The 72089-nt window shown below is 34.1% G+C and overlaps 4 protein-coding genes and 2 long non-coding RNA genes across 10 annotated transcripts; 3 read left to right on the forward strand and 3 right to left on the reverse strand.

Moving 5' to 3' along the window:
- Positions 1 to 7505: 7505 nt before the first annotated feature.
- Positions 7506 to 12091, reverse strand: LOC141397113 (RNA polymerase II subunit A C-terminal domain phosphatase SSU72-like). The gene is made up of 3 exons (XM_073973034.1): positions 11892 to 12091; positions 11562 to 11820; positions 7506 to 7736 (listed from the first exon to the last, which is right to left on the reverse strand). Exons 1-3 carry the CDS (start codon positions 12056 to 12058, stop codon positions 7635 to 7637), a joined length of 528 nt encoding a protein of 175 aa, XP_073829135.1. The 5' UTR covers positions 12059 to 12091; the 3' UTR covers positions 7506 to 7634.
- A 3769-nt stretch (positions 12092 to 15860) lies between these two features.
- Positions 15861 to 21778, reverse strand: LOC141400113 (RNA polymerase II subunit A C-terminal domain phosphatase SSU72-like). Its single transcript, XM_073979550.1, has 3 exons — positions 21466 to 21778; positions 21136 to 21394; positions 15861 to 16653 (listed from the first exon to the last, which is right to left on the reverse strand). The coding sequence occupies exons 1-3, from the start codon at positions 21690 to 21692 to the stop codon at positions 16552 to 16554; spliced, it is 588 nt and encodes a 195-aa protein (XP_073835651.1). The 5' UTR covers positions 21693 to 21778; the 3' UTR covers positions 15861 to 16551.
- Positions 21779 to 24114: 2336 nt separating this feature from the next.
- LOC141397119 (uncharacterized) lies at positions 24115 to 25687 on the forward strand. 2 transcript variants are annotated; one of them, XR_012411309.1, is made up of 3 exons: positions 24115 to 24460; positions 24540 to 24705; positions 24775 to 25687. It is a non-coding gene; the product is annotated as an uncharacterized lncRNA (long non-coding RNA). The 2 variants fall into 2 exon arrangements; XR_012411308.1 differs by having other exon boundaries at positions 24204 to 24460; positions 24540 to 25687.
- A 4214-nt stretch (positions 25688 to 29901) lies between these two features.
- On the forward strand, positions 29902 to 30606 carry LOC141397120 (uncharacterized). The gene is made up of 2 exons (XR_012411310.1): positions 29902 to 30481; positions 30545 to 30606. It is a non-coding gene; the product is annotated as an uncharacterized lncRNA (long non-coding RNA).
- A 1631-nt stretch (positions 30607 to 32237) lies between these two features.
- LOC141397126 (zinc finger matrin-type protein CG9776) lies at positions 32238 to 42785 on the forward strand. The gene is made up of 10 exons (XM_073973049.1): positions 32238 to 32561; positions 35517 to 36143; positions 36290 to 36583; positions 37021 to 37208; positions 37978 to 38414; positions 38998 to 39172; positions 39228 to 39395; positions 39465 to 39646; positions 39736 to 41357; positions 41818 to 42785. Exons 1-10 carry the CDS (start codon positions 32453 to 32455, stop codon positions 42483 to 42485), a joined length of 4470 nt encoding a protein of 1489 aa, XP_073829150.1. The 5' UTR covers positions 32238 to 32452; the 3' UTR covers positions 42486 to 42785.
- A 15069-nt stretch (positions 42786 to 57854) lies between these two features.
- On the reverse strand, positions 57855 to 67687 carry su(sable) (suppressor of sable RNA-binding protein). 4 transcript variants are annotated; one of them, XM_073973053.1, is made up of 7 exons: positions 66691 to 66993; positions 65691 to 65791; positions 62406 to 63098; positions 61126 to 62345; positions 60829 to 61058; positions 60660 to 60760; positions 57855 to 60065 (listed from the first exon to the last, which is right to left on the reverse strand). In XM_073973053.1, exons 3-7 carry the CDS (start codon positions 62925 to 62927, stop codon positions 58248 to 58250), a joined length of 3891 nt encoding a protein of 1296 aa, XP_073829154.1. In that variant the 5' UTR covers positions 62928 to 63098; positions 65691 to 65791; positions 66691 to 66993; the 3' UTR covers positions 57855 to 58247. The 4 variants fall into 4 exon arrangements, with proteins under 4 accessions (XP_073829154.1, XP_073829152.1, XP_073829151.1 ...); XM_073973051.1 differs by lacking the exons at positions 65691 to 65791; positions 66691 to 66993 and adding an exon at positions 67579 to 67687; XM_073973050.1 differs by lacking the exons at positions 65691 to 65791; positions 66691 to 66993 and adding an exon at positions 67547 to 67686.
- Positions 67688 to 72089: the final 4402 nt, after the last annotated feature.

Below are 72089 nucleotides of genomic sequence, written 5' to 3' on the forward strand. Positions count from 1 at the left end.
ATACATTTCGAAGAATTTGTTATAAAATAAAGAAATAACAGCTTAAGTTGCGAACATTTTTGCTGTAATTTACGAGACGGAAATTTTCAATGGAGTGAAGTTGGAGTCCCTGTCGAAAGCTGAACTAGTGATGGGAAGGCAACATAAAACAACTTTAGGATGAAGAAAGAAAATAAGATGCGCTTGGATTAAATCGAGAACGGAGGAAGTAAGCTCAAATGTGATTGAATTTAATGGAAACTTTTTTTAAATTGTGTTTATATAATAAAGTTCTTTGTGTTCTTGTTTTACACAAATAATAAATGCATTTTATTTATTTTGGGATATTTCGCAATGGCTTGCATTTTAATTGCATCTTTGGACTGATTAAAAATGCAATCCGAAGAGCGCCTTTAAATTCAATCCGAAACACTACATCAAAAGCTGTGATTTGGATCGAAAATGGAGTGCATCCTAGCTGTGTGCTGTGGAAGCAAAATGGAGTGCATCCTAGCTGCGCGCTCTCTTGTAAAATTCATAAGTGAATTCATAGGAAAAGATGTACTCCAACGGCAAATGTACCGTACAGTTGTAATGATTCAACTGCATCCGCGGATGCAAACTTTTTGCTGGGTTGTGTACATGTACGGTACCTTATCGTAGCCCAGCAAAAAGTTTGCATCCGCGGATGCAGTTGAATCGCTACAAGTGTACGGTACATTAGCCGTTGGAGTAAATGTTTTCCTATGAATTCACTAGGATGCACTCCATTTTGCTTCCACAGTACACAGCTAGGATGCACTCCATTTTCGATCCAAATCACAACTATTTATGTAGTGTATTGGATTGAATTTATGCATATGCGTTCTTCGCATTGCATTTTTAATCAGTCTAAAGATGCAATTTAAATGCAAGCCATTGCGAAATATCCCAAAATAAATAAAATGCATTTATTATTTGTGTAAAACAAGAACACAAAGAACTTTATTATATAAACGCAAATTAAAAAAAGTTTATATTAAATTCAATCACATTTGAGCTTACTTCCTCAGTTCTCGATTTAATCCAAACGCATCTGATTTTCTTTCATCGTCCTAAAGTTTTTTGTGTTGCCTTCCCATCACTAGTTTAGCTTTCGACATGGACTACAACTCCACTCCATTAAAAATTTCCGTCTCGTGAATTACCGCAAAAATGTTGTTATTAGTTGTTATTTCTTTATTTTATAACAAATTCTTCGAAATGTATACACTCTCGTTTATCTTTTGAAGAAATGTGTAGGGATCAACCAACTGTTTTTTCTGTAGCGATCTCTACAGCAACTGCTTATAAAATGTATCGAACGGAGTGCATTTTTCATGACTCTGTTGGAGTACATCGAAAGATGTTGTGAAATCATAACTCCAATTGCACAACCTCCAACATTTTTTTGCTGGGAGTACGATAAAAAAGTTATTGTACGGTACCTTAAACTACTGTGTATAACCATGGCACAATTACCCAGGTAGTGGCATCGTACAATTTTGAATATGTTATGTCAAAACTTTATTTATGTTGTTGGGTAAATTACAACAAAAATAAACGGATTTGACTTTTCATATTCGATTAGCTGGTGTGATACCACTATCTGGTAGTGCTGTCATGGTGTATAACAGTATTTTCCATAGAAAATGTTGTGGATGACAGTATTTTCCATAGAAAATGTTTTGGATAACAATATTTTTAATAGAAAATGTATTGGATAACAATAGTTTCCATAGAAAATGTGGGTATTTTTCATAGAAATGTTGTGAATAATATTTTCCCTAAAATTGTGGGCAATAAGTCATATGCTATGTTTACATTTACGAAATCCACTTGATTTCATCTGTCAAATCCATAGGTTAAACGTCAAACGAAATCCAATGGATTTCAGATGAGATTTCATTTGACGTTTGAGCTATGGAATTGACAGATGAAATCGAGTGGATTTCGTAAATGTAAACTTAGCAATAGTCTTAAATTGCAAGCCAATCAGTAGTGGGATTCTGTAACTCATTTTTGCTGTTACCGACAAAAATCGGTAAAATTAAATCGCAAAATTATGACTAAAAACATAAAGAAAAGTTGGCATCACTGTTTGTGTCGGTAGAGGCTAGCGACTACTTTTTATTCATCGTTAACTTACCGAAAAATTTCGTTAATTATCGAAATTATAAGCATTTTAATTTTACCGACAATTATCCCACTACAGGTTTTATAAAAAACCGTTTAACATTTATATTTTTTAGGTCCTTTTATTACATGTTCTGTTAATTATTATTTGGTATAAACAATATACATACATATTTATTAAATATTTTACTTTACTATTTTTGTTTATTTTCTTGTTTGTCTTTAAAATAAAGCAATTAATATTTATTATTTTTATTATTAAAAAAAAAACTATGTTTATTATGACATACAAATTACAGCATTAAACTCGGGTTTACGTTATTGTGATTGGTTGATTTGTTATTGAGAAATGTTTCACATAAATTATTTTTAATAAGCTGACAATTATATTGTTTCCCCTTTTGTTCTTATTGACTTATCTAATGCATATTTGAAATGTTTCTCGATCGAATTTATTCAAAGCTTCAAATGTTTCATACGTCATTTTGGAAAGTTTTTGTTTGCAATATCAGCTCATGCACTTTTACTTCTAAATCCTCCTTTGATGTATGAAATACTTAAGCTTTGATCAGCAAACTACGTTTTAATGTTTTTACAACTCTCTCTTTAACTATGGCCATATTATTAACATTTATATTTATTTTCGCAGTTATATATATATATATACTAGCTGAACCCGGTGCGCTTTGCTGCCCCGTCTACGATAAAATATAATGGAATGCCATAATTATATTAACGTTTTTAATATTTTAACGAATAAATATAGGAGATATGAAGGTGTTATATACCTATTCAGGGATATGTAAATCATAATAAAACATAAATCTTAAGAAGTCTCTCAAAGATATGATACTTAATAGCTGTAGCCTTGGTCAATTCCTTCCCAACTATAAGTACTTGTGTAAATAATGATGACTTCTACTGACTGCTAAGTCTTCAAAATTTCATTGAAATTTAATATAAGTAACAAAAACATGAAATGAAATCGAAAGCATGAATCGACGAAAATATATATGGGAGCTATATTCCTATATGAACCGATCTCGATATAATTTGTCAAATTTATATTTAGACCAAATCCCGTCTCACATTCCAAATTTCATTGAAATTGAACATACATAGCGTGTTTTGTGCATAAAATACAGAAAATCAGCAGAAAATATATATGGGAGCTATATTCAAATTTAAACCGATTTCGATATAATTTGTCCCATTTAATTCTAGAACGAATTCCGTTCCAACTTTCAGTGAAATTGGACATACATAGTGTGCCCAAATCTGAACCGGTCTCGATATAATTTGGCAAATTTATTTTTGAAACAAATTCCGTCAGACATCCCAAATTTCAGCGACATTGGACGCATATAGCGTGTTTGATGCATCAAATACAGAAAATCGGCCGAAAATATATATAGGAGCAATATCCAAATCTGAACCGATTTCGACACAATTTGGCACATTTATTTCTAGACCTAGTTCTGTAACACATTTCAAATTTCAGCGAAATTGGACATATATAGCGTACTTGGTGCATCAAATACATAAAATCGGCAGAAAATATATATAGTAGTTTACAACTTGTTCTAATAAAATTCAAGCTGTTTATGCATCTGAAAAATATATAAAAAATATGTACGTAATCTAAACATCGCGAACATTCAAATGAAACCAAAACTATACAAATCCGTTTAACGGTTTGCATATTATAGCAAAAAACAAAAAATATATTGAGGAAATTTATAAAATTTTTGTAAGAAAAAAAAAATTATTAAAATTTATTTTGTGAGTTAGTTGAACAAAATGTAAGAAAAATAGGTCGGAGTTTTTCTTCTATTTTAGTTAAATTCCACGCAATAAATCACATTTTTTATTCTAATCACTTCTCGAAAACACGCTAACATCTAGCAGAAGATATGGATATCTTTCAAATAAATGTTGGGTTCCTTTAAATGGGGTATAATCTTGAAATAAAATTGTATCGGTTAATGTTCATTTTGAAATGCGTGTAAATCGCGAAATCCTCAAAATCACTTGATGCGCATGCGGTTTACCAATACAGCGAATTCTTCTCTTTTAATTTGTACACATTTGCCAGGATTTACTTTGGCCGCTAAGATGTAGCATCGTCAGCAGTTTAGTGTGCAACAAACTGTATTACGCTTATATTTTGCACAAAGTGCATATACTTTTTATGCGCATCCGATTTCACTATCAACCGTGAAAAAATACATCGATCTAAACATATTTCAATAAAATCCATCAAGAACCGTGGATGTAGCATCACACAGTATTTTTTGGATAAGTCGGATACAGCTCCCATGCCACTAAATTTTTCAAACCACTGTTTTCGCACAAACGCGAGTGATGATTCACTTTCTTCATTGAAATGGAAACGATCCACATAAAACGCGAATTAGTCAGCGATATTTTGAAAAACATTTTTTGCAAATTTTTCAATTTTTGCAGTAGCCATTTCCGCCGTTCTAGTAGATGGATTTTTACGATCTGTGATTCATATGATCCGGATCGTCGAAAAACTAAAATATCGCGGGGTACCAGCACACTCAAAACGATATTGTAAATACTGTGCCCAAAAAATAGGTTTTTTAGAAAAAATATCGCACTAAATTTTGGCATTTGGCAGTAGATTACTCTGCTGTTGTGTGGGCTACATACTTAGTATACATATCAGATTATGCGAAATCGCGAGTTCTTTAATCCTATAATTGGTTTTTCGAAATATCCGAAAGCGCGTCCCAGTTACATAAACAATACAAAAAACACCTGAAATCCGGCTTCAAAATGTCAGCATCCATAAAAGGTGGATGCAGTGGAAATTTTGGAAAGTGATACATTAGAAGTGTAATCTTCATTTTGTATTCTCCAACTTTTACTTTGGACAGATGTCCGTCCTTTGAATGGTTTAATCAGAAATCGAATAGCAATGTAAAAACCCTGTTTAGATTCAACGTGTTTTTACCTATGGTTTTTCCTTTACGCGGTCGTAACTACCACGTAAATTAAATTTTTTTGCTAAATTTTTGAGCTTTGCACAAAAACATCTAAATTAATCCAGCAATAGTCATAGTTACTGGCTAACTACAATAGTTCGCGTATTATAATAGTGCAAACCTTGGCTTCATGGAAACTAAAAAATTTTGACTTTTCCTCATATATAGCGTGCTTGGAGCATAAAATACAGGAAATCGGCCGAAAATATATATGGGAGCTATATTCAAATCTGAACCGATCTCGATATAATTTAGCACATTTATTTCTAGAACAAATTTCGTCAGACCCTCCAAATTTCAGCGAAATTGGACAAACATAGCGTGTTTGGTGCATCAAATGTGGAAAATCGGCCGAAAATATATATTGGAGCTATATCCAAATCTGAACTGATTTCCATATAACTCGGCACATATATGTCTGACCGAATTTCGTTACACATTCCTAATTTCAGCGAAATTGGACATATATAGCGTGTTTGGTGCATCAAATGCGGAAAATCTGCCGTAAAAATATATATGGGAGCTATATCCAAATCTGAACCGATTTCGATATAATTTGGCACATTTATTTCTAGACCAAGTGCTGTAACACATTCCAAATTTCAGTGAATTTGGACATATATAGTGTGTTTGGTGCATCAAATACATGAAATCGGCAGAAAATATATATGGGAGCTATATCCAAATCTGAACCGATTTCAAAATAAATTGGCACATATATTTCTAGGCCAATATCCATCACACATTCTAAATTTCAGCGAAATTGGACATATATAGCATGATTGGTGCATAAAATAAGGAAATCGGCCGAAAATATATGTAGATGGGAGCTATATCCAAATCTGAACCAAACTCGATATAATTTGGCACATTTGTTTCTAAAACAAATTCCGCCACACATTCCAAATTTCATTGAAATACATACAAAATCTAAATTTTTTAGAGGTACCTCCGGTTTTGATGCTATATCTCCAGATCAACGCGAAATTTCAAAAAATGATATAGCCTATTTTCATTCCAGCCCATGTAGCAATATACCCTAAACATTTCAGTAAGATCTGTTTAGCGGTTTTCGAGTCTATAAGGCACAAACAAACAAACAAACAGACACACAAATTTCAAATTTATATATATAGATATAGATTCCGCCACACATTCCAAATTTCAGTGAAATCGGGCTCATATAGCGTGTTTGTGCGTCAAATACCTCAAATCGGTCAAAACTATATATGGGAGCTATATTCAAATTTCGTCACGCATTATAAATTTCACTGAAATCGGACATATATAGCGTTTTTGATGCATCAAATACTTGAAATCGGACGAAAGTATATATGTGAGCTATATCCAAATATGAACCGATTTCGATATATTTTGGCGCATTTAGCTATAGGCCAATTCTATCTCACATTCCAAATGTCATTGAAATCGGACATATATAGCGTGTTTGGTACATCAAATACTTGAAATCAGACGAAAATATATGTGGGAGCTATATCCAAATCTGAACCGATTTCGATGTATAATGGAACATAAGTTATAGACTAAATTCCCTCACACATTCCAAATTTCATTGAAATCGGACATGTATGTATAGCGTGTTTGGTACACCAAATACTTGAAATCGGACGAAAATATATATGGGAGCTATATCCAAATCTGAACCGATTTCGATATAGTTTGGTACATTTACTTATAGGCCAAATTCCGTCACACATTCCAAATTTCATTAGAATCGGACATATATAGCGTGTTTGGTACATCAAATACTTGAAATCGGACGAAAATATATATGGGATCTATATCCAAATCTGAACCGATTACGATATAGTTTGGTACATTTTGTTATAAGCCACGTTCCGTCACGCATTCCAAATTTCATGGAAATCGGACATATATAGCGTGTTTTGTACATCAAATAATTGAAATCGGACAAAAATATATATGGGAGCTATATCCAAATCTGGACCGATTTCGATATATTTTGGCACATTTATTTTTAGACTAAAATCCATCACAAATTTCAAATTTGGAGTCTGTATCTGTAACCGTTCTATAGATATTTGCATACAAAGTTTAAATTTTTTGGAGGTACCTCCGATTCTGATGCTATATCTCCGGATCAGAGCGGAATTTCGAAACTTTTTATAGCCTATGTTACTTTCAGGCGATGTAGTAATATACCCTGAAAATTTCAGCAAGATCGGTTCAGCGGTTTTTGAGTCTATAAATTTCAAACAAACAAACACACAAACAAACAAACATACAAACATTTTTCTATTTTATATATATAGATATATATATATATATATATATATATATATATATATATATATATATATATATATATATATGTTTTTTGCTTATAGTCAGTTTAACAAATCCTCTTATATTTTCTCTTATGTATGTGTTTATATGTAGGTAGTGATGGTAGTAGTAGAATTGTCTCAAATCTTATCATAAAGAGATCCGTGGAACCAACACTACCGGTCAGTAGAAAAGTACCGAATGTAGTACAGTTTTATTGCGCCTCGATTCAAATTCCTGTAGAAGTTCATCGATATCATTGTCTAAGTCGCTAGATTTGGACATCTGTAATTAAAAAAAAAAAAGGAAAAGTAATTTATTATTAAATATGATTGCATTGAATGATTCTTATGGAAAACATTCCTATCACAAACAAAAACAAAACCAAAATTTGTGATTCATAACATTTTCTACAGAAAATATTGTTATCCACAACTTTCTCTATGGAAAATCTTGTTATCCACAACAATTCTATGGTAAATGTTGTTATTCACAACATTTTCCTTTAAAAATATTATTGTTCACAACATTAATAGAATTGTTATTATATCTTTAAACTATTATATCTTTAACTAATCCAGAAGAAAAATCAACCCTACAGTTTTTACAATCAAAATGATTGTTTGGCGTAGACGTTTTTGCAGTCGTTGGCGTAATCGTTGTCGTAGGGTTATTTTTTGGTACCACGAAAAATTTACAACCACATTTTTTCTTATACAAATTAATAAAAAAATATTTTTAATTGTAAAACAATTCCTTTGTAATAATCTTTTTTATAAGAACTGAGAAATTTGCATTGCATGAATTGTTATATGGGGACTCTAACAGATTTTCAATAGAAAGCTTGTCATCTGATAAAACACAAGTTACATCTTAAGAAAATAAAGTTGGTCAAATATATTGATTTGATTTTATTTTTATATGCAGTTGTAACCAAAATCTGTCACGACTATTTTCTCGCACTTCAGCGCTATACGTAATACCGTACCGTAAAAAATTCATGCTAAGAATCATGGTAGAACAAATATAAGGTAAAGTAAATACTACAACAAATACAACTCAACAACAACCACATAGAAATTTGTTTTGGTTTGTAATGTAATGTTAATGCCAAAGATATTTGTAAACAAAATAAGGAAACGTCTATAAATTATTTGAATTTAAAAAATTAATAATTTTCACATTTGATTGAATATTTTGGAAAACATGAATGAAAATTCGTTACATTTTCAATTTTAGTTTTTCCACATCATTTTAATAAATGCATAATTTCTCGCAGAAAGTAGAATTCTTGCAAAAATGTTTGGGGTCGTTGAAAATGCATTGAAAAAGGAGAAGATGGTTCAATCTTTTGTTTTTGAAATCAAAGAAGCGCATGTTTATTAGGGCTTTATTTTTTCAAATTTAACAAAATACCTCACATATTTGGTCTGTTCCTTTACTTCTGAAAATGGTAAAACCGGCAAAAGTTGGTTCAATCTTTTGTTTTTGAAATCAAAGAAGCGCATGTTTATTAGGGCTTTATTTTTTCAAATTTAACAAAATACCTCACATATTTGGTCTGTTCCTTTACTTCTGAAAATGGTAAAACCGGCAAAAGTAGTAAAAGTTTAAAACTGCTCCCATATGAATTGTATTGTGTCTGCAGTAAAGGAACGCTTTTCGAGTAAAAAGTTGTAAAACTTGAAGATTCTTGAACGTAAAGGAACAGAGCTATTAACAAACGATGTACCGCCTCTATAAGCGGTATTTTATTGTGCGGCTCGTCGTTCGTTTCATTGATATGAAGAAGTCGTTCTGGGAAATAGTTTTTTTCGGAATGATATATTTTTTCCTCAAAAATGGAATATATTTACATCGAAATAGAAATAAATATGTATATAAAATGTCGTATGGAATTTGACATTAATGTTACAACCCAGTTCAGACAGCTGTGTATTGCTGTTACCTTTTATTGTTCTACCATGGCTAAGAATGATGAATGTTTTTCTTTTATATTTTATGGGTCTAAGATGCCGTAAAATTTAATATTTTTTCGATCTATTATTCTTATTACGTAGAAAAGTAAGGTCTGTCCCTTTACATTTGAAAATGGTAAAACCGGCAGAAGTAGTAAAAGTTGTAAACTGCTCCCATATGAATTGTATGGTGTCTGAAGTAAAGGAACGCTTTTCGGGTAAAAAGTGGTAAAAATTGAAGATTCTTGCACGTAAAGGAACAGAGCTGTAAACTACGCCTACGACACTTTCATGCATACGATTAGGCCAAGGTCGATTTTCTTCTAAAAATGTCGTTATCCACAAAATTTTCTATAAAACATATTGTTATCCACAAAATTTTCTATAAAACATATTGTTATCCCCACATGTGCTATAGAGAGTATTGTCATTCAAAACATTCCCTATGGAAAATATTGTTATTCACATCATTTTCTATAAAAAAATATAGTTACCGACATCATTTTCCATTAAAAAATTCTTATCCACAAATTTTTCTGCTAAAAATATTGTTGTCCTCAACATTTTACACTGAAAACATTCTTGTCCACAACATTTTGTATAGAAAATATGCTATCCGTAACATTTTTTTACAGAAAATGTTTTTATCCACAACATTTTCTATAGAAAATATTGTTATTCAAAATATTATCTATGGAAAAGATTGTTATTCACAAAATTTTCTATAGTGGATCATTTCCTATAGGAAATATTGTTAACCACATTTCCGATAGAAAACACTGATAACCACAACATTTGCTCTATAAAATATTGATATCCAATACATTTGCTATAGAAAATATTGTTATCCAAAACATTTGCTATACAAAATATTGTTATCCAAAAACTTTCTATAGAAAATCTTGTTATCCACAACATTTTCTGTTACTTTGTGTTTTTTAAACTGCGTCAAAATATTTCAGTACACACTCATGCATTTTTCCTCGAAAATGCAACTAAATGCATCTGAAATAAAAATGATACATGTTTTCTTTTTACCTTCGTTAAAAATGCGTCCATTTTCAATGGAATATATTGTTATCCGCAATATATCATTTAGAAAAAGTGGTAAACAGTATTTTGCTACAGAGAAGGTTGTGGGTAACAATATTTTCTATAGAAAAGGTTGCGGTTGCGTTTTTAAAGAAAAGGTCGTGAATATCAATCTTCTATAGAAAACTTTGTGGATAACAAAACTTTCTGTAAAAATGCAAAAATATAAGATTCCGTTTAAAATTGAAGAAGTTGGAATTCCTCATCCTCTATTTTATACCCATATAATTGGTTTCTTTTTGTTGTTGTTACAGTATATATGTTTATAGGTTGGTAGTTCTGATTAATTTGGCTCTGGGTCTATCTCCGGTTCTACGAATGTGAGTAAGAACTTGAGTTAGTTGAGTAGACACACGCAAACACACATGGGCTTTTCTTTCCTTTATCAACAGTTTGATAAAAAAATATGAAGTAATTAACACAAATAGTGATTTTTATACTTATTTCAAGGATGTATAATATTTATATATAAGGCCGTTCCCGAGATTTGCATCGGTCGATAGGAGAAAGTCTCAAATAGACGGTTTTTGACCGGCTCTTAAAAGAAAATTACGATTTTGAAGAAATTTTGTTTGCGAACTGACGGTAACTTGTTCCGAAAATGTGTTCCGTTTTTTTTAAAATAATTCGTTCAGGTAGACAGTCGATTACTGCACTTTTTCGTTGCTAAAGCGTTCTCATCGTAACAAGATGTTCTGGGAAAAATATATAAAACCAGTTACCCGTGTAAAATTGTTACATATTACTTCTCATTAGGATTTTTTCCAACTCAAAGATGTGTATTATGAAACGCAAATCCATAGGAGCCTAAATATCGAAAATTATATACACACAAAAGAAATATTTTCATTAATGTTGTTTTCGCATACACTATATTTTTGGATAATTTCTCTTCCTTATGACAAATATGAATATTATCATTTCCCCACAAAACAATACCCATACAAGTTTTCTTCTTTAAGACAAGCATAATTTCAACTCCGCTCAACATTATAGCAGCAAATGATTCTGTATTGCAACAAGAAGAAGAACAACAACAACGTTTGTTGATCATTATTACCATTGTTATCATATCCGTGATCAGGAAAGCACCCATAAGAGCCTCTTCATGATTATCTTCTATATCAACATTGAATACATGTACTGGACGATTGTCGGTCACTTCGCGTGATTCCATATGTTCCAGCACCTGATCATATACACGTTCCTCTACTGTGACAATAATATCAAATTGTTCCTTTGTCTCTTGAAACTTTTCCGGGCATTTTTTAATACGTCGATTACGATCTAACATGTGTAAAAGACCATTTTGTGTATAGCTGGAGAAGTGGAGATGGAGAATGAAAATCTAATATTAGTGATTTATCTATGGTAACAATATAAAACTTACTATTGCTTATCTTTGTTACACAAATCATTATAGATGTAATCATAACTCGTTCCGAACTCATAAACATTGGGTTTATCAAAAGCCATGCCAGGCAGTTTGACGTTGTTGCCCGTTCCAAAGGATCGAACATAGAAACCCTTTTTAGCCAAGAAATTATGTGCCTCCATAGAACGATTCACGTTCGAGGAACACACAACAGCAATGGATATTTTGTTTTTCGTCCATTTTTTCTTCATTGTGAAATAATCGTCAAACAAAAGTCTAAAAATCAGTTCTACCATTTTTTACCTGCAGAAATTTTGCTGGCAGCCTGTGGTAGAAGAGAAAGGCATATGTGCCCTCTCACCTCTCTCACTCTCTTAAAAATTGCTGCCAGTTTTGCCACTTTTTGGGGTTAAGGAACGCTTTACAGGTTAAAAATGGTAACCTCAGGAAAGTAAAGGAACACAGCTAATATGTAGACTAACTACGTTTGTCTGTTGTCCTCTTGTTTGTTTTTCCCCATGCGTTGATTTCTATAGTAAATTAAAGTAATGTTGTAGACCTGTGGTCAAGTGACGTCAACATGAACTTCTGCTGTGAAGAACACGTTTATTTATCTGGAGTTATTCCTTAGTATTATTATTATTCTTGTTGTTATCCATGTGATGGTTATGGGTACTTTACACGATATGTTTTTTACATATGAGTTGTCACTTTGCATATACATTTTGTATGGGAGAAGTGACAACTCATATGTAAAAAACATATCATGTAAAATACCCATTAGTTTGATGAGCTTCAGTTCGATGCATATGATTATTCTTCCTAAATTAGATGATTGTTGTTGTCTTCGGGTAGTTAGTATGATGAGGTGCAATTCAATGGAAATTGATAATTCATCCATGATAGATGCTTGTTGTTAATCATGAGGTAGTATGAAGAGATTCAGATCAATGAAAGGTGATTAATTCTTAATGACTGGATGCCTGAATTTATTCTTCTGATGGTTAGTATGATAAAATTCAGTTCAATGAAAAATAATATTCTTCAAAGGATGATTGTAGTTGCCATATCTGTTCGGCATAACGCTTTATCAGAGCTCAATGTTAGCCTTTTGCAAGAATTCTGTCACAATGTTTAGACAATCTAAGCCTTTGGCGCCAACGAGATCTTCGATTGTAAAGAACTCGTTCAGTGGTTGGAAGGATCTCCTCATATTGTCGTATTTCATACAATTATAAATAATGCGTGAGGCTGTTTCGTCTACTTCACATTCCTCACAAAGTCCATTATCAACCACATTCATTTTTGCTAGAGTGCCTTTTCAAAAACAATGACCACTTAGTATTCTGTTAATTAATTTTTGCTTCTAAGGACTAAACTTTGTATTCTTAAACCAGGGTATTCTAGATATATTAGGGAATATTTTATAAAATTGGGAATTACTATTATTGGTTTCCACTCTATACTGATTCCCCCATTCATCCCAGATTGTTTTAGCGACTGCATTGATAGCATCGCCTATCGGCCACTGTACCGAAAGACAAACCCCCACAGTAGGGGGGTAATGCCGATTCTGGATCACAAAAGCGCCTTTTTTGCCTATTCGGCCCACTGTGCAGGCTGTGTGTGAGAGAGAGAGAGTGTGTGTGTGTGTGTGAGAGAGAGAGTGTGTGTGTGTGTGTGTGAGAGAACAAGAGAGAGAGATCACTAGATCGAGAGAGTATTTGGAGAGATCTTAAATGTAAACATAGCATAAATATATACAAAATATTAGGGTGTCTCAAAAATATTACCTCCAAAAATATTAGGGTTGCCACATTTACCGCTTAAATTAAAAAATATTACGTTGAATCATGAAATATGGGGTCCCCAATGTGAGAGTTAGGATAAAGACCAGCCCTAAGAAGCAATTCTTACCCGAACAGACCTATTGTGCGAGAGAGTTTTATTTAAACAAATGTATGGCATTAGAGAACATATGTGAAAACTAAAATAAGAGAGAGAGAGTAAACTAATAGACGGTTATACATTTACCCATTTACATGTATGTATCTCCAGATAGTTAGGATAAAGACCAGCTAAAAGATGAAATTTTTGTCGATTTGAACCACTGTGCGAGTCAGTTGGAGTCAAACAAATGATTTAGTGGAGGATATCTAGAGAGCCACATTTAACCTGTATATGTATGTGTGGGAGGGAGCCAGACCTTGATTTCAGGAGAGAAACACATTTATCCTGTATATGTGTGGGAGGGAGCCAGACCGAGAAGTTGAGAGAGAACCACATTTGATCGCTAATGTAAACAAAATACATTTCAATATATGTCTGTCCGTAAGCATGCCGAAACATGATCGTAATCAAAGTGGATTTTTCCGTCCGTCCGCCAGTCTCTCTGTGAGCATGGTATGGTTGAGGAACATCTTGATGCTGGAATACATTCAATACTTTGATTCTTCTAAATACTTGTATATTGAAGGGATTTGATGAGAACGCCACCAGTTCTTAATACGTCACAGAGTTTTAACGGAGCTTAAATGCACTGCACAACAAAAATAACACCCAAAATGTTAGGCTGAACCAAATTTAGAGTAAGTCTAAATTAAATCATATGTATGAGTGAGAGTATAACATTATTGGCATCAAAAACATACACATATAAGCGTTTAAATTTAGGCAAGGCAAAATATGAAACAAAGTTGGATATTTTATCTCCAGTATGTGTGGGAAGCAAAATATGAAACAATGTTGCATATTTAGCATCCTATATATGTGAGATAGGGAGCGATAGACAGAGAATTGGAAAAGTCCCCAGATTTTTACGTTAATGTAATCAAAATTACATGACAATTTATATGTAAGCGTAAAAATATAAGCAAGGCAAAATATTAAACAAAGTTGCATAATTTACCTCCAGTATATGTATATGGGAACAAAATATGATACAATGTTGCATATTTTTATCTCCCGTATATGTGAGAGAGGGAGATGAAATAGATAGAGAATTGGGAAAAGCCCCCAAAATACAAGTCAATGTATATGTAAGCGTTTAAGGCTTGGAAATTTCGTAACTTAATTTAATTTGAGTTTAAGTAAATAGAAATGAGAGAGACTCAGTTATTGTATGACTTCAACCAGGAGTAAATATCAATGGTCACCATTTGTTATGCTCTCTATACTCGATGTTAGCGGATTGGAGATCGATACATGGACCCAATAATTAGATTTTTTTATTTTAAATTTTGTCTGTTAGAGCGAAGATCATTTTTAATGATTTCTATTAATTTTCTCGTTTTGAGTTAAGCTTGATCAGTTTTAATGATTTTTATTAATTTTCTCGTTTAGAATTAAGCTTGATGATCGGGTTTTTTTGTCAACAAGAACGTAGACAATTTGGTTACATTTAATCAAATGTAAACAAAAGTGGTTGTATTTAGGATTGAGGAGAAATAAACTACATATAACTTCATCAATAAATGGCTAGCAACACATGGAACATTTTCTACCAGAAGAGGTTCACTTGACAAAGATCAAAAATATGTCCACAATATAAAAAACAATGTACTGCATTCGTTGATATAGCAAATTTTGCATAAATTTGCATCTGATATTTAATAGAAAGTTTTCTTAATGTCTATTTAACCAGCAGATGTTGTGGTATATCAGATTTTATGGAAGCTGGAATTATTGTTTACTCCAAAAATATCATAAGCAAGAAGAATACTTTCCAACATACCGACAATTATTGTATGCCTCGTCAATAATGTGTAATTAGGTGACCAACGATGATGTTCATGTAAGGTTTATCTTCATGTTCCTAAAAACCAATTTCCACCTCATACCAGAACGGACCAATTCATTGATATCTAAAAATCCAATGGCTAATTTTCAAACGTTTGTAAGCGTTCATCTTCACGATGGAATCTATTATCCATGACATAGGATGGTTTTTTGTTTTTGTTTTTGTCACCAAGAATGAAAAAAAACCGTTTAACATTTATATTTTATAGGTCCTTTTATTACATGTTCTGTTAATTATTATTTGGTATAAACAATATACATACATATTTATTAAATATTTTACTTTACTATTTTTGTTTATTTTCTTGTTTGTGTTTAAAATAAAGCAATTAATATTTATTATTTTTATTATTAAAAAAACTATGTTTATTATGACATACAAATTACAGCATTAAACTCGGGTTTACGTTATTGTGATTGGTTGATTTGTTATTGAGAAATGTTTCACATAAAGTATTTTTAATAAGCTGACAATTATATTGTTTCTCTTTTTGTTCTTATTGACTTAGCTAATGCATATTTGAAATGTTTCTCGATCGAATTTATTCAAAGCTTCAAATGTTTCATACGTCATTTTGGAAAGTTTTTGTTTGCAATATCAGCTCATGCACTTTTACTTCTAAATCCTCCTTCGATGTATGAAATACTTAAGCTTTGATCAGCAAACTACGTTTTAATGTTTTTACAACTCTCTCTTTAACTATGGCCATATTATTAACATTTATATTTATTTTCGCAGTTATATATTTTTTGCTTATAGTCAGTTTAACAAATCCTCTTATATTTTCTCTTATGTATGTGTTAATAGGTAGTGATGGTAGTAGTAGAATTGTCTCAAATCTTATCATAAAGAGATCCGTGGAACCAACACTACCGGTCAGTAGAAAAGTACCGAATGTAGTACAGTTTTATTGCGCCTCGATTCAAATTCCTGTAGAAGTTCATCGATATCATTGTCTAAGTCGCTAGATTTGGACATCTGTAATTAAAAAAAAAACGAAAAGTAATTTATTATTAAATATGATTGCATTGAATGATTCTTATGGAAAACATTCCTATCACAAACAAAAACAAAACCAAAATTTGTGATTCATAACATTTTCTACAGAAAATATTGTTATCCACAACAATTCTATGGTAAATGTTGTTATTCACAACATTTTCCTTTAAAAATATTATTGTTCACAACATTAATAGAATTGTTATTATATCTTTAAACTATTACACTTCGCCCCGGTTAACTACCTTTCATAAAATTCCAAAAAATTGAGGCAGTTATGCGGGAAAGGCAGTTACGAATCCTGCATAACTATCTCATGTGGGTAGTTCCAAAAATCTCATCTCAGCCTTACAAAAAATGACAACAATTAGAACATAATCACCAAAAAACAAAATGGTCTATAGTAAATAAGTCTAAAAATATATAAGTTATATTATTGAATCAATAAGAAATTTAGTCATCGGTGAGCATAACACCATAACATAACACTGGACATCTTCATCACAATTCACGTAGTCGTCGAAATTAATTTTCTCATAAATACACCAGTGGGGGTAATAAACCGAGAAAAACATTGTTAAATGTTCTTTTTGGGGAAATATTTGACGGGCAAATATCCGAATTGGGTACTTATAGAAAAGTAGTTAAGCGGGAGAGTTTGAACTCATTTATATGAAAAAACTTTGGGGATTCAGATTGTGAGGCAATTAAACGGGAAAAGCAGTTAAGCAGAGAGGTAAATAACCGGGGTGCAGTGTATATCTTTAACTAATCCAGAAGAAAAATCAACCCTACAGTTTTTACAATCAAAATGATTGTTTGGCGTAGACGTTTTGCAGTCGTTGGCGTAATCGTTGTCGTAGGGTTATTTTTTGGTACCACGAGAAATTTACAACCACATTTTTTCTTATACAAATTAATAAAAAAATATTTTTAATTGTAAAACAATTCCTTTGTAATAATCTTTTTTATAAGAACTGAGAAATTTGCATTGCATGAATTGTTATATGGGGACTCTAACAGATTTTCAATAGAAAGCTTGTCATCTGATAAAACACAAGTTACATCTTAATAAAATAAAGTTGGTAAAATATATTGATTTGATTTTATTTTTATATGCAGTTGTAACCAAAATCTGTCACGACTATTTTCTCGCATTTCAACGCTGTACGTAATACCGATTTGTCGTATCAAAAAATCAAAGTTATTTTTAACCCAAAAAAAATCATGCTAAGAATCATGGTAGAACAAATATAAGGTAAAGTAAATACTACAACAAATACAACTCAACAACAACCACATAGAAATTTGTTTTGGTTTGTAATGTAATGTTAATGCCAAAGATATTTGTAAACAAAATAAGGAAACGTCTATAAATTATTTGAATTTAAAAAATTAATAATTTTCACATTTGATTGAATATTTTGGAAAACATGAATGAAAATTCGTTACATTTTCAATTTTAGTTTTTCCACATCATTTTAATAAATGCATAATTTCTCGCAGAAAGTAGAATTCTTGCAAAAATGTTTGGGGTCGTTGAAAATGCATTGAAAAAGGAGAAGATGGTTCAATCTTTTGTTTTTGAAATCAAAGAAGCGCATGTTTATTAGGGCTTTATTTTTTCAAATTTAACAAAATACCTCACATATTTGGCCTGTTCCTTTACTTCTGAAAATGGTAAAACCGGCAAAAGTAGTAAAAGTTTAAAACTGCTCCCATATGAATAGTATTGTGTCTGCAGTAAAGGAACGCTTTTCGAGTAAAAAGTTGTAAAACTTGAAGATTCTTGAACGTAAAGGAACAGAGCTATTAACAAACGATGTACCGCCTCTATAAGCGGTATTTTATTGTGCGGCTCGTCGTTCGGACTTGGAGGAGGTTACATACATATCATTGATATGAAGAAGTCATTCTGGGAAATAGTTTTTTTCGGAATGATATATTTTTTCCTCAAAAATGGAATATATTTACATCGAAATAGAAATAAATATGTATATAAAATGTCGTATGGAATTTGACATTAATGTTACAACCCAGTTCAAACAGCTGTGTATTGCTGTTACCTTTTATTGTTCTACCATGGCTAAGAATGATGAATGTTTTTCTTTTATATTTTATGGGTCTAAGATGCCGTAAAATTTAATATTTTTTCGATCCATATTATTCTTATTACGTAGAAAACGTATGGTCTGTTCCTTTACATTTGAAAATGGTAAAACCGGCAGAAGTAGTAAAAGTTGTAAACTGCTCCCATATGAATTGTATGGTGTCTGAAGTAAAGGAACGCTTTTCGAGTAAGAAGTGGTAAAAATTGAAGATTCTTGCACGTAAAGGAACAGAGCTGTAAACTACGCCTACGACACTTTCATGCATACGATTAGGCCAAGGCCGATTTTCTTCTAAAAATGTCGTTATCCACAAAATTTTCTATAAAACATATTGTTATCCACAAAATTTTCTATAAAACATATTGTTATCCCCACATGTGCTATAGAGAGTATTGTCATTCAAAACATTCCCTATGGAAAATATTGTTATTCACATCATTTTCTATAAAAAAATATAGTTACCGACATCATTTTCCATTAAAAAATTCTTATCCACAAATTTTTCTGCTAAAAATATTGTTGTCCTCAACATTTTCCACTGAAAACATTATTGTCCACAACATTTTGTATAGAAAATATGCTATCCGTAACATTTTTTTACAGAAAATGTTTTTATCCACAACATTTTCTATAGAAAATATTGTTATTCAAAATATTATCTATGGAAAAGATTGTTATTCACAAAATTTTCTATAGTGGATCATTTCATATAGGAAATATTGTTAACCACATTTCCGATAGAAAACACTGATAACCACAACATTTGCTATATAAAATATTGATATCCAATACATTTGCTATAGAAAATATTGTTATCCAAAATATTTCTATACAAAATATTGTTATCCAAAAACTTTCTATAGAAAATCTTGTTATCCACAACATTTTCTGACAAAAATATGCTGACTTCCGTATCGTCAGTTGCTTTGTGTTTTTTAAACTTCGCAAAAATTTCAGTTGCACACTCATGCATTTTTCCTCGAAAATGCAACTAAATGCATCTGAAATAAAAATGATAAATGTTTGCTTTTTACCTTCGTTAAAAATGCGTCCATTTCCAATGGAATATATTGTTATCAGCAATATATCATTTAGAAAAAGTGGTAAACAGTCTTTTGCTACAGAGAAGGTTGTGGGTAGCAATATTTTCTATAGAAAAGGTTGCGGATAACAGTATTTTCTATAGAAAAGATTATGGTTAACAACCTTTTTTAATGAAAAGTTGTGAATAAAAAACGTTTTTAAAGAAAAGGTCGTGAATATCAATCTTCTATAGAAAACTTTGTGGATAACAAACCTTTCTGTAAAAATGCAAAAATATAAGATTCCGTTTAAAATTGAAGAATTTGGAATTCCTCATCCTATATTTTATACCCATATAATTGGTTTCTTTTTACACATCTTAACTACAAGTTGTCTTCTTTTTTTGCAGTGCTTTTAATCTGAATGAAGAGTTATAGAAGATTTACAGATGTTAGAACGTGTGGCTAAATATTCAATGAAGAATGTTGTTGTTACAGTATATATGTTTATAGGTTGGTAATTCTGATTAATTTGGCTCTGGGTCTATCTCCGGTTCTACGAATGTGAGTAAGAACTTGAGTTGGTTGAGTAGACACACGCAAACACACATGGGCTTATCTTTCCTTTATCGACAGTTTGATAAAAAAATATGAAGTAATTAACACAAATAGTGATTTTTATACTTATTTCAAGGATGTATAATATTTATATATAAGGCCGTTCCCGAGATTTGCATCGGTCGATAGGAGAAAGTCTCAAATAGACGGTTTTTGACCGGCTCTTAAAAGAAAATTACGATTTTGAAGAAATTTTGTTTGCGAACTGTCGGTAACTTGTTCCGAAAATGTGTTCCGTTTTTTTTAAATAATTGAATTATTCTATAAAAGATTCGTTCAGGAAGACAGGCGATTACTGCACTTTTTTGTTGCTAAGGCATTCTCGTCGTAACAAGATGTTCTGGGAAAAATATACATATAAAACCAGTTACCCGTGTAAAATTGTTACATATTACTTCTCATTAGGATTTTTTTCCAACACAAAGATGTGTATTATGAAACGCAAATCCATAGGAGCCTAAATATCGAAAATTATATAGACACAAAAGAAATATTTTCATTAATGTTGTTTTCGCATACACTATATTTTTGGATAATTTCTCTTCCTTATGACAAATATGAATATTATCATTTCCCAACAAAACAATACCCATACAAGATTTCTTCTTTAAGACAAGCATAATTTCAACTCCGCTCAACATTATAGCAGCAAATGATTCTGCATTGCAACAAGAAGAAGAACAACAACAACGTTTGTTGATCATTATTACCATTGTTATCATATCCGTGATCAGGAAAGCACCCATAAGAGCCTCTTCATGATTATCTTCTATATCAACATTGAATACATGTACTGGACGATTGTCGGTCACTTCGCGTGATTCCATATGTTCCAACACCTGATCATATACACGTTCCTCTACTGTGACAATAATATCAAATTGTTCCTTTGTCTCTTGAAACTTTTCCGGACATTTTTTAATACGTCGATTACGATCTAACATGTGTAAAAGACCATTTTGTGTATAGCTGGAGAAGTGGAGATGGAGAATGAAAATCTAATATTAGTGATTTATCTATGGTAACAATATAAAACTTACTATTGCTTATCTTTGTTACACAAATCATTATAGATGTAATCATAACTCGTTCCGAACTCATAAACATTGGGTTTATCAAAAGCCATGCCAGGCAGTTTGACGTTGTTGCCCGTTCCAAAGGATCGAACATAGAAACCCTTTTTAGCCAAGAAATTATGTGCCTCCATAGAACGATTCATGTTCGAGGAACACACAACAGCAATGGATAAATTGCTATTTATCGACATTTTTATTAAAAAATTAAATACTTTTTTTGAGATTGAGAAGACAATATAAAAGTGGTGTGGTGGTTCAAAGCAAAGGTTCCGTGGCATAAACTATCGGAAATAAATTTAGATATTTGTGATATTTTATTTCAAAAATCGATAGCTATCGATATTATCGTTAATTTGTCATCACCATTAATTTCTCTAAAGTACAGTATAGTATTGACAAGCAAAACTGACAGTCATCGAGGTCTATTTCCTGAATATCAAGATCTATTTAACAGGTCACGTAAGTAGCACAACAACAACTTCTTTTTGGCTGAAAATTCTTCAGTATGTCAAAATGTTTGTTTACGTTTTCATACAATTCATTCACAATAACAAAAAATTTGACAGATTGAAACCAATCAGCTGGTCGTTTTACGCCACCTTTTTATTTCATCATGGTGAATATCAAAGCCTAACTGAAAAATTTCTTTTGTAATCTCTAAATAATACCGTATATATTGTATTTCAAACGCTTTTAGCTAAATAAAAGTTGTTATTTGCCGGAAAATTGTCCTAAAAGTACGTTGACTGTCAGTTTTGAATGATAATGTGTACTCCCCTTAAAGCCTAGAGCTGGCAAAAAATCGATGGTACTATCGATAATATCGATTATTATTTAAAAATTCAATATCGATAGATAGTTTTGCCTATCGATATTATCGGAATAAAAATCCCTAACCTGAAATCCATTGAAATTAATAGAAATTTCGCTGCTTTTTGATTATGTGTGTGTAAGAAAGTAAGTCCGTAGTCACACATACACCTTTTTCGGTAAAATAAAATGTATTTTTTTTACATTTTTTATAAAATAAAAGCAGTTGTTTATTTTCCTTTACATTTCTGTGAACTACATTTGCATAATTTTAAAAAAATTATTGACATTTTCATCTCCATATTAATGGCGATGACAACTTAACGATAATATCGATAGCAATCGATATTTTAAAACATTAGCTGTGTTCCAGAACTAAAAAGTTTTTACAATTTTTACGACTTTTACACATTTTACACGAAAACCCGTTCCCGTACACAAAAAAGTTGTAAAATGTTCACTTCTCTTTAAACAAAAATGGCGCTGAATGACGCTCTCTTTAAAAACTTTTTACTCGACAAATTTGAGCGTGTAAAAAATAGTTACATGAATACCGGCTGGTATGCCGACTTTGACATTTGTTCCAGCTTTTTTGACGTTTGTTTTTCCATTTTTGCGTTCCCGAACTTTTTGAAAAAACTTTTGTGTGACAACAATTTTGCTCTCTTTCTCTCTTTTACGAGTTTTACTATTAAAAAAGAAGGGAACAAAGCTAGTATATCGGAAATATCTAAAGTTGGGAATATCGATGGTTTGCCAGGGGCTCAATTCTTGAGGGGAGTACACACTATCATTCAAAACTGACAGTCAACGTACTTTTAGGACGATTTTCCGGCAAATAAAAACTTTTATTTGGCTAAAAACGTTTGAAATACAATATTTACGGTATTATTTAGAGATTACAAAAGACATTTTTCAGTTAGGCTTTGATATTCACGAAATGGACCTCGATGACTGTCAGTTTTGCTTGTCAATGTGTACTATACTTTGGTCTGTTCCAGTACTGCAAGAATCTTCTAAAGCGGGGTACACACTAGAGCTGGCAAACCATCGATATTCCCAACATTAGATATTTTCGATATAATAGTTTAAAAAATCGATTGCTATCGATATTATCGTTAAGTTGTCAACACCATTAATTTGGAAATGAAAATGGCGGAAATGTCAATGCTTTTCTTGACATTTTGTACAAGTAGTTCACAGAAATGTAAAGGAGAATAAATAATTGCTTTTATTTTATAAAAATATTATAAAAATGCATTTCACTTTTCCGAAAAATGTGTACGTGTGACTACGGACTTACTTTCTCACACACACCAAACCGAAAAGCAGCGAAATTTCTATTTATTTCAATGAATTTTAGGTTGCGGATTTTTGTTCCGATAATATCGATAGGCAAAACTATCTATCGATATTTAATTTTTAAAAAATAATCGATTTTATCGATAGTGCCATCGATTTTTTGCCAGCTCTAGTACACACGATCAGTTTTGACTGTCGATTTTTCGGAAATATCGATAATTGTCAAACTGTCCAGCAACCACAAAATATTTTGTGGTTGCCTGATGACTGACAAAAATGAACGGCCACACTGGCAAGCAACCGATTATTTGAGCAAAACTGACAGTCAAAACTGATCGTGTGTACCCCACTTAATGTTGACTATTTTTTCGATAACATATAGGAAAAAATGTTATCGTAGTAAAAAGTAGTAGCTTCTTGCAGGTTCTGGAACACAGCATCTGTTTCTATGAAAATGTGAAATGAAAACTTTTATAAAGGAGAAAACTGTCAAATCATGGCAGAATAAGAAGGTAATCTCATTTGAAAAAACCGTCCTTGAGCTGCCAAATACAACCCTACATTCCAAACAATATGAAAGTTGTTGTTGTTGTATGTCAATGACAACAATAACAAAATATTGTTTGTTTACATTTTATCTAGTATATAATGTTTTGAACAAATACATCTCAATTATTAATTTATTTAAATTAGCCAAGCGATGTAACATCATCTTTGGCACTATTGCGAGAGATAGAGTGTTCATTTTCGTGATTCATTTAATTAGTGTAATTCTGGACTGAAGATACAATAGCTGAACGAAAAATTGCCAAGAAAGATGACAAGCAATATGCCTCAAGACACCAAAGTTAATTGATGAATTGTGAAATACAACGTGGAAAATGTACTAACTTAGATGTTTTTTGCTGTTATTTGTGTTATTGCAGATATTAGCTGGTATCTCGTATATTGGGAAAATGATGAATCAAGGAAAAGAGCGTTTGTTTGCCAGCAGTGTTTAAGGAAGCCATTGTCCTTGATGTCTTCAACGATATTCATCAATTGATGGCCGTAACTAGCGTATAACTTATTTCGTTGTCAGCGAAAAAGCTGGTATGGAATTGAATTAGAGCGCTGATGGAATTATATGTTTATATATAGAATGTGTGTTGCTTGTTACAGGCCACCAAACAGCCGAATCACAGTGTACTAGTCGTGCTGTTGCTTGTATTCGCCGTGTTCGTGGTGGTTGTTGTTGTAGTCATCGCTCTTGTCAGTTGCTTTGTGACCGCCACGCATGTTCGCTCCTACTAAGACTTTCCCAAGGTCATGTAAACCAACTACTAAACCAGCTACGCTTTGGTATCTGTCATCGCTGCTTCCGGCTTGACAACCTTTGTCCAATCTAAGGGTCACAACATTGATGACATAATTATAGGCCATTGGTCGTTTCTGATGAAGTATAAATGTTGCAAAAGACCAAATGTGTAACGCTTCCGTGCTGACTGTGGAACCATGCTCGACCGTCGTCGCATTGCCCGCTGTGGACCCTTCATCGTATGTTGCGTAGACGAATCCTTTAGTCAACCCAAGATGGCTAATACCTATTTATCTCGCCTTAGTAGACTGAAACAATCAGCAAGCTTGTCCGTGATCCACGCATCAAGATCTTCCCTCATGTCCGCCGTCTCAAGATCTCGATGAGAACAACGTTGAATGGGTTAAGAACCACTTTTCTGTTGTTGCCACCAAGCTATTATCCATTATTTGTAATATAGGCTGAATTCTGTAACGTCAGATGCTTGGCAAATGACTGCAAATGTCTGAAGTATTGTGTTTCATAATGCTAATATTTAACAAATGCGAATCTACGTAGTTTAGAACGTCACAACTGCGCATTTTTAACGCAGGTAAAAACCAAACATGTATCATTTATATTTCTGATGCATTTATTGAAATATGTTGACGAAGTTCAAAAACAACATAGCATCTGACGATACGGAAGTCAGCCCTAGTCTTCTGCTTTTTCATTAGAATCTCTTCTACGGCTGTACACAAAATAATAAAGGCTGAAAATATCCTAAAAAATAATAAATAGCATTTTATGCGTTTGTGGGGTAGGTATTAAAAACAAAAAAAACCTTGTGTAATTTCGGGCCCATAACTCAGAATTTGTTAATTTCCCCCAGCACAAAATAATGTAATCTTGTAGCCATGATAACTTTTCAATTTTTTATTAAGCACCAATGATGCAAAAATGCATATCATCTTAATAAGGCAAATATACACATACATTAACATGCTGTAGTCATGATTAACAATACGCGCCATAAAATTTTCGACACGCCTTAGACCATCTTGCAACTTGATCTATTTTTGGGAGTCGTTTCTCTCGATAGTTATCGTGCCAAAAAACCATTTTAGTTGGTTACCGTAGGATTTTTTGAGCTTTGGCTCATGTCAGGAAGCAAGGACTTGCCAATGTTTGAAAGAAAGTTTGGACCAATATCAGTTATTTTTCAATTATTGTGACCACCAGCCATTTATATTGGTCACTGTAGGATTTTTTAAAGTTTTTCGACAAATATGGAGCATGGCCTTGACCACAAAACACATAACACTGTAAACAGGATTGGAACGATATAGTCCGTATCTGATCTAGGCCCGGAAGAAATGTTACGAGCAACAATTTTTGGACCAAAGCAGTTTATCCGTTCTAGAAATATCGTGAGCACCATTTTAGCTAAAATGTTTGAGCTTTTGTTGGGCTGTTACAGGAAGTAGTGGGTATATGGTCCATTCACGAACTTGACCAATGTTTGGACATAATACTACCATGACCAACATTTGGACCACATCGGCTGATCCGTTCAACAGTTATCCTCCAGTCAGACGTAAGTACAGAGCTAGATAGACTCCCAATTGTCTGAAAGTTTTAAATTTAAAAATTTTAGATTAAATTGGTTTAGAATTTGAAATAATAAATAAATAATAATTGAATAAATCTGACATATGTATATTTTAACATATACATACAAGTTTGTCAAAATAATTTTGTCAATGAAGGGACGGCAAAGCGAATACAACTCTGTGAGTTCTGAGCGTGAGGTTACCTTGTATCATTGTATCATGCTGTCAAATGAAAAAAATTATAAAGGAAATATTTTTCATTTCAAATTTTCATAGAACAAGAATACAGCCCATGGCACAATTGCACAGGTAGTGGCATCGTAAAATTGTAAATATGTTATGTCAAAACTTTCTTTATGTTGTTGGGGGAAATTACAACAAAAATATTTTTTTATAAAGGGATTTGACTTGTCATATCCACCACTACCTGGTAGTTCTGCCATGATCCAGCCCCAGCTCTAATAGCCCGTTTCCACGGTACGTCGTTCGTTCTCTATTCGTTGTTCGACCCATAACTACGAATAAATTACTTAATTCCCCACACAAAATTCTATGAGCGAACGACGATTTTTCTACGTTGTTCGATTAGAAATACACTCTGAACGACGAATAAGTATGTCCCATCTCTAACAAATGAGAGATTTTTTTCGAAAAAATTAATTATGACATGTCTAAATTCAAAATTGAAAAATTTGTTGAAAACACAAAAATTTTTAGAAAAAAGGAAAAATGTGAATGAATATTAATGAACTAAATACATGGTAGAATAAGAAAAGGTAGCAGCAATACACAGCTGACTGAACTGGGTTGTAACGTTAGTGTCAAATTTCATATGACATTTTATACATTTATTTCTATTTCGATGTACATTAGGGACATATATTTTTTGAGAAAAAAAATATATCATTCGAAAAAAAAAAACATTTCCCAGAAAGACTTCTTCATATCAATGATATGTAACCTCATCCAAGTTCGAACGATAAGCCGCACAGTAAATCCCTGCTTGTAGAGGCGAAAAAATTAATTATGACATGTCTAAATTCAAAATTGAAAAATTTGTTGAAAACACAAAAATTTTTAGAAAAAAGGAAAAATGTGAATGAATATTAATGAACTAAATACATGGTAGAATAAGAAAAGGTAGCAGCAATACACAGCTGACTGAACTGGGTTGTAACGTTAGTGTCAAATTTCATATGACATTTTATACATTTATTTCTATTTCGATGTACATTAGGGACATATATTTTTTGAGAAAAAAAAATATATCATTCGAAAAAAAAAACATTTCCCAGAAAGACTTCTTCATATCAATGATATGTAACCTCATCCAAGTTCGAACGATAAGCCACACAGTAAATCCCCGCTTGTAGAGGCGATACAACGTTTGTTAATATGTGAGGTATTTTGTTAAAATTAAAAAAAATAAAGCCCTAATAAATGGCCTGTTCCCGTACTTTATAAAGTGGTAAAAGTCGTAAAAGTTGTAAAAGTCGTAAACGATTTTCATATAAATTTTGTGTACGGGAACGCAAAATGTGTAAAAGTGGTAAAAATTGTAAAAACTTTTTAGTTCTGGAACAGAGCTAAACATGTGCTTCTTTGATTTCTAAAACAAAACATTGAAACAGCTTCTCCTTTTTCTATGAATTTCAAGCGACTCCAAACTTTTCTGCAAGAATTCTACTTTTTGCGAGAATTTATGCATTTAGTGGAATAATGTTGAAAACATAACATTGTTCCACAACATCCCATACGGGACAAGGGAGACTTCTCTCATATCAATGAGTGCACCCCGATTCATATTTAGCTCAATGATATGGGACCTACTATTTATCGCCGAGTCCGAACGGCGTGTCTTAAGACACCACTTATGGAGAAGTTTTTTCAAGGCTGAAATACTCAGGAAATGTCGCCAACATTACTGAGGGGTATTTTGCCACCGTTGAAAAATGTTTGATGTTGCTTGGCCGGGGAATCGAACCACCGACCTTCTGCGTGCAAGGCGGGCGTGCATACCATTGCACCACGGTGGCACCCCCTGTTGAAACATAAAAATTGAAAATGTAACGAATTTTCATTCATGTTTGTTACATTCCCTGCTCAGGCGGCGCTAGATTGGACCATCCGGCTTTGCTAGCAGTTCAGGGTCTGGTTCTCAACCGTCCAAACCTAACTCCACAGGGCGAACACAAATTTGATATGCTAACGAACAAACGATACAAATAAAAAAAACAAACATACAAACACTGCTTTGATAAGGGAGAGTTGATGTTATTACTCCCGCATTTGCCCGCCCTTCCATGGTTTCCAAAAGTCCAATTCGCATTTCGTTGGAAACCCCACAAGACACACACACTCACCTCATCACCTTTTAAAGGAGTCCCCCAATCACAAATAGATTAACACATATTATTATCTTTTTTTCAACTCATCAAAACATGAAACATTTATTAATATAAAAAGTTGACTTAAATCTAAATCTTTAATTGATAGTCTGTCTGATAGAAAAAAAATGACAAGAAAATGGAATCTCTAACACCAGTAAATTATTTAAATATTAAATGGTTTTTAATGGTAAAATTTTTCTAAAAAGGTATTTAGAGCGTATTCTTCTTTTTTATATTCGTCGCCTAATTATCAAAATGTCTATCCTAAGGGAGCTCGCTTAAGAAAGTTCTAATGCCAATTTGGCTCACTAATTTACTTCCCAAACCACTCTAGAATCCTTGAAAAATCGTAAAAAAAAACTTTAGTTAAGACTGGTATTAAAAATCCTAACAATGTGTAATTTACTTAAAAGCTAGGACAAACACAAGGACATCACACATTAATACATAAAGATTGATTTTTTTTTTAGGTTTTGGTATCAAATATTGGATCATTTGAAAGGCAATTAATCAAATGACCAATTTATCATTAATTGTAAATTTTATATTTAATTTAATTAATTTTTTTTTTTTAGTTAACGTATTTTCTTTCTTTTATTTAGTTGCAGATAACCGCCATGATTTTTATATAAGACACTCAAGTACGTGTTACCTCACTTTCCAGCTTGTTAAATGGGCAAAATGGCGATACCTCTTTTCAGCACACAGGCATATATATAGGGTTCCAATGGTGTTATTTGGTGGCCTCAAAGTTGGCAGAAAGCCGAAACAACCAGCACACTTAAAAATTTCTCCGGCGGGAATTGGCTCTTTAAAATTTTACCGCCACACTCAAAAAAGGCAACGGTTGCAAGAACTTCACAAAACTTGATAATAATGGCAATGGCAAAACCGTTGACACAGCGGCCAACATTAAATGACCAAAACAGCAAATACAGATAAATAAAAAGAAGCACTGGCCCCACTTCTGGGAATAGCATACCAGTGGAATTGGTGAATTTTTCCGGGAAATTCTATAATAGAAAACCGTTGTTAAAAAAAACGGTCATTTATAGGCACGCATCCACTAGCATCACTTACTCTTATTTTTATTTCCACAAAATAAAGAAATACAAAATGCACACAACTGTCTTTTACTTTACTATCTTTGGACAACACAATCGGTTTATGGCTTTAAAATTTGTATGTCATGACCCGCAACTTTAATGACGGTTACTGCACAAATAAAGGCTTCAATTTGCCGCTTTTGGCCTTTTATAGCTTCTCTATTTTCCTCCATTTTCCCTAATTTTCCAAGACATTTTGGATTCCTATACATGAAAAATAAATCCATACATTTAGTTTACAGATACATTGACGTTACTACCCTCACTAAACAAACAATCTCAGAGTTGCTATTTATGGTAGTATTCGTTCACTGAACAATCACTATTTTTCCGAACTGGCAATACCTTTCATTTCCTTTTCTCAGTTCTATTGCGTTCACATCATCCAGAAGTCGGTAAGGCTCAAATAGAATTCTTCCTTTTTTATTAAAACAAAAAAAAAAAGGAAAATTGTTCTATTATCATATTTGGGAACGTGTCAAGGTAAGTTATTCGTTAATACCGCCAACTATTTATTTTTGTAACCATTCGTCTACTCATATTCAGTTCGGATGCGCCGCCGCTAATTTTTACATTTACCGCCCACTTTCCGACCTGGCCACGCAACATGTTTTCCAAAATATTGAACCAAATGTGAAAAATTATTAGTTTTTTAAATTCCAATAATTTATAATTTCCTTGTTTTGTTTACAAATACAACTGGCAGTAACGTTACAAACAAAAACAAATTCTTTGGTGGTTGTTGTTCGAGTTGTATTTGTTGTAGTATTAACTTTACCTTATATTTGTTCTACCATGAACTAAATACTTTATATAAATGCAGAAGGAAGATGGTTGTGTTTCCTTCTTAATTCCACACATATTTCTTGTCCATTAGTTCAAAATCGCGTAAAAAATTAAAAACAAAAAGGAAACAATAAACTGAAAGTCTGTATACACAAACATTGTTTTGACATGTCTCTCTCTCTTTAATTTGAAAATAGAAACATATAAAAATATATTGAAAATACAAAATTATACAGAGTTTATGGAAAAATGAATGAAAAGTGTGTAGTTAAATATAGAAGATACATTTGAAGGAAAGTCCATTGCTTTTCCTGTTCATTTAATGTATATTTTAGGTATATTCGGTTCAAATTTTCGTGAAAACAAGGAAACAAAAATGAAGAAAATTTTGTTTATGTTTCTGTTAATTACGAATGGTGTCGTGGAAACGGGTTAGTTCGTTTACGTCGTTCGACAGACGAACAACGTAATTGAAACGCTCGTGTGAACATGACATAATACCGATAGACAAAACACACAAATTTCTCGGGAAAGTAAGTCGAAGGTCACACTAGAGTGGTTTCATTGAAACTTTTAGGTATTTAAAGATCGAGTTCCCCACTACAGCAACTTAACGATATCACTCTACTGTGAAACTCGACCTAGGAACCCTTATTTTCATGGAATCAAAGATGTCAATTGGTCTGTTCCTTTACTTTTGAAAGTGGTAAAACCGGCAAAAGTAGCAAAAGTTGTAATCTGCTTCCATATGAATTGTATGGTGTCTGAAGTAAAGGAACGCTTTTCGAGTAAAAAGTTGTAAAACTTGAAGATTCTTGCACGTAAAGGAACAGAGCTAATATTATAAGATAGGAAAAGTCAATTGTGAAAAATTAACTGTAGAGGGAGTTAACCTCTGTTGCTACGATATCATAGCAACATTCTGTTAAACGAAAACTGTTACTCATTGGAATATTGACAAGAAAAAGATTAAAACTCAAATTTTACGGCATTGACTTTTGTTTTTTTATTAAATAAAAAATAAGAAATAGTGAAGAAATAAATTTCAGCCACAAAACACGACGTTAATGTTTTCTTCCGCGAGAAATGGGAATAAAAAACGATTGGCATTGCTGTTATCAATTCCAGTGTGTTGTGTAGCCATCTGTAACCAAAATGTGGAACTATTAGCATATGTTTTTGGAAAATGCATTTGTTCGGTTCTTTATTGCTATACGTCTTTGATGGAATTGTTTCAATGAAACTCTCTAGTGTGACCATCGACTAAATTCAGTTTTTAGGCAATAGGGGGTAGGAAAGAGCTCTGTCCTCTCCGCTCTCTCCCAAATACTGAATTTACTTTTTCGAGAAATTTGTGTGTCTAAACACAGACATATTGAATTTTAAAAAATTATTGATACTATCGATAGTGCCATCGATTTTTTTGTCAGCACTATTTAGGACCTATGCTATCGAAATTGTTATCGATTGTTTGTCAACTCTAGCCAGTCATTGCGAAAAAAATGTGTGTAGATCATTAACAACTTCATTTTCCAAGCATAAAATAATTAAAATATTCGTTTGAAAATAAAAAATATACTTGGGAAATATTTAAAAAACGAATTCTTGGGTACTGCATTCAGGAAATAAATAAAAAGATTCAGTGTAAAAACTGAAGAAATTTACAACATGGAAGATGATATGCTGTTGAAGCAGCCTACTGATAGAAGGTTGGGAGACAACAATACTCTGCCTCCAGGTCCGCCTGGCGCAGAATTCGATACACCACCGGTATTTGGTAAGTAGAGTAGAAGAAAATAATTACTACTTTGTATATGTTGCAAGGACTGCCCCCATATCACGTATGGTTTCACATAATGAAATGTGGCGACATACACATAGCCCAGAAAGTCTGCGTTCACCTTACTGCTTTTCGAAAACGATGCTAAAACTTTAATAAATAGGTAAATGAGATCAGTTTTTCTTTCATAAATGTTATTGGCACTCTTTACTACCAGAATAAAACGAAAAATTCTGAAAATATATTATTATTATGAAGATAACGGTAAAAAAGTGTTACAACTGCTAAATTGGAGCCCCAAAAAGTCTGCGTTCACTTTGTATGTTGCAATAATTGGTCTGTTCCTTTACTTTTGAAAATGGTAAAACTGGCAAAAGTAGCAAAAGTTGTACTCTACTTCCATATGAATTGTATGGTGTCTGAAGTAAAGGAACGCTTTTCGAGTAAAAAGTTGCAAAACTTGAAGATTCTTGCACGTAAAGGAACAGAGCTAATACCGTTAGTTTTTTTGATTTTTTTTTTTGCAGTTTTCTCCCATTTTTAATCAATATTGTCAGAACTGGTCATTCTGTGAGGTCGTTTGCACACTTAACTTAAAAAAGTAAAATATTTCAAGAATAGAAAACAAGGACAAAGAAATTGGCATCGATAAAAGGAAAATTCTAGGTAAATTTTGGAAAAAGCTATCGAAATATTGGCGAAACTGTAGGTAGAACATATTAGTCTATACATAGAGTTATAATTAACCATAAAAAATCGGAATTTTGAAGTCAATGCCCAGATCTGGACGGTCAAAGCTCAGTTTGGGACGGTCAAAAATATTATCAGAACGGCAGGAGCGTAACATAACTAGTAAAGTTAAAATAAACAGTCCGATAATTACTTCAAAAATTGTTGAAAATGTGAAAATGGCATCCAAAAAAAGTATTTGTGCACAAACCGCCAGAAAAATACTGCATATAGCAGGATATAATGGTATAGTCGCACGGCGAAAGCCGTACATATCACTAGTGAACAGGCAGAAGCATATTGAATTTGCTAATGAATACATAAAAAAGCCTCCAAGTATTCCGGAATCAAGTCATATTTTTGGCCGAAAGCATGTTCTATATGTTTGCAATGAAAGGACTTCAAAATGTGTGGAGAAAGCTCGAACAGCGCTTGAAAAACAAAATCTTGTTTTGACACTGTAAAAAATGGCGAGGGTGCTGTTTTAGTTTGGGGTGTGTAGCAGCTTCTGGAGTGGGCCAACGAGTATTTATTGAATCGACAATGGACAAGTATGGTTACCTAAACATCATGAAGCGCAATTTGAACCAAAATGCAGAAGGACTACGAAATGTTGGTTGCAACAACATAACGTTTCAAAGCATACTGCGGAGATTGTAAGGTTTTGGCTCCTATATAATGCCCAGATCTGGGTTTTGACGTAAAAATTCTGGTTTGTTTATAGTTAATTATCACTCTATGTATGGACTAATATGTTCCACCTACAGTTTCGCCAATATTTCGATAGCTTTTTCCAAAATTTACCTAGAATTTTCCTTTTATCGATGCCAATTTCTTGGCCCTTGTTTTCCATTCTTGAAATAACTTACTTTTTGAAGTTAAGTATGCAAGCGACCTCACAGAATGACCAGTTGTGACAATATTGATTAAAAATGGGAGAAAATTTCAAAAAAAATCAAAAAAACTAACGGTATTATTGCAACATACAATGTGAAAGCAGACTTTTTGGGGCTCTAATTTAGCAGTTGTAAGACTTTTCTATCGTTATCTTCGCAATAATAATATCCCAGCGAAAAGTTTGCCTCCAAAGAGGCAGTTAAATGATATGTACAAGTGATTTGGAAGTGCATCAAATTATGCATTTTCACTCATGATTTTTACAAGGGAGTGACCCCGGAAAGAGGCACTCCATTGCACCGCATTTTAACTGACCCTTTGGCATTGCATTTTAACTGAACCTTTGGCACTGCATTTTAACTGACCCTTTGGCATTGCATTTTAACTGACCCTTTGGGGTAGAATAGGAGGCAGTCCAGAGCACGTGTTTTGAATAACAAAATACAATGCATTTATTATTTGTGTAAAACAAAAATATTAATAACTTTATTAAATTAACATTATGAAAATTCTCTATTGAATTCAATAGCAAACATGTGTGTTCCTTCGCTCTTTATTTAATCCAAGCTTAAGTGCTTTTGCTTCTTCTGCTAAATGGGTTTGATATTGTCTTCCCATCACCAGTTAAGATTTCGACATGTACTCCAACAGCACCCCATTGGGAAATTTTCTTCTCGTGAGTTACCGGAAAAATGTTCACAAATTAAATATTATTTAGTTTGTATTAACAAATGTTTGGAAATGTTAACGCGATTATCTCTTTTATTCCGCTGCCTGTAGAGATGTATAAACTGATTTATGTACATGTAGGGATCTCTAACAACTGCTAATAAAATGTAGTGAACGGAGTGCCTTTTTCACGACTCCGTTTGCACTGCATCCGGATGCTGTTAAATTGTGAGGAATTGGAGTGCCTTTTTCACGACTCCGTTGAACTGCCTCCGGATGTTGTTAAAATGTGACGAATGGATGTGATTCTTTGGATTGCATCCAAATGCGGTTAAAATGTGAGGAATGGAGTGCCTTTTTCACGACTCCGTTTGAACTGCATAAAAACATGCCGTGAAAGAACTAGTCTACATTGCACTTCTTCCAATTTATTTTGCTGGGATATTTTCTGGAATTTTTCTTTTTATTCTGGTACTAAAGAGTGCCAATAACATATTTATGAAAAAAAAACTGATCTCATTTACCTATTTATTAAAGTTTTAGCATCATTTTTGAAAAGTAGTAAGGTGAACGCAGACTTTCTGGGCTATGTGTACATAAATCGATGCTATATTACAGAAATTCAATTTCCCACAATAAATTCCCGATATTTTTCAGATCCAAAAAATGCCCCTCCAAAACCGCCAGCAATAGAGAAAGAAAACAGCTCGACGGAACGTGTAGAACGATCAAGTAGACGACGTTCCCCTTCGGGTAGTCCACCGCCACGTAAACGCCGGTCGGCATCCCGAGGTCGTCGTTCTCCATCATCACCGCCAAGTCGCCGTGGTCGTCGTTCACCATCACCAAGACGTAATCGTTTTCGTGACTACTCACCGGATAGACGTCGTTATGGCAGACGTTCTCCGGACCGTAGACCACGTTATAACCGTGCAGGCAAGGGGCGTGATCGTTATCGCGGTGGACGTGGTCGCAGTTCAAGTCGTTCTGTGAGTCGTAGTCCTTCTCCACCTCCTAGGCGGGGAGGAGGAGGAAGTCGCTGGTCTCCAAAGAAGAAACCAAGCTCTCCAACTCATCCTCCACCTTTAACTACAACGGCTCCTCCACCAACATATGGTGTAATGCCACCTCAAATGTACGGTGATGCCTATGGTGCACCTGGCTATAACCAATATGGTGTTCCACCACCACAGACAGGGTTTCCTGCAGATGCATATTCGGGAATACCAGCTCAGACAGCAGGGTTTAATGCAACATATCCCCCGCCTGGGTCATGGGGTGTAGGTAAGTAAAAAGGGTATATAATTAAAATTACAATTGTCTTGGACTGATCTTGTGTGTATGTTGTAATTACGTTGGTTTTCAAGTCTATAATACCTACAGCTTATCGGATTCTATTATTCTTTTAAGATAATCTTTTTATTTCACAGATGCTTATGGACAACAACAATGGATGGCGCCACCGCCAGCACAAATCCGACAAATGCCGCCTCCTCAACAACCTCCACCACAACAGCCACCGGTTCAACAACCGCCACCTCAACAGCCACAACCACCAGCCACGTCACCGGTTGTTGTTGGGGCCGGATCACAAACAGCAGCAACAGTTAACTCCCCAGTTGTTACAAACGCCAATGGACCACCTCCACCAACTCTGGCAAATCCCTTACATGTATTGTCGGATGCTGCCCCAGGAACTGTAGAACCTAATCCTCAACATGATGGTATGTCCATGTTAAAATATATTCAAAAATTCTCCATTTCACAAATAATTCTAATACAAAAATATTTACAATCTGATTCAAAAAACCAAAATTTACAATACGTGTGTATGTGTGTGATACAAAAAAACAAACAAAAATAGTACTACAGCCTATAGGAAAAGCTTTAATAAAAGCTTTTTAAAAGGTGTATTGGTATGATTGAGAAGTATTGCATCCTGATCCCCTAAACATGTGAAGTGAAGAGGCGTGATGAGAAGAGCACAATCCAAATGTAGTAGTCCGATGTCTTAGCATGTCTACTTGCTTCTAGTCACAATAAGCTTCGTAAATGAAATGAAATTTTGTAATGATCTTCAGAAGAACGCCATTACTTATTGTTGTTTCTTTTTCTATTTCTTTCTCTGTTTCTCCAAATGATGTCGTCCATCATACCAAAGCTGTGGCACAAGAAGCCGAAAATCAACGAGATGAACTGAAAAAGCAAAGAACCAGTTATCTTAAGAAGACAGCTGTTTTGAAGAAAGAATTGAAAATGTTGAAGGAGCAACGCAAAGAATTGCATTCCGGCAAAGCTCCAGCCTCACCAACAACCAAGGGATTCATTGATGAAAATGAAAAGTTGCAGGTATGTTTTGTTTGAGGGACTTTTTTCAATGAGTTTCAGAATTATATCAATTATGTTTGTGTTATATTCAAAGTAAAAACAATTATTTTTATACTTATGTTTGTATTGAAATTTGCACTTAACCTTCTTCTAGTTTTGCCTAGTGTTTGAATAATGAACATTTTTCTTTAGCCCATTGATCCCACTGTTGTTGTTTAAAATGCATTCAAACTACTCGTACATTGTAGAAATGTCAATGTTCGAAAAAGCATAGACATATGTATGCAATTTATATCATATGTATGTACAAAACATTTACTGAAATGTGATAATGGAATTTCTAAGACAGCTGGGTTATGCGGAAATTTGCCAGACACACACACGAATTCCTATATGGGTGTGTGGAAAAAAACGTAAAGGAGTTCTTGGAGTAGGAGCTACAACAACATGTACTACACAATTGTTATTTAATTACTAGTTATAAGTCAAAATTTATTGTAAACTAGGTTGTATATGCATTAAAAAAATATACTATGTAAATTAGTTTTAAGTCATGGACGACAGAAGAGTATTGGACACCAAGACAACAAGATGGGAGAAAAACGAAACAAAAGAGGACATTTCGTGGGCTGACGATCAATATGGAACTAGAAGAACATGGACCCGGATGGCTGACTATTTGCAAACTTCAGAAAGAAACACATAAGAACATAAATATATTTTGTTATAAACATCTCTTTCAATAGCTATTAACCTATTATTTTTTGCTTATCTTCTTTTACACTTGTAGAACCAGATTCAAAAGAAACTTAGCACCATTGAGAATGTTATTGATATGTTGACTGGCATTATTGGTGATGATAATATTGACAAAGATGATGAATTGGCCGATGCAGATGCTGATCAATTGCTAAAGGATGCTGCAGCTTCAGCTAAGTCGTCAACAATGCTTGGCAGTGGCGGTGGCGCATCAACCAGCAAGTATTCCAATGAAAAGGAAAGAAGCGCAACAGAAAAAGGAAAGAAACCAAGTTCATCATCATCATCCGATGATAGTTCATCTGATTCATCTTCTTCATCATCGGATTCTTCATCATCATCCGAAAATGAGGGTCCTAATAAAGCTGATGATGATGACGACAGTTCTCCGGAACGTTTGAAGAAAAAAGTCATTGAATCCATGAAGAATAAAGATAAGGAAATTGTTCGCAAAGTTGAAACAAAAGTGTAAGTAAATGAATTAATTAATAGTTTGTTTTAAGGAATTTGCCTCAAAATAAGTTAGAGCACATATGTGGTACACTGAGAGAAATCTACCCAGTCCATCCGGGGATGTTCGTGGGAAATATATTTGCGTGTTTCCAACCAAACTTGGTCGAAAACAAGCTTAGCAAATTTCTGGGTGGAAGATCTTAAATGTCACAGAGCAAGCGAAAGCGGTAGGTTGACACCATCATGCATGTAGACACCACCATGCAAAGTAACAATGACAGCATGGATTACAATGGAAGTCTTAAACTGATAGAGAAGAAGATCCGCCTTGGGACAGGTGAAAGTGTATTATCAGAAGAATTTATGTCTATTTCAGGTGTCTCACTTATTATAAACCTTAAATACTGCATTAGCTTTTCAAGAAACTGTATACAGACCTAGTCGTAAATAGCTTAATAATACTACACATGCCAATGTTAGTAGTGGAAATACCCTTTGTCATCCAAATAAAATAGGTTCATATACAACCTATGAACTACGAAGTTAGGATTTTAATTATTTTTTTTTAATTATTTTTTGTTAATTTTTTTATTTTTAGTCCAACGAAAAAAGAGCGTTTCAATTATGTATTTTATGATCCGGAAATGCATTGGTGTCAAACATGCAATATTTTTCCGAAAACCGCCAAAGATTATCTCAATCATTTGCACTCAAAGGAACATATGGATCGTGAAAGTATTGAGACACCTTGGCACACAGATATGGTTACAGATGTAAGTTTCCTTTTTTTCTAGGAAAACAAGACGATTTTTAAATATTTTTTTTTAGCAATTTCCTACCTATGAGAATGTACCAACAAAACGCACTCCCATACGGGGTTTGACATTCTTTGTACCCGCCACCGCCTGGTTTTGTAAACTGTGCAGTATTTGGATGGGAGATTTACATTGTGCTTCGACACATCTAAAATCTCAGCTACATGCAAGTAAATATAATGTAAGTAAAATAGCTAAAAAGGACACTTATAAGGTTAGAACATAGAATAACTGAATTGTGTGTTTCTAGTCATTTTTGGAGGAGAACCCCCACTATGAGGTAAACTGGTTGGCTGATCGTCAAAAGGTTTTAAATGAACAAAAAATCAATCCATTGCCACAACAAATTACCTCAGTATCCACAACAGCTGCTGAGCGTAAGAAATCCAAAAAAGATGATGAGAAATCCAGCAAGAAACGTAAAAAGAAGAGGTGATATTCAAATCCATTAATATACTTAAATTTTTGCCAAAATTATTTTCCTGATAACAAATTTCCACTCCTCTTCTCTCATTCGTTAGTGACAAAAAACAAAAGAAGAAGAAAAAGAAGTCCACAAAGAAACGCAAGAAGACCGACTCGGATTCCAGTGATTCATCATCCAGTGATTCTTCATCTTCTACGGAAAGTGATGAACCCAAAAAAAGGAAATTACGACCACCTGTAGAGATAAAGGATTTAGATAATCCAAATCCAGCTGGTGTTTCAATACGTCTATCCATGCGTAAACAAGAGTCCACAAAACAAGAAGAAGTTTTGCAGGCCCCTCCACCGCCTCAATTGAAAGCTTCAAAAGACTCGGTTGGCTCAGCAGCTAATGCGGGTGGCAAATGGACTGTTGTCCAGGAAGGTGTAAAGACCAATCGTTCCGACGATCAAGAAGATGATGGAATTATACAAGAATGGAATACGGTACAACCGGTAATCAGTGAAAGTGAAAAGAAGTTATTGGAACAGCTGAAAGGCAAATTAAAAAATAAAACCAACAGTGAACAACCGCAATCGGCAAAGCCTGTAAGTAGCAATAATCCTGGTGGTGGTACTGCTGCCGATAATAGTTCCTCAGCACGTTCTGAAGTAGAGAAGGAGAATCGTCGAGATCGTCGTAGCAGCAAAGATCGGCGCGACAGTCGTGATCGCCGCGATAGTCGCGATCGTTACGATAAACGTGATCGTAACTCTCGCGACAATCGTGACAACCGCGACCGTCGCACCGCTAGACGTTCAACATCCAGAAGTCCTACAAGAAGCCGCAGTCGAGGACGAGATTATCGCCGTCATGTACGCCGGTCACGCTCTGCAAGTCGCGGTCGCGTTGGAGGCTGGCGTGGCAGAAGGCGCAATGATCGTTCTCGCTCTCGATCTCAAAGAAGACGTTCTCGCTCCTATGACAGACGTAGACGCAATAGCAGATCCCGTACCCGCTCAGCAAGTCGCAGCCGTGTTGAAAAGCCTGTAGTTCGGCAACCCGAATTTAGACCACGTGTCCCAGAAAAAGATAAAGAAAAAGAAAAGAAGGCAGCTGAGAAGAAGGAGAAAAAGGAAACACAAAAGCCCAAGCCAACGACAAGCTCAACAGGGGCTAATACCAAGACAAAGTTGCCATTTATAGGAAAAATGCCGGTATTCAAAAAGCAGGCTTCTGGACAACAAGGTGAAGGTGAAAAACGGCCAGATGAACAACAAGCCGCCGCTGCTGCTGCAGGTGGTGGTTACTTGTATCCAATGGATGCTAACAGCTACAACACTCTGAATAGACCTCCAGCTCCCACAGCTGCACAAATACAAATGGCCATGATGGAAGATGCCTATGGTAATGCACCACCCTTCCATCCCGATGCTGGTATGATGGTGGATTATGATGATTTAATGCCCGATCCGGTGCAATTTGTAAATATAATGGGTCAGGCACCTCCGCCACCACCACCACAACAGGCCAGCGATGACAAAGACATGTTACCGCCTGGAATAGATGAAGAAGAATCTGAAGAGTTTTTGTCAAAACCAATAGGTGATGTTCCACCGCCACCACCACCCGGAAAGGGTGATTTGCCACAAGACCTGGAAGATGCCTTGAATATAATATTCCCTGGTGAAAAGAAGTGCAAAGATGAAGACGATGAAAAGGCAGCTGTTTCAAAAGGTAATTTCAATGAAATTAGGAATTTGAAATTATAAAATTCCACCCAACAAAGTTTGGCCCATGTTTCAGTTTCCCCAGCCCGTTCTTGTATATTAATATTGTAATGTTAGAATTGATTTTTGAAGCTTAGTCCCCCACCATTAACATCATTAGATCAAATTTGACTTTCTAAACCCCAAATGTTAAACAATTTTATGAAAATTTTTCATTTCGGAAGAAATTCTCTCAGAATTTTTCCGCACTCAAAATAATTTAAAAAGTGGAAAACTACTAGAATCGACTAGTTATGGAATATTCTCGCTAATCGAGAAAAATATCCCCTTTTGGGGGACATAAATAAGGAAATAAAAAATTGTGAAATTTGATTGCCTTGGATAAAAAGGAACCATTGACGGGTAGAGGAAGAAATGTCTGGAAATTGTCACTAATCTTTTTTTTTTCTTTTTTTGTTCCGTACCAGGTGAAACTCAAATTATTAATGACGAACCAAAATTCCAACCCGAAGAATTGGCCAAGGATGGTATTCACCTTGTAACAATTGAAGAGACATCACAGTTAGGCCTAGATGAGGCCTCACAAATGTCCATGAATGAACCGCTAGTCTTTAACAGGCCTACGGCGGCAAATGCAGCACCAGCACTTGTAGCCGATATGGATATAGAAGATTCAAATTCCCGCAGTACCACAGGACGTTATGATGATGCCTCACCACCAAAACCTGCAGAACCTAAAAATACGCCACCGCGTCCACCACAAGAGACAGCTGGTGATGAAATGTCAATACCAATTCCAAGTAATGAACAAGAAATCGAAATCCCTCAGAAAGAAGAAGACAACAAATTAGATATTGACCAACAAGAAAGTGATAAACGTAATGACGAAGATAACATACCCATGCCGGATAGCATTACAAACAAATCAACAAGTGACACCACTGTTGTTGAACAAACAAAGGCTGCGGTAGCAAATGTGGAAGAAGTTATCCATCATCATGATATTGATCTCGCCGATATACCACAACCCCCACCATCGCCAACAGAAAGTGAAAAGAATCGACGTCAAGAGGAATTGGATGATTTGGCTATGCTAGGCATAGATGCTGATGATATGGCGGCCCAATGTATGTAAAGCTCCGCGGACATATTTTGTTGCCTGCTTCGGGAAAAGGTAAAGTTAGAATTTAATTCTTTTACATTATAAATTATCTCTAAACTGTTAATTCTTATGACTTCGTTGCAATGGAGGAAGTACCATAGCAATGTACATCTTTAAAGATGTATACGATTCATTTTGAATAGTTCACATGCTTGAATAATTTAAAAAAAAAAGAAACTACAAATACATACATATTAATGTAAAACAAAAAAATACACAATTCCAAGAAAAATAAAAACAAAAACTGATCACAAAATATATTAACCTACGAAATATGACGAGTGTTTTTCTCCTAGTTCTAAAAGAATCTAAAATATTTTTAAAGTCTGACAAGGAAGGAATGAAGTTATTTGATTAATCCTCATGATTATTTCTCAGTGTGGCAATAATAATCCTACTCTGTAGCATGGTGGTCTTTCGCACGTTTTAAGCTGAAATTAGGAAAGGCTTATGGGTATAAAGTCTTCAGCATTTTCGTGACTACGTTTCCCTATTAGGGATGTAAAGATACCCTTTACCTGCCTCCAACTCTATGCTTCGTCTTTTTATTGCCGTGTTGATTGTCCACGGTGCTCTTGTATCAACTTTAAATGAAAAAAGCTTACACCTGGGAAGGTGTTGCGGGTTCTGAAAATTCAATGTTTATAAATACAAAAAAATAAAAAACCAAGTTCACATTTTTTAGAGTTTTTTAGGTTTTTTAGATAGCAGTGAAAATCCTCTATAAGTTTGTCCTTTATGATGTGACCTGAACTTCTATATCTCAAAAATGGTAAAACCTAGGTACAAATCATAACGGTCAATTCTCTAGAGAATTTTCACAGCTACAACATTTTCTTTAGCCCATTTGATAGGTCTTGCGGTTTCCAAGCAAAACCGCGAAAACCTAAAATAAACCTAAAAATGTGAACTTTGACCACGATATATTTAAAAATCACTCCAGCAATTTTTTCTTGTTTTTTTGGAGATTTCTCATCTCGAACATTGCTGTTTCAGAATCCCAAATTTTAACTTCTATATCTCAAAAATGTTAAAAAATACGAAAATATCATAGATGTCAATCTTGTAGAGAACTTTCACTGCTACAATATTTTGTTTAGTTCCATTTTGATAGGGCTCGTGAAAACCTAAAAAATCCTAAAAATGTGAACTTTGATCGCGATTTATTTAAAAAACGCTCCGGCGATTTTTGTTTTTTTTTTCTCATCTATGAACATTGTAATTGCAGAATCCACAAAAATTTCCCAGGTGTAAGCTACTTTTATTTAAAGTTGGTTCAAGAGCAACGTGTGTCTGTTATTGTTGTATTTACTTCAACTAAAATCATAGAAGTTTTGAAAATGACGCATCCGATTTAATACATTACTACAATTATGTGTCCTGTAGGCGATTCCCACACTCATTTTTTGAGTTACCGACAAAAATCGGCAAAATTAATGGGTCTATTCCGTATAGCGACAAAATTTAAAATGTGTATTACGTAAAACAATCGAAAATGTAGCGGAAAAAATATCAGAATAAGTTATAGTTTTCTAAAATGATAAGCTCAGTGGAACTATTTTTATATCCTACACCACCCTGTGGTAAGGGTATTATGTGTTAGTTCATTTGTATGTAACATGCCTAAGGAAAAGAGGATAGACCCATAGTTCCTTCTAGGGATATGCATAGAATCACTTTCTGAGTCGATTTATGCATGTCCGTCCGTTCGCAACGTACAGGTCGCATTTATTGTTCGATTTGGCTGAAAATTGGGGAAGATCATTGTTTTTAGCCTTGAGAAAATCGGTTCATATTTGGATATAGTTCCCATATACAGTGTTGGTCACACAATTAGCACACCCCACTACCAAAATTTATTTTGCCTAAAAAGACCTTCAAAAGTAGTTGTATTTAATAAAGTATTTGTACTAATATATTCTCAGTAGTATGCTTAAAGAATACAACGCAATACAGAAACTGAAACATAACTGTCAATTTGAATATCCTACACCACCCTGTGGTAAGGGTATTATGTGTTAGTTCATTTGTATGTAACATGCCTAAGGAAAAGAGGATAGACCCATAGTTCCTTCTAGGGATATGCATAGAATCACTTTCTGAGTCGATTTATGCATGTCCGTCCGTTCGCAACGTACAGGTCGCATTTATTGTTCGATTTGGCTGAAAATTGGGGAAGATCATTGTTTTTAGCCTTGAGAAAATCGGTTCATATTTGGATATAGTTCCCATATACAGTGTTGGTCACACAATTAGCACACCCCACTACCAAAATTTATTTTGCCTAAAAAGACCTTCAAAAGTAGTTGTATTTAATAAAGTATTTGTACTAATATATTCTCAGTAGTATGCTTAAAGAATACAACGCAATACAGAAACTGAAACATAACTGTCAATTTGAATAACCTCCAAAAATGTAAAAAATGTCCTAAATTCACTGGACACGTAATTAGCACACCTTAAAAGAATCACTAATATTGTGAATAGTTTCAATATTTTCCTCCACATTCAGTTTTAAATCCTTTCGTTTGGGAATAAGTTCCAGTCTGCTAGTTATACTCTCCACCAGTCTCCGAAATTTCAGTGTCAGAAGGGAATTATATGGGGTACACCTTGGGTTCTAAGGACTGATGGAAATTTCAGTTTTTTATCGATTTTTTCACATGTAAACAAATTCATTGAGGCAAGTAGTTCATAGAAACATGCAAAATTTGCGAATAGTCGGATGTACCCAGTAGCAGTGTGCATCTGTAAAATCCGTTTGACACAAAAATGTTCATTAAAAAAGTGTAATATGATGCTTTGAGCTATTGATTTTATAAATAATTATCCATCTGGACTGAATTTTACCGATATGTCGTGATGTACGCCACGATAAACCGATGTTCATGTCTATGGGACCTTCGCAAGTTTCAATAATTTTCTAAACATTAGGCAAATGGGAGATAGTCTAGTGAGACCGGAAGATAATACGTTTCCCGGAGCTTAAAACGATTAAATTTAAAATCAATCACCCTTATTACGGTTGGCGTTGTCGTATCCAAAATTGCTAGCTGACGTGTCGTAACGTCTAATTGGTATTATGTACGTTTTTGAACAAAAAAGCAAAAATTTCAATTTTTAAAGAATTCTTTTTGTAACAAACATAATTAGAATTATTAGTAGATCATTTTTAAACTTTTAATTTAGAAGAAAAACTAACCCTATAGTTTTTACAATCAAAATAAGTGTTTGGCGTAGACGTTTTTGTGGTGGTTGGCGTAGTCGTTGTCGTAGGGATATTTTTTGGTACCACGTAACATTTACGACAACGACAATTTTTTTCACATACAAAATTTAAAAAATATATATTTTTTAATTGTAAAACTATTTGTTTGAAAAAATATTTTGAGCAAGAACTAAGAAATTTACATTGCATCAATCGTTATATGAGGACTCTAACAGATTTTCAATAGAAAGTTTGTCATCTGATAAAGACACGAAATTTATCTTATGCAAATGAATCAAAGTAGTAATATTTGTATTTATTATAGTTATTTTCCAATATATTTTAATAATCATTGCCAAAAAATTCTTTTGAAATTAATTTGTTTTTATTTTTATATGCTGTCGTTTACTAAATCGGTCACGACTCTTTCCTCGTATTTCAACGCCATACGTAATACCAATTTGTCGTGTTACGCCATACGTAATACCGATTTGTCGTATCAAAAAAAATAAATGTTGAATTTAAACCAAGAAATGCGTTCTGGGAATTACAAATGTATTTCTTTCGATTTTTTAAGGATATAAAATGCTATAAAAGACAAAAAATGTCGTTGTATATAATTTTTCATTATATAAAAGTGTATCTTACGACTACGCCAACGTCTACGCCTACGACAACGTCTACGTCACTTGAACGTCTACGACTACGCCAACAGTAATAAGGGTGAATAATCCAGAAAAATATTTATCTTGAATAGTATATGCCTACTTTCATGGATTTTAACCAATTTCAGCAAACCTCAAAATCCTTTATTGTTAGAAAGGGGTTATACGTTTAAACATACTCATGTTCTACGTGTTCACCTAGTGCTTTGTTGACAGTTTTGTAGTGATAGGTCTTTTGTGTTATTCAGACGTGTAATTTTGAATAACAAATGGTGTTATAAGTTGATCCTTCTTCAGATAAGGGTGCATTTTATTGATCTTCTTTCTATAAACCCCTTCCAAATCGAAAATTTTCTTGAATGAATCATCGACCTTAAACAATTTTTGAAAAGTTTTTGCACTTTATATTTAAATTTCGGTAATCGGTTAACAATTCCAATAATTTCAGATCCAATTATACATTTGTTTTTAAAGTTTAGGCGACTTTCTGACGTTTAAGTGTACACTACGAAAAATGGTCCGCTATTGGGATATATTTTGAGATTCCGGGGTGATAAATTGTTTTTTCTTTCAAAAAATGATTTGTTCAATACGTTTTGAATATGAATTAACTTCAATATAAATTAATTTTTGTATATTGATAGAATTAAATTAAAAAATCTTAGGGTGTGCTAATTATATGCCCCCTTGATAATTTGGGCGTCTTCACAAAACTTTTATTTTCAAAAAACCACTGATAATACTATTCACTTATATCATTAAATTTGTTAAATACATTATAGAAAAGGATTTTGTTTACAAAAATATTTCAATTTGCCCTATCAAAACTCTTAGCTGACTGAAATCATTTTGGCCCAAAGGGGTGTGCTAATTCTGTGACCAACACTGTATGTATATTTTCGGCCGATTTGAAGTATTTGATGCACCAAACACGCTGTATCTGTCCAATTTTGATGAATTTTGGAATGTGTTACCGAAGTAGGTTTATAGATAAATGTGCCAAATTATATCAAAATCGGCTCTAATTTGGATATAGCTCCCATATATATTTTTGGCCGATTTTTGCTATTAGGTGCGCGAAGACGTTATATATGTCCGATCTCAATGAAATTTGGAATGTGTAACGGAATTTGGCCTAGAAATAAGTGTACCAAATTATTTAAACATCGGTTCAGATTTGGATATAGTTCCCATATATATTTTTGGCCGATTTTTGGTATTTGGTGCACGAAACACGTTATATATGTCCGATCTCAATGAAATTTGGAATGTGTGATGGAATTTGGCCTTGAAATAAGAGTGCCAAATTTTATCGGATTTGGTTCGGATTTGGATATAGCTCCCATATATATTTTCGCCCGATTTAAGGTATTTGATGCACCAAAGACGCTATGTATGTCTAATTTTGATGAAATTTGGAATGTGTGACGGTGTTTGGTCTAGAAATATATGTGCCAAATTATATCTTAATCTGTTCACATTTGGAATTAGCTCCCATATATATTTTTCCTATTCACAGTGGTGTAGGGTATCATATAGTCGGCCCGACTTTGATCCTTTCTTTACTGGTTTAATGATAGAGAGGAAAATATAGTTAACGTAGCATCTATCAGAAGACACATAAGAGGTAAATCAAATCCTTTAGAATTGCCATCAGTATTGTGAGTATGTTTGGTTTCTAAAATTCATCAAAATAATTGTTAATTTTTTAGGTTTCAAGCCGGTTATCGGCTTCCACAACACGCTGCGCAACATCCTTCCACACCTCGTCAAAAGTGGCTTTAGTTTCACCAAAAATTCTGTCTTAACGAGCAACGACGTTTGGTTGGGCTTCCATTTTTTTAACCAGCATTTCAAATTGCTGTTTTTAATTTTTACCATTATAAGGCCGAAACCTATAGCTCTGCGTGTTGCATGTGCGTTCAAAAATACAAAAACAAAATACATGTATTTGTTGTTGTTTTCAATTTGAAATACATGTATTTTGTTTTTGTATTTTTGAACGCACATGCAACACGCAGAGCTATAGGTTTCGCCCTAAGTACTGAAACACCAAAAAAAATATACAATAGGTGTGTCTTTTTACGTGATAATTTGTAATAATTATTACGAAATGTTACTAAATGCTGTCTTTTTACACAAAAGTTCAGTTAAAGAGAGCGAATTGAGTGAACAATTTTGAAAGTTGTACGCTGAGAAATTGCTAAAAGTTGCTGAAAGAATTTTTTCCAGCAACATTTAGCAAGTTCGATCAGCTGTTTTTTAATCATCTGCTAATGGTCAGCTGCTCAATGTTTATCTGATTTTTGTGGAAAAGTATTGTAAATATTACGATTCAGCTATATTTATTGATTATTTTATTAATATATTAATTATTTTTTATTTATTTTGCTTAAAATTTAAAAACTTTTTCATTGCTTTGGAGTTAGTTTTTCTTTCATACATTGGAGCCAATGTTTTTGTTTTGGTTATCAACTGTTATCTTGCTAAAGTTTTTTTCGTATCAAAGAGTAAAATCTCTCTTACTCTTTGAAAACAAGTTACTGAAAAATTATTACTGAAAAAGTAAAAAGACACAACTATTATTAAACAAAGTAACTTAAATTAAAAGAAAATGTTACTTACGTTTCAATTTCTCGCTTTTATTCACTTGTAAACTTGCACGGCGGCAGCTAACGTTATGGGGACAGAATTTGACGGCGTCAGGCGAATGTTGCCATACGTAATGTAAAAATTGCAACTGGCAACAAGACTCGACTCTTGTCGCAATACGGAATCGACCCATAAATAATTTCATTTAATGGATCTATCTTGTATTGCCACTAAACTTGAGTTGCGTTGTCAGTTGTTTTTTCAAACTTGTGACCTCTATTCGCAAAAAAAAAAAAAAAAAAAACATTTTAAAAATAATTGCGCTTTGGATAACTCTTTTGTGTATTCTCGACAATATTTTAATATTTTGGCTGAGTTTTCGAGCAAATTTGGAAAACAACCCAAGATTGGAATATAGCCTGCCCATTGAATCTTCGGATCGTCAACTTTTATTTGCTGTCCCAAAAAATGATAAGTTCGGTGGAATTATTTTTTGATGATAAAGAAAATGTACAGGATATTGCATCTATTAGAAGAAATTTGAGGGACAAGTCGAATCCATTGGAATTGCCATCTGCACTGTAAGCTGATGATCATGTGGAAAGATCTGAGTAAATTATTTCAGGTTTAAGGCGTATTTTCGATTGCCAAAGGATGCCGTAGTTTACGTTGTGGAAACGTTAAAGGATGACTTCAAAGTAAGTTACAGATCAACAGCAATACCCCCACTTTTAAAAGTGTGCGCAGCGTTGCGATTCTTGGAGGACGGATGTTTCCAAAAGTCCCATGGCAATGATTTCAACAATTGCATGGCTCAATCTACATTGTCGAGAGTATTGAAAGAAGTTGTCCACTTGATAGAGGACAAATTGTGCCAAAATTGGATCGTTTCGAAGTTGACAGAGGAGGAAAAAAGGCAAAATAAAAACCATTTTTATTCAAAAACGAAATTCCCTGGTGTAATTGACTATATAGATGGAGGATGTTCGTCATTTGTACTTAAACTGAACCTACTGTATTTGTCACCAAATTCATTTGCAAAAGATTTGCTGCTGTCCGCCCCAAAGGCGATAAATTCACTTATTGTGATGGACCATCACCAGTGTCGTTTAAGTTTATTTTATTTTGAGTCATTTTCTTTTTCAACTTTGCTTTAAAGTGAATCCAGACTCTGCCACTCTTCAGGTGTTCGTGTTGGAGGTTCATGGCTGTTAAACTGTCCGAAATGGACCTCCACGCTTCATCCGCTGTGGCTTTGGTTTCACCTAAACTCCCGAACCCCTCGGGCTAAGTTTGGATACTCAGTTTATCAATTAATATGTATTTCGAACTGCTGTTTTGTCGTTATTTTCACCATATTGATTCAGAAAATTAATTAATGATGGAAAGAATCAATAATAGTTAACAAAATGTTTATTTTTCCTTCTATTTTACTTCTTGTTTCTTCGAAAATGTTCACTGCAACTGAAAATTGGTGGTTGCTGAAAAACAGCCGCTTCGTCAACTGAGATTCGCAACTTCAGTTGAGAGTTGCCATACGTGGATCAATTTTGACAACTGGCAACGCCACCCAACGTTAATTGTTATCGATGATCGACCCCTAAAGTTTATTGTATGCTGTCTTTTTACTTTTTTCTCTATTTTCGTATCAAAGAGTATAATCTCTCTTACTCTCTGATGAAAACAAGTTACTGAATAATTATTACTGAAAAAGTAAAAAGACACAACTATTATTAAACAAAGTAAATTAAATGAAAATGTTATTTTCGTTTCAATTTCTCGCTTTTATTCACTTGTAAACTTGCACGGCGACAGAATTTGACGGCGTCAGGCGAATGTTGCCATCCGTAATGTAAAAATTGCAACTGGCGACGCGACTCGACTCTTGCCGCAATACGGAATAGACCCTATCAGGCATGTCACAGAAACGAATTCCGATCGAAAGTGGAATTAATTCCGTATTTAGCTTTTTCAGAAAACGAAAAACGAAGAATTTTTCGGAATGTAACCACTTTTGATTTTGCAAAAGGAATTGTATTTTTTTTTTTTTTTTTTTAAATTTGCCACTTTAAAACATTAATTTACATTAGGCTAGTTTACTTGCGGCAATTGTCAGTTTGTGGGTGAGAGAGGGTGTTGAGAGGCAAAGGGTTACCATATGCCTCACCTCTCCCTCCATCAAACTGACAATTGCCGCAAGTAAACTCGCCCAATGTAAATTGGGACTTAGAAATAATAAAAATGTTGTTTTGTTAACAAATTCATATTTAATTTCACATTTAAACTAAATAATGAAGTTTTCTGATTTTATAAAATCGATCGGAATCTGAAGAAGCTAAAACAAAAACGATCGAAATGAAATTACGGAACTGAAACCATTCCGATCGGAATCTGTGACATGCCTGATTATTTAAATAATTTCATTTAAGATTTCGTTCTCAAAAATAGGACATTAAAACAAAGGGGTCGATTATTATGGTAAGCAACCCAACTACAGTTGCGTTGCCAACAGCAAATTTCTTAAGAGCAAATTCCGTTTCTGCATTGAAATTCATTATTTTTTGAATTAAATTAATAGCTGAATTTGACAAAACTTTCTGTCGTTTCACTGATTTTAATTGTATGATTTTCTTTTCAGTCAACGCAGCTACAGTTGAGTTGCAATCCATAACCGACCCCCCCAAATTATTTTGTTTTAATAATTTATTTTTTAAATCTAATTTTTAACATCTATGTGTGTACAATATATATGACATTATCTATATACGTTTTTATACATAATTAAAGAACAAAGTACACGATTTTATAGTTATAATGATACACATGATGAGTATTATTATTTTTATAACTGTACATTTTTATATGTATTATGTATTTATATGTATATGTCGATTTACAAGCAAAAACATTACAAACTAACTTAACTTAGGCATTTCTTAGGCAAATGTAAGTGTAAACATTTTATTCTATATTATTCTTATAAAACTTTGAATGGTATTAGAGTTATGAGGAAACAGCTATGTATGTTTGGATAACGCCAGTAGTTCTTTTGTTGGGAAGAATTATGTAAATTTTCCATTATCAGTCATGTGATGTGTTTTAATTTTCTTTATATTTGTTTAATGTAAAATAATGAAAGGAAGCGTTTTTAATAAAATAAGTACTTCTTTATAAGCTCGATTTGTCAATCACAGGGAGGTTGCAAAAGAGTCCACTCTAAATAAATGACATAAAAGCAGGAGTTGAAACACTGCGTTTACAGTATGTAGATTTTTGTTGTTATTTAGGCCAATTATAAATACCAACATGTGGGAGATTTCTCACTTTTACTATCTCAACATATTATAAATGAAAAGTAAGACGACAAATCGTATAATTTATCGACTTTTAAAACCGATGCTTAGTGTAGTGCATTAAGAATAACAAGCAGCATTACTTGTAAAAAAGAGAGGTCTTTCCATAAACCTCTTTAGTGGCAGTTAAAAAAGGGTTGGAATAAGTAACCAATAATACTCGTTTCCAAAATGTATTCAGTACATGCTCTCTGTGAGTGCATACACTCACGCAATGTCCATATGCTTGCCAATACAATCATGTTTGTAAACATAAATGACAGGGCTATAGTTAGACCTCCCTGGCAATATATAAAGATGGATCTAAGATGAATCTGTAACTGCAGCGTCTTTCAAGTAAATATTGACCCATGTGATGGAAAACGATTCGACTCGTTTTACCATAAATCGAAATCGTGTATCTCCAATTTTGGTGAATATTTTAATGAAATTGAAAATGGATTTTAAAAATATTATTAAATAAGGGGCGTTTGCGAAGCAAAACTATATATATCAACGGCACTCCGATTATATACCATTTAGATTCTGCAAATCGAGTCGATTCGGTTTTCATCACACACCCGATTGTTGCTATCAGGAAGACAGTCGAGTACTTGAGTCATGCATCGCATTCCTTAAGAGCTCGACACAACTGCAGCGTAAGTTCGGCTGAGCAGGGAACCTTTAGTATCCTCCACCATGAAATATTTTAACCTAATGGAATGGTCTTTCCAGTGTGCCAGTGTAAACCTCAAATGCCAAATGACAACCAATTTATGTTCAAAAAGTAGACTTCAAAGTACTTAAAATCTTGCGGTGCCGCTATATAGGGGCTATATCAAAACGTGGGCGTAGGTCCACAAATGTTTGTGGAGAAGTTTTTTGACCTATGTCCACAATTTTTGATGGAGAAAACAATTTTTTTGACCCCTTCGAACCCTAAATGCCAAATTACATCAAATTTGGCCGAAAACGTCTTTAAAAAACTTCATAAACGGGATGTACGCGTATATGGGAGCTATAACAAAACATGGACCAATGTCCAAAATACGGATACGTAAAACAGATTTCGGTTAATCGATTATTAGCCGTAAAATTTGTAAAAGTCGTAGTCGACTATTGACTGTGCGAAAACCGTATAATCGAATATTCTTAATCGACTTTCGAAAGACGGAGTCAATTATTAGTCGTAGTCTTTTTTTATTCCTAGTCGACTATTAATCGTGGACGACTATTAGTAGTAGTTGACTATTGGGTGTGCTTAAACCGCGTAATGGACGGTACTTTTTTTATACTTATATATGTACGAATAATCGAAAGTCGACTTTTAGTTCACTCTCAAATAATCGACTAACCGAAAATTGAGTTTCAATTTTTTCACGAAACCGTATAATCGAAAAACCGATTATTGGATTTCACTGGGATACGCCAAAATTTTTTGGTGGGTAAGTTTTTTTGACAACTGGCAACTCTAAATGCCAAATTACATCAAATTTGGCCGAAAACGTCTATAAAAACTTCAAAACCGGGAGGTACGGTTATATGGGGGCTATACTAAAACTTGGACCCATGTCCAAAATTTTTTGGTGGGTAAGTTTTTGACAACTGGCAACTCTAAATGCCAAATTACATCCGGTTTTGGGCGATAAAAACTTCAAAACCGGGAGGTACGGTTATATGGGAACTATACCAAAACTTGGACCCACGTCCACAATTTTTTGGTGGATAAGTTTTTTGACAACTAACAACTCAAAATGTTAAATTACATTCTGTTTGGACCGAAAACGTCTATAAAAATTTCAAAATATATGTATTCGGGCGGTACCGCTATATTGGGTATATTCTAAAACGTGGACCTATGTCCACAATTTTTGGTGGTGAAATTTCTTGCGTATAGGAACCCTAAATACTAAATTACATTCAATTTAGATGAAAAGGTAAAAACCGGGAGGGGTACGGTTATATGGGGGGCTATAGCAAAACGAGTGTCCAACGTCGATAAAAACCTTAACGTTTCTGAAATCGGGATGTACGGTTAAATGGGACCCATTCCGAAACGTGGACCCATGCCCACAATTTTTGGTGGATAAGTTTTCTGGCCTCATCGAGTCCTAAATTTCAAATCACATCCAATTGGACCGAAAATGTTGATAAAAAACTTTAAAATTGCTGTCATTGGGCGCTACCGTTATATGGGTCTATTCCAAAACATGGACGTACAACATATCGCTCATTTACTCAAAGAGTGGCATAATTCAAAAAATGCGTTTTCTTAGTTAGTAATTTCGATTTTTTTCTACGACTTTGACTTCATCCTGCGTCAAATTTTCATGCCGATATCTCTCTCTATGTCCAAGTACTTATTTTAGTTTTTGTGTAATAATCTTTTTAAATAGGTAAATCAAATGGCAATCGTCAACTTAAAACGCGTTTTTCTCGAAACTGGATTTTTTGAGATGTGTCACTCTTTGAGTAAATGAGCGATATGTCCATATTTTTGGTGCAGAAATTTTTTGACCACTAGGAACTCTACATGACATATACATAGCGATTATGAATCTTCACGTAGGGAGCTACTCACAAGTGAGTTGCAGTTCACTTTCACCTGCTCGAGCTATTATGATTGAGCAGGGAGGAGCACAAAAAGTGAACAAGGGTTGACAAGTCGGAAAATGGAAAATAATGGCGCGACTTGTGAACCCTTGAAATAATAGTTTGTGTTGCCATACCGTCATTTTTTGCACAAATAACTTTGAGATTAATTAATTCTTATTTTTTGTATAAAAAATAAATAAATTTTCAAATTAATAAACATTTCTAGCAAGAAAAATGTCAGTTATTAACAATCCACTGTAAAAGAACATGGATATTGGTAAAAGAAAATACAACATTAAAACAACATGGCAACATCTGTAACAGCTGTTCTTTTGTTTTGGCAGATATGTGAAAATTGTTTATTTACACTGAAGAATTCGTGAAATTTATTGGAAAATCGTAAAAAAGTGAACAAATGTCGTTTAAAAACGTCATTAAATGGCTACAATAAGTAAATGTTTAATGTTGCATTTTGGGTGATAACAGAAATGGCAAATTCTGAGGAATACCAAGGAAATGAAGTGGAAGTTGTGTTTAGCACCATCTCCCATTCTTTCCAAGACTGCGACCCCAAAAGATCCAAATCGTGTACATTACTCTCTCTAGGAATAACAATTGCAGACATGGGTTGCTCCTGATTGGGTCCTTGTATAGTTGTGAGCCGCTTTATGCAGAATGTACCTTTTTGATCTGTCCATACCTGAAAACTCGATTTAGGCCTTCCTTCACTGATACATACCACGGGCAACGTTTTAGTTACAGTACTTGCTCGGGCATTACCGTGAGATAGGGATGGCTCTCACGGTAATGCCCGAGCAAGTACTGTAACTAAAACGTTGGGTGGGTTGGCCCGACGCACTAGGTCCATCAAGAATGATCTTCACGTTCTAGAGAGGGAAGCCCAACAATACTGGATAGAATCCCTTGCTCAACAAGCATTTCAAGTAGTTTTGAATAGCTTTCACATAGTCGCAGGTTCTAATGTAAACAAATATAGTGTGAATAAAGTCCACAACAAACCAGAGTAGTTTTTGCTCAACTATACTTGGGATATTGCAGTCGTCTAAATTCTTAGGCAAATATTGATAGCACCATGCACAGCACTCTGCGTCTTTTAATGGTGCGATGCCAAACCTAGTCATATAACTCCAGTGGATAGTTACATGCCATTCTTGGAACTGAAGGTAGACCCAATTTTGTACCAAATTCTGAAAGAATTCAGACCGAATTCGTAAAGAACTCTGAAAAAATGTTAGCGGTCAATGTCCTAAGCTTTAAAAAACAAGAACATTCGTTTTATGCAACTATAAACATTATGGTAGAAATTTATAATAATGATATTTCTTTCTTTTTATAAGAATAAAAACAAAAACGCCCATTTGTTTTTAAATTTTTAAGTTGACCTCAAGCCAAATTAAAACCAAAGAAAATAGCGTCCAAAGGTCAACAATAACCTCACAACATAAAAAATCTCTTATTATTTGTTGTTACTTTCAACCTAAAATACAATTAATTATCATTACAGATACAAAATATTCGTATTTTTTAAAATAAATGTTCACACTTAAATTTTTTTGTTCAACTCACTTTGATTTCGGTAGTGAGAAATTTCAGCAGAAATTTGCCTCTTTTTCTCACTTTTTTTACATTTGTAATAGCTAATTTTTTCACGAACGTGAGTTTTGCTCACCCTCTTGTTGTTTATAATAAGGGAACAGTGAGAACATAACATCACTCACGGCGATATGATGTTTATAATAGGGGAGGAGGCGAGAAAGAGAAAACTCACGGTGAGAGGCCGTTCATAATTGGGCTGATAACCTCCAATTTGGGCCGATAAAAACTTCAAAAATCAGGAGGGAGGTAACGTTATATAGGGGCTCTTCCAAAACGTGGACCTATGTCCACAATTTTTGGCGGAGAGATTTATTTTTCATTACCCCCGGAAAACATAAATATCAAATTACATTAAGATTGGATCAAAAACATCGATAAAAACTTTAAAATGCCTCAAGTCGGGTGGTACCATTATATAAGGCCTATTCCAAAATGTGGCCGTTATAGCACATTTTCGAAATTGTCCTGCCTGCAAACTAAAGACTCGTCTGTGCAAAATTTTAGAGCCCTGTCATATTTTTTCTGGATGCTACAGTAATAACAATAGACGGGTGGACGGACGGATTTGCATATATTGACTCAGAAATGTAACCTGATCATTTTGCAACATACGTGTATGTTCTGAGACTCATTTCACCTTTCACTTCACGCCTCAAGCATTTTGTTCACCCCGTTAACTCCTATTTTTTGCGATTCATTAGGGTATTTAAAAAGAAGAGTACACCCTAGTCCGTCCATAAAATACTCGAAAAATTAGCAAAAATGTGAACAAAATGCTTGAGGCGTGAAGTGAGAGGTGAAGTGTGTCTCAGAACATACCCGATAACCTCACATTCTTCTACCACACTACCCAGAATGGACCAAAGGGTTTCCGAGCGGAGTGGCTGCTGTTCCGGTAACCGTGCATCTTCTATCCTTTTCATTTTGCAGAGCAAAAGCTTACATACAAACATATGTGCCACCAAAAACAAAATATGAGGTTAGAAAAAAAATTGTATATGACCCTAATTTTTTGAAGAGTTCTAGAACTCTTTAAAAAAATAAAATCTTTATATCAAAATGGGGGAATAGAAAACGAATGTTTCATCTCATTGAAATGAAGGTCGGAAAATGTATATGGTGGCCTATTCAAGGTCAAGCTAATCGCAGTGATTCTTAATCCAATTCTCATATTTCTTTAAAACACAGATATATATGAATATTTACATGTGACTAATGCTTTTGTTATATACAATTTGAAAAAATAAAATTTAACATCATCATATTGATGCTATAATTATCCTTTTAAAGGACTTCGTAAATTCGAGAAAAAAAATGAAAAAACAAAAAATTATTTATATAAATAACTATTGTAGTTCTTTTTAATAAGTTTTTACTTAGTAAAACTTTAATTCAAATATTGTTTCTTGCAACGAACAAAATGGGTTTCTTTTAATTAATAGACTAAATTAAAAATTAAGTATAGAAAAAAAATACTCTCTAAGCAGAAGAAAAAAAATTAAAAGAAAAAAGTTTCCTAAAATTAAAGTCTTAAATTAAAAAATAAAAATAAAAAAACACTATCTCATCAGTAACAATTTCATTTCATAGCATCTTCTACAACAGTAGAAGATGAAGCATTACCACTTGTTGTCTGGGTATGGGTATAACAAGCAGAATTAGTAGTGGGGGGAGTAGACGAAGTTGACAACGAACTGTTATCCGTTGTAGCTGTTGTTGTTGTATGCTATATTCTTCGTTTATTTTGATTGCGATTATTGTTGCGTTGATTGTTATTGAAATTACGTTGATTTTGTTGTTGTTGCATAGGCATGCCGCCGCCACCACCACCAACGAAATTAGGGCCCATTCCGCCACCAACAAATGGTCCCAATATTCCTGGACCCCCACCGCCACCAATGAAATTGGGGTTTATATTCAAATTCATATTGTTCATGGGATTATTGAATGGATTCATGGGATTACCCTGACCCGGTGGTAAACCCAAGAGGCTGGGTCGGGCAAAAGGCATGGGTGGTCTTTGGAACATAGGACCCAAGGCGGCCATGTTTGGTGGTGGTCCCTGTGGCACCATATTGGGCGGTGGAGCCCTTAAGAAATCCAAGCTGTTGTTGTTCATTTGATTGCCAGCCGCATTGGGTGGTGGCTGTGATAGATTTGGTAAGGTTATATTCGTTTTGAGATTACCTGGTAAATCTTGGGGACCACCATCGCCGCTACCGTTTTCATCACCATCTCCCTCAAGGTGGGCCACTTCACCATTGTCATCAATAAATATGCCCAGATTTGTTAGAATCTGTTGCAGTGTTTGATTGTTGACAATAAAGGAAATATCGAAGATTTTATTGGGTGAAGGATCCTGATGGAATTTCTTTAACTCCGTGGAAACCAAGGCTAATTGTTGATTGACCATAATCTTAAATTTGGAATTAAGATTTTTATACCACTCGGATTTTTGCAGTAAATTGCGTATTTCCACATTTTGTTTTTGACCACCTGTGGGATTTGTGGCAATTGAGCTATCCGTGGAGGAAGCCGCGGAACGAGGGTCAGCACGCCTTGGATCTGAGGAAGATGAACGGGGATCCGAGGAGGACCTAGGATCTGAAGATCTAGATTCATTTGACGTTTGCCGGGGATCTGATGTTCTTGGATCTCCCCTTGGATCTGTGCGCGGATCACTCCTTGACGATTTAGAGGATTTCTCCTCCGACACTGATGATGAGGAAGGCGGTGTATAGTAACGCGGTGAGGCATCTTCAGTCTCTGAGGGCGAAGCTATGCTTGTATTACTAGATTTGCGTACCTTTCTACTCAAAGCAGAGGACGTCTTCGAGGGTGATAGTTCGGGTAAACCTAAAATTCTTCTCAGTCTTGGATCTGTGGTTTGATCGGATTTAAAATGTTGCCGTAAATCATTATAGCTAGGCTGTGGCACATCCACCACATAAACTTTATATGTTATGGGCAGGTGAGACGTAATGGAACCATCGATTTCAGTGGCCGGTGTATAATTTGTCATTGGCTGGAATGGCAGCCGTAAATCAGTATCACCCGTTGTGCTATCACCCAATAGAGAGCCTGGCAAGAAACGCATATCCTTATCCGACTTAAATCTTGTGGCGTTATCTTCATCCTGACTATGATTGTTATAATCATATATTGTTGATCGTTCATAGACTGCTTTTGCAGCTGTCCGACTCTCCGACTCTTCATTATCTTTAAGCCTATCGAATGCCTTGGGCGACTGTGAAGCTTCCGGCGTATTGTTTTCCAAACCCGGTGGGGTGCGCGAACGTGATCTACTGTCGCGAGAATGTTTGCGTTTTGAATACATTGATGAATAATATGAATCTTCAGCACCCCCCTCCTCATTACTTGGTGATTTAAAGGAACTGCCATCAGATAATTTGTTATCGCTTGTATTGCTGCCATAAAATCCTCCCGCCGTCCTAAAGGGATTGCGTAGATTTTTCACTGTATCGGATATGCTGCTGGGCATTTTGCTTGCAAAACCATTATCATACGCTTGGGTATTCATTGTCTGGAAAGAAAGGGAGAAAAACGAATGTATGTGTTATTGAATGTGAAGAATTGGGGGATTGAAGAAGCTGTTTGAGACCAGAAACAAAATAAAATAAACAAAAACTAAATGAAAGTGATAGAATATACGAAAGCCTGCTGGCGCCCTGTTGCGCCATACGATAGTGGTTAACAGCCAAATCATATCGCTAGCTAGAAAAAAATATCGTAAGTAGGGCTATCGTCAATCAATGAGTTCCCGCTATGATTAGTGAATCTAGCGCTGATGAGGCAATCTTAAGATATGTTGCATACTCATTTATAAGAGGTTCTTTAAAATTTGCCGAACTCCTCTTTTCAAACGAGTAGCTAACTTGCGGGAGATTATTAGCCCAATTAAGAATATCAACTCCCCGTGAGTCTTCTCACTTTTTCCTTTAAGTTGAAACGACAGAAAGACAAAACTCACGGGGAGTTTATATTCATAATCGCTCTGTATGGCGAGGAATCAAGACGCGCGATTGAAAGTACATGAGATACAGAATTGTGGTCTTCGAGCAGGATGGATATTGGGAAATATACCGCCCCATAAAGGAAAAAAAAACTATATACTTACATTATGATTTTGTTCCAGACTGGAAGATTTTTGTGCCGAGTCTTCCACCTCTAGATTGTCATCGTCTATGACCAATTGCTCATCATCTTTTTCGTCATCATCTGTGGAAGAAATATATAAAAAAATTAAATATATTATTCACACAAACAATAGTTTCAATTATACTTACATATATCTCCCTTATCAAAGGAGATATTTGAGTCTTTAAGATATTGGGAATAGTCCACAACTACCACGCCACTGCTGCTATTAGAATTGGACGAATTTGTAGTGTCTTTATCAAGGCCATCGAGTGTGGACGATGTAGCCGTTGTTGTTGGCAAAGTTGTGGCAACCGTGCTAGCTGTTGCTGGCACATTGTGTAGGAAGCGCATATCAACATCACCATTTGATGTTTTACTGTAAATACCAGAAACGTTTATTAGTTTTTTCTAACCTCATTTCCTTTAGGCTATCCCGAACTTACCCAATATCCTGTGACTTGTCTTTTTGTTTCAATGATCCACCAGTACTGCCCCCGCCGCCTCCACCAGTCAATTTTGCCATATTCATGGCATTCAATTGAATCTCTGTGATCTCAGCAATGGTTAAACCAATTTGATTTAGTTGCCCGAAAGTCAATTGATTAACCTGTTCCAAATTTACAATACCCATTTGAGAAAGTTTATCTATGTGTTCTTTGCTCAGTATGCCAGTGAGATTTTTCAAATCCAAATAACTTGGAGCTGATTTTGAGGGTGGTTGGATAACGGAAGAATTCTGATTATTACCGCTGTTATTATCAGCCCAACGTGATTTTCGTTTGCTTTCATTGGATTTGTTGTTGTTATTGGACGACTGTTGTTGTTGCTGTGATGATGATGATGACATATCCATGCTGTTGGGTGGTGGTATAACCAAATCCAATAGTGACGGTATGGCGTTTTGTGACCTTTGATGATTATTATGATCATTATTATTATTGTTGTTGTTGTTTTTGTTATTGTTTTGGTTGTTACGACGATTATTGTTCATGGGCAAAGAGTTGGCATTAATGGGAGCCCAAACATTTTGTACATTGAACTTTCGACACAATTCCTCGTGCCGTTTGGTTATCATGTTAATGGAGTTTTCCCTGGACATACGTTTAAAGTTGCCCAAAATCTCTTTGGGTGCTGTTTCCAAGTGCTTTAGCAGTATATTTCGCAATTCCTCAGATAATGGTTCGCCATGGGCAAATTTACAATCATCCTTGGCCGTACATTCCATACCTAGGTAATAGTATTTACAGGGGAAATCGGCATGCATGTACGAACATTTATCACGCTTGGCGCAACATTCCATTAAATAGAATTTACACAATTCCAATTTACGTGGCTCATTGCGATGTTTTTCATCCAGCGATTCACGTCGTGAACGTTTTTCGTGGCGTTCAGCCCGTTTTTCTTTGCGTCGTCGAGACTCTTTTTTGCGGCGTCTTCTGCGTTCACCATTGCTACTCTCGCCATTGCTGTCGTAACTGTCATAGGAGGAAGCCGATTCATCGCGGGAATCATAATCATCATACAGATGTATGGTGGGAGGTGGTAGGGCTGCCACTGGTGGTGGACTGCCGCCACGAACATTCATCATTTCGAATTCGTCCATGTCCATTTCATCGCCCAAAGGTGGAGGGCCCAAGGGATCATTGGCGTCTTGGCGTTTACGCTAAAATGAAGTTTCGTTAAATTCGGCCTGTACGGAATCCAATTTTAAAACTATATTTACCTTTTCCAAGCGTTCCTTTTCTTTTTCCTTTTCCTTTTCCTCACGCTGTCGTTTACGTTTACGCCTACGGCTGCTTTTACTTTGTCCTTGAGCACTCGACTCATCGCTAAGTTCATTTTGTTGCTTTTTGGCTTCGACAATTTTTGGCAGGGTTGGTTCTACACCTTTCTTTATTAGGATGTTTTCAAGAGTTTTTTGAATTTCACGGGCATAATCGTCTTCCGGTGGAGGTTGTGGCCTTTTAGATTTTGATGTCTGTTGTGCCGCTGCCTTTTGGCTTCCAGCTGTTGTTTCATTGGCTTGTATATTACTGCTGGAAGATTGTTGTATAGATTTCTGATTATCTTCTGTTTGTTTTTGTGGTGTTGTTTCCTTAGTTTCAGCATCGTTGGCTGCAGCTGGTTGTGTTTCTTCATCACTATCATCAATTTCACCATCTTCCATTTCTTCATCATCGACAGGTGGAGCATCATTATGCTCGTTTTCGACCTTACTTAGATTCTCTTCTTGTTGTTGAGACATTTTTGTTGTAGTTGTGGTGTGTCTTGTTATTGGAATGATATTTGTGTTGAGGTTGTTTATCTTTTTCAGGGGTCTTACAAGGACATTGAATAGGTTTTATGTATTGTTTTTGTATTGACAAACATACAGAAATGAATTATACCGTACATTAGTGCAATTGTTGTTGTGAATCTGTATTGAAATAAAAAAATATATTGATGTTAGAAACGATTTTTAAGGTTATGTTTTAAGGATTAAATTAAAATGGGAATATTTTCTCAGTAAATTGTGGATATCGTAACATGTTATTTTTATAAGTCGTAGATTCGTAAACACTTAAACACAGGCTAAATATCTCTGGGGAGATGACATAGTGGTGTAAAACACTTTGGGGGGAGTCCTGCAAATAGATTAGCATGGTGCCCTCAAATAAACTTCAAATATGCGATAAACGCATATATAGAGTCATAAAAAACGAGTCACTGAACCGCGAATAGGATCTCTTGACAAAAATGATTCTTTAACAGTTTTGCTGAAATGACATGAAGAAATGGTTTTAAGTAAGAATGTGGATTTAAGTAAGGTCAAAGTTGTTAATCCAAAACACAACAATGTAAACCGCAGTTGTGGTTTATCCAAGATAAAGATCTACCAAGATCTTCCCCAAATTATTGTAATTTGTCCCCACTCCGGATTAGGAATATGTATGGATGGGTGTTTGCTGGGGCTTTTTCATGACTTACAGGGTCTTAATGTAGAAATGTATTGACTCCCATTGGAAGTTTTAATTTTGTAATCCGAAAACCAAGTACTTCAAATGGTAAAGCGGACCTTAATCGGGGTCTAAGAGCAATATTTTCAATTCTTTGGAAGATTAATCAGAAGATTTGCACTTAAATATTTCTCTTTCACTTCAGCTAAGTGAATAAAAAAATCCTAATAATTTATTTAAACAGCACTGTATAGTTTTATGGGATCGCCCATATCTTATACATTTGTAGTCAATATCACAGAGTTCGCTTGCCGTTTCAATCTTTCATAACGATCCTAGAAGTGAACTTATGCTAGATTTAAGAAAAAAAATTCGTGTGATACCCAAAGAAGTGGACCAATATAGTCTATCCTCCAAGTTAATCTTGTTTGGAAGAAATATTATACGATGTACCTACAAAGACCAAAACGTGCACACGAAGGTTTATCGTGCTTACAAGTCGTATTAACTGGTGGCTTTGGGAAACGTTTCAACATAAAGGAGAAAGCGAGAGAAAAACTCACGAGGAATTCACGTTCAGATTAAGGATTAATACCTTCGATACTCGAACAGCCTACTACTCATTTTCATGGACTTTGGACTTACCAAAGACAAAAAAATAGATTATTCAAATCAGGAACACAAGCACTAACTACTTTACAAACAACTTGAGGAATGTCCCTAAACTAATTTGGTTTTTCGAAGATAATAAAAATATAAAATAGATTAGACAATCGCGGTTGTTGAATTCTTAACTCAATTTTCGAGTTACCGACAAAAATCGGTAAAATGCTTATAATTTCGCTAATTAGTAGCCGATATCAATCAAGAGTGCTTTCAACTTTAATTAAAACTTTTCATTCATATTTTTGCTTTTAAATTTTACCCATTATTGTCGGTAACTCAAAAAATGTGTTACAGAATTCCACTTGATGATGATATCTTTTAAAATTTAAACATGTTTTGAGATTAAGCCGATATACAAATATGTACATATGTACAGGTAATGGACATTTCAAAAATCCTTTTAATAAAACTGCAAGCTTTGCAGACATTTCCAACTGTCCATTCATTGCAATTCCGCCAATAGTGTATGAAGTAAAAAAAGTTTACTTCGTATAATATCTCGAACATTTTTAGGAAGTTTTGTGCCAATATCTCACACATACATATGTACATAAGGACACAAACGGGTTAAAAGAAAATAATTTACGCGTAAATGAGTTTGGCAAATCGCAACAACATCAATACCAATTCTCTTGTAAAATTGTGAGCGGTACCGCTTAAATGAACATAGGCGTACCCTATCAGCTGAATCAATTAATCTGTAATGGAAAATTTCAACTAATTACTCACTACAAATTACCAAATCATTTAGCGGCAGTTATGATTTTGCCAAAATAGAAGGTAAACGCAGCAGAGGAAGACAAGAGATGTCCTGGCTTCAAAATATTCAACAATGGACGGAATTTCGAAATGCAGAAAATTTAATAAGTGTCGCAAGAAACAGAGATTTATATTCATATTTTATCAATAATATATAAAGAAAATTATACATGAAATGTAATATGGTCGCTAACATTCGAATATCGAATATGCAATAAAGAAGAAGATGATTTTGGTATTACGACCCAATTACAAGAGTTAAAATATTGCATTTACAATAATAATCAAACAACATACATTACAATTAGACACTTTTGAATAAATGTCATAGAAAATATTAATATTCACATTTAAAAACTCAATAGCGAACTACTATATGAACGTTTTTTTCTTCACGAACAAATTGGCAACACTGTTTTTGTAGTGACTAGAGTACAAAGTCGTTGAGACATGAAAAGCAAACAAACCGAGAACTACAACGCCGTTAAGGCATAGGGATGTCATTATAGAATATCAAAAATAAAATTTTCAAATAAAATGGATAATAAAAAGCAGATTAATTGAAAAATATACATTAAAAATTAACTGGAATGCAAAAGTATCACATTAATAGCATAAAACAGGGAAATTTATGAGATTTGTCATACTCATCATCATAACATGCAAAAGAGAAGCATGAACATTTGTTTTAGCTAAGACATGAACCGCATTGTTCGCATATGTTCTGCTCTTTTGTTTCTGTTGACAGCTGGAAGAAAAAGAACAACAAAATCAATGAACTACATAAAACAATAACAAAACAAAGGCAACAAAAGGAAGTTATATAGTAATAATAATACTCTTTATGGATATTTTTGACACTTTCATATTAAAAAATAAACACTTTCGCGATATAAACACTCATGAACGACTATTTTTGTTTGCTTTTTTGCCATCAATGTTTAAGTAGGAACTGTTTACGTTTCAAAGATAATAATGACGAAGTTATTAATCAAAATTCCCCACCAATTCATAAACCATTCAAGGAAAACTGGTTTGTTTTGTGGTGGTAATGATGATAATGTCAGATGATTAAACCTCTTTCCATGCACGTCTTTTGTGGTTTTGCATTTCAAAATCAAACTTTTTGGAATAAATTACTTGTTTTTTTTTTTCTTTTTTGTTTGGTTTCATTGAAAACTATACATACGAAGAGATGATGGGGGAATGATTATAGTATGCTGATGATTACGTTTTGCAAAAATGGCAAAACATCGTTACGATACCCGTACTGAGAGAAAATGAACAAACGCACGCTTATACATACTTATGTACATACATCAGAAACAAAACAAAACCGAATGTCGTTTTCTCAAATAGCCATTGTATGTATGTCGGACAGGTATATACGTTGTATGTATGTAAGTAAGCAGATGTATATATGAGGTCAGAGAATCTGAGAAACAGCTGCACCGAAAGAGAGGTGAGGTAGTAGCGAATGTTGAATAGACAAACGTACAAGAGAGAATCGATTAGGGGAAAGTGAGATGCCACATAATTGCAATTTCGCGCAGGTATACATACAAAACAATGACGTATTTCTGTATGTACTATTAACCATTTCTTATTGTTGTTGTAGTGAAAATTTAATTTATGCATTATTTTTACCTGGAAATGTACTACACAGTATAATGAACACTGATTTCTTTTGCATATTCCTCGATCATCCAAAATTTGACACTTAATGGGAAATTTTTACAAATGAAAAATTCCCATCCCTCTTGTTATCTTCTCCCACTTCTTTTCAAACAACATTCATGAAACATCAATTGCTTGTTTTTGCCAATTCAATGAGGCCAAAAAAAACGAAATAACCAATATTGATTAAATTTGATTTCTTCCAAAGACGTTTTCAAACAAACGCGTAATTAGATTTCAACGTTTTCTTTCGTTTCGAAGTGTTGATGGTGTGGTTTTGGATCTCATGGCTGTCGTCGTCGTCTTTATGATATATTGTATTTGTAGTTAGTAATCGTTCGTATCAAAACGAGAACTTTTATTCATCTTCTATCTCTGTCTCTCTTATGGGACTCAGAGTGGTGGCCCGTCGTTTTCTTCACCCTGCCTACTTGACATACATACATACTGCTGAATACATACATAATTTTTTCTTCTATATATGAAGGAAGGAAAAAAGAAAGGGACCAAGTTTTCAACTAATTATTTTTCCATGCCATTTTAGGAGGAAAAATACAAAAAAAGCTTCAACCTGAAAACCTTTTCTTTTTCTGCAATGCAATTATGTAATTTGCTTGCTTTTCTTCTCTCCAAATCACACTCTAACACAAACGTACATATTGGCTAGGAGGGAGGTCATCGTAGATTCCAAAATAAAATTAATAAAAAAAACGACATTCCAAGAATGATTGCGTTTTTTCTTCTTCTGAGGTATGTACGTATGTATAGGTGTGTCAAAAAACTAAGATAAATGATCTTTTTTATGATGCAGGTAAGCAGTAATTACTTATTATATTAGTTATTGATTGCTGTTTTTACTTTTGCAATAATACTTCAGAGATCCAACTTTTTCTTTTTGCGTTTAAAATTTACAATATTGTATAGATTACATGTGTTAACAATTCAACAATTTCAACTTGAATGAGACATTTGTTCGGTTGCGAAGTAAAATAACGCCTTGGCTTTGTTGTGTGTCACAGTGTTGCCAGTATTTTTCGGACTCTCATCCCCAATTTCAAAATAATTTTTCCCAAATTTTATCGAATTTCCCAAAAAAAATCCCCTCATACGCATTATGAAAAACCAAAACCAATATTTGTTTGAAATAAAATTTGTACAGTGGAATTCAATTCACAGACAAGTATATGTTTCGCATTACTCATAAAAAGCAACAAACGTGAGAGAAATGCAAGTAAAAAGCCTCTTTACTAAAAAGTAATACAAAGTTGTACAAATGAAATTCATTTCATATGCTAGCTTTTTAAACATTTTAGTTCTACACTCCATGGCCACAATATTGCTTCTGATAGCACAGCTAAGTTTCCATTAGTTTCAGAGATATAGCTTTAATCAGAGCAAAATTTGTCGTTTTAGCCCGTTCTAGATGAGGCTATAAAATCCAAACCCAATCTAACAACAAATAACCCAACTACGATTTTTGTAGTCTCAATATTTACTTTCAGAAAATGCCTACTAGAAGTTGTTTGAATCAGCAGTATTAACATTTCTTAAGGTTCATTACCCAATTCAAATTTTTCATCCTCATTTTGTAAAAAAAATAACCATTTTGGGGACAAATCCCAAATACTGGCAACACTGGTGTGTCAATACTTGTTTCTGACACACACCCGTACTCACACTCAGGCAATATTTGGTTGGGAGAGAAAATGAGAGACCTTTTTTGTACATAACCACATACATAACATACATATATATAATAGGGTTAAGACTTTTTGAAATTTTTTCTCAAAAATGATTTTCGGTAGCTCGGATGAATTAACTTTTACCTATTAATCACTAATATAAGGTTTATTCCATTGAAAAAATTCACGCACAAATCGACTTAAAAATATTTTTTTGAAAAATTGTATGAAATCGAAAATAATCTCAAAAGTTAAGGCCTGCGTACATAAGCTGCCTTGCCTGCTTACCTTGCTTACTTCTGATAAAAGAATAAAAAAGAAAAGGGCAACCCAGTTCGAAATTTGCTCGGCCTTCTTTATTCTTTTATTTTTATTATGTCAGAAATGAAGCAGGAAAGCAAGGCAACCAGGCAAGGCAGCTTATGTACCCAAGCCTTTATTTCCTGTAGTTAATAGTAAGTTTACATTTACGAAATCCTCTCGATTTCAACTGTCAATTCCATTGCTTAAACGTTAAATGGATTTCATATGAGATTTCATTTGAGTATCAAAGGAATTCACTGTTTAAATCGAGTGGATTTCGTAAATGTAAACCAAGCATAAGGCTACTAATAACTAAAATAAAGTTTATTCCATTCAAATATTGAAAAAGGTCATGCACAAACCAATTTGAAAATTTCTGAAACACTGATATACAAGCTTTTCGTAATCAAACGAATGCTTTTCAATTTTTTATACAAACCAAATTTTAAACAGATACGTTTGAGTACGAACGATACGTTTGAAAAATATTTTTTTTACTAAAACAGGGGTAATTCCTATACGACCCTGTTTACATGTAATATGACCTGGTACTCCCTTGGTCCTAGTAGGGGATATTCTATGCCTAAAGCCCAATACACATCCAACGTTGGATCCAACGACACCATTACTGGTAGAAGAATAAAAGACAAGTGCAGCAAAGTTTGATTTGTTTCTTTATTCTTAATATTAGCTGTGTCTGGTTACCCTAAAATTTTTAACAATTTGTACCAATTGTTGCTGGAAGTCGTCTGTTAACACAAAAAACCAGCAAAAGAGAGCAATTCGAGAGAGACATTTTGACATTTCTTTCACTGAGAGTTTGCAAATTCTTGCTGGACAAATTTCTTCTAGCAAGCACTTGCAAGCTCTTCTTCTTCCTGAAAACAATCAATCAGCCGTTTTTAGTTTTTTGTTGATTTATGTTTGTGAACATTAAAAACAATTTTATTGTGTATATAACAATAAAATTGTATTGTTTTATGGAGAACAAATTTGTAAAGTGGAAAAATACTTTTTTGTTTTATTTTCTTTTTTATTTTTAATAAAATACAACGTGTTTGCTTCCATTGTTGGCGGACAAATTGTTCTGTTTTGGCAAGTCAGCTGATTGCTTGCTGGTTTTTGCTGGGAAGGTGTCTGTTTACTTTTTACAATTTTCTAGCAAAAGAGAATAAAAACCCCTTATTCTCTGAGAAAGTTCTTGCTGGACAATTCTTGCTGGGAAAGTAACCAGACAGACTTATTGTTGATACTTGTAATGGGTACTTTACACGATATGTTTTTTACATATGAGTTGTCACTTTGCATATACATTTTGTATGGGAGAAGTGACAACTCATATGTAAATAACATATCGTGTAAGGTACCCATTAGAAGTTAAGGCCTCGACACATACCAAGCATGTCATTCTTGCTTAAGTCATACCTGACAGTATAAAAACTATTTATCTGCCGAACCAATTGACTTATTGTTCAAAATTTGGCTCAAATCCTTTCTATATCAACAGAAATTCTGGTGCTCAAAATTGGGTCTCTGGGTCCATGTTTTATTATAGCCGCCATATAACCGTACATCCCGATTTAAGGTGTCTTTTTTATCTATTAGCCATATTTTACAATCATATTGACTGTAATTTGCAAAGTAAGTTCTCAATGTGTACAAAATACCCTTGCAAAAAATTCTTAACGTAGGTCCACGTTTTCTTATAGCCCCCATAAACGATTTCCTAACGATTTCATGTGTTTCACGAATAATTTGTAATTAGGTTCATATGGAACACAAAATGTCCTTGCCAAAATTTGGCAATATTGTTCCCGGCTTTGGGGTGGCCCCCATATAAGGATGCCATCCTATATATATATATATATATATATATATATATATCAAAACATGGGCCCAAAGACCCCATTTGCAATTCTAACAGTCCTCAAACGTGGACCTACATACGTTGAAAAATGTAAGGTATTTCGTACACATTGAGAGAACTCACTGTACCAAATTACGGACAATATGATTGTGAAGTGTGAAAGACCCCATTTTCAGTGCCAAAAGTTCTGTTGATATAGAAAGTATTTGAGCCAAATTTTGACACAATACGCAAATTGGTTTGGCAGATAAATAGTTTTTACCCAATACTTGGGTAAATACTCGAAATAGGGGTACCCTTTTATGGGAGCTACATGAAAACGTGGACCTACGTTGACATATTTTTGCAAGGATATTTTATATACATTGAGAACTTACTTTACAGCCAATAAGATTGTAAAATGAGGCTAATAGATTCGGCATTTACCCAAGTATTTACCTACATGTTTAAAGTATTGTTATAGCTGGTTTATACTTATGCTCCGAAATCCACAGGATTTCACGAAATCCTGAAATACACCCCGTTGTTTAAACTTATTTTTGTTGATTTCAAACATATCCAATAATCAAGGTAGATACATATGTGCAGCTGATTAAGCATGAAATTTCAAAACAAGTTTTTGCAAATTTATGGCCTGTTCCCGTACTTTATAAAGTGGTAAAAGTCGTAAAAGTTGTAAAAGTCGTAAACGATTTTCATATAAATTTTGTGTACGGGAACGCAAAATGTGTAAAAGTGGTAAAAATTGTAAAAACTTTTTAGTTCTGGAACAGAGCTTTAATTTGTCGTTAAAAATATACGATAATATACAAATTTACTGCTTTATTTTGAAAATAATCGTAAAATTGTTTATATCCATGGTATAATAAGAAAGGTATGGCAGAGCTCACAGCTGATTATATTTCTTTTCTTTTGGTGACCAACTTGTATCAAAGTAAGTCTATATTAGGTGTGTACGATAACCCAATAATTTGTACAAATTCGTACAAATTATTGCTGAATGCTGTTCGATAACAAAATTATCCAGCAAAAGAGAGCGAGTTTGGAGAGATTTTTGGAGAGTTTTGTGACTGAGAACTTGCAAATTTTTGCTGGGAAAATTTGTCCCGCAAAAATTTGCAAGTCTGATCAGCTGATTTGAAAACATTTGTTTTGTTTTATTTTTTATTCTTGTTTGGCGAAAACAAAATTAAACATTGAAATATCAAAAAATTAAACATCAAAAGCTGAAAAATATAAAAAAATCATGGAAAACAAGAACATCAAATTGATGCAAAAACTTTTCTTCTTTTTCCAAACAGTTGATTCCTTGCAAGTTATTACAAATTGTTGTTCGATAACTTTCTGCAATTTTTCTTGCTTGAGAGAGTAAAGGCCTGCGTACATAAGCTGCTCTGCCTGCTTACCTTGCTTGCTTCTGATAAAAGAATAAAAAAGAAAAGGGCAGCCCAGTTTGAAATTTCCTCGGCCTTCTTTATTCTTTTATTTTTATTACGTCAAAAATGAAGCAGGAAAGC

The sequence above is a fragment of the Musca autumnalis genome, unplaced genomic scaffold (assembly GCF_047663935.1).
Source record: "Musca autumnalis isolate F117 unplaced genomic scaffold, ASM4766393v1 scaffold_3, whole genome shotgun sequence".
NCBI lineage: Eukaryota > Metazoa > Arthropoda > Insecta > Diptera > Muscidae > Musca > Musca autumnalis.

Coding starts and splice junctions, on each gene's coding strand:
- LOC141397113 (XM_073973034.1), bottom strand. CDS start 12,058: ATGGAGGCACATAATTTCTTGGCTAAAAAGGGTTTCTATGTTCGATCC. Junction 11,821..11,891: donor TGTAACAAAGATAAGCAATA/GTAAGTTTTATA, acceptor CCACTTCTCCAG/CTATACACAAAATGGTCTTT. Junction 7,737..11,561: donor TCACGGATATGATAACAATG/GTAATAATGATC, acceptor TTTTAATTACAG/ATGTCCAAATCTAGCGACTT.
- LOC141400113 (XM_073979550.1), bottom strand. CDS start 21,692: ATGTCGATAAATAGCAATTTATCCATTGCTGTTGTGTGTTCCTCGAAC. Junction 21,395..21,465: donor TGTAACAAAGATAAGCAATA/GTAAGTTTTATA, acceptor CCACTTCTCCAG/CTATACACAAAATGGTCTTT. Junction 16,654..21,135: donor TCACGGATATGATAACAATG/GTAATAATGATC, acceptor TTTTAATTACAG/ATGTCCAAATCTAGCGACTT.
- LOC141397126 (XM_073973049.1), top strand. CDS start 32,453: ATGGAAGATGATATGCTGTTGAAGCAGCCTACTGATAGAAGGTTGGGA. Junction 36,584..37,020: donor ACCTAATCCTCAACATGATG/GTATGTCCATGT, acceptor ATCATACCAAAG/CTGTGGCACAAGAAGCCGAA. Junction 39,647..39,735: donor AAGAAACGTAAAAAGAAGAG/GTGATATTCAAA, acceptor CTCATTCGTTAG/TGACAAAAAACAAAAGAAGA.